The 72,089-nt window shown below is 40.5% G+C and overlaps 3 protein-coding genes across 3 annotated transcripts in view; 2 read left to right on the top strand and 1 right to left on the bottom strand.

The window, feature by feature from the left end:
- LOC131234372 (dihydrolipoyllysine-residue acetyltransferase component 5 of pyruvate dehydrogenase complex, chloroplastic) overlaps window positions 1–9,480 on the top strand; it is a 17,674-nt gene extending 8,194 nt beyond the window's left edge. The window contains exons 4-6 of the mRNA XM_058231199.1: window positions 8,602–8,672; window positions 8,797–8,880; window positions 8,978–9,480. Of these exons, the coding sequence (XP_058087182.1) occupies window positions 8,602–8,672; window positions 8,797–8,880; window positions 8,978–9,082 (260 nt within the window). The 3' untranslated portion in view covers window positions 9,083–9,480. The remainder of the gene's footprint in view (window positions 1–8,601; window positions 8,673–8,796; window positions 8,881–8,977) is intronic.
- Window positions 9,481–15,289: 5,809 nt separating this feature from the next.
- LOC131234918 (LRR receptor-like serine/threonine-protein kinase GSO1) lies at window positions 15,290–19,387 on the bottom strand. The gene is made up of 2 exons (XM_058231921.1): window positions 16,832–19,387; window positions 15,290–15,799 (listed from the first exon to the last, which is right to left on the bottom strand). The coding sequence occupies exons 1-2, from the start codon at window positions 19,320–19,322 to the stop codon at window positions 15,492–15,494; spliced, it is 2,799 nt and encodes a 932-aa protein (XP_058087904.1). The 5' UTR covers window positions 19,323–19,387; the 3' UTR covers window positions 15,290–15,491.
- Window positions 19,388–30,574: 11,187 nt separating this feature from the next.
- Window positions 30,575–54,753, top strand: LOC131234750 (probable magnesium transporter NIPA4). Its single transcript, XM_058231691.1, has 9 exons — window positions 30,575–30,997; window positions 38,197–38,253; window positions 43,923–44,013; window positions 44,088–44,248; window positions 44,418–44,545; window positions 44,630–44,767; window positions 50,275–50,367; window positions 53,636–53,741; window positions 54,217–54,753. The coding sequence occupies exons 1-9, from the start codon at window positions 30,832–30,834 to the stop codon at window positions 54,324–54,326; spliced, it is 1,050 nt and encodes a 349-aa protein (XP_058087674.1). The 5' UTR covers window positions 30,575–30,831; the 3' UTR covers window positions 54,327–54,753.
- The last annotated feature ends 17,336 nt before the right edge of the window (window positions 54,754–72,089 follow it).

Here is a 72,089-nt window from a genome sequence, read left to right as displayed (position 1 = left end):
CAAATGCTCTCACATTTGAAGCCCACTCAAACACTCCCCTTCAAGCCTTCAGGAAGACCAACTTTGGTGACTCTGCTTTGTAACTAAGTGCCCTGTTTTGCTGTTCCTTGAATGTTGTTCACATTCTCATGAACGTCCACATGGATATTCTTCTAACATTGTAGTGGAGCCTGGACCAAGCTTCGATTAAAGCCACTATCCACTCAAGGCTGGTCCAAAGAGTTCCAAGAATCACGGTAAGTTTCCCATGAAAACAGGTGGTGGAAGAATAAGTGTTCTATCAATTCCCTGTTCATATTCATCTGTTTGCTTGTTCAGTGATTGACCTGTAAGGTCTTATCCTTGCCAACAAGCCACCAGAATACTATCTCTCTAGTCTCTAGGAGATGCCTAAGTGAAATGTAAAATGACTTGACCAAGAAGCACCCAACTTCACCAGTTCCATGTATCACTTTCACCTTTGGTGAAAAACTACTAAGATGCTCATAAAACTTTGAGATTCTTCAGTCTCCTGTTATGACTGTTGAAACGACGGTGTCAGAATCACCCGACTTCCCATGACAGGTAGTGGAGCCTTCCAATACAGCAGAGAATAAACAAAGTACAAAATCTGGTTACACACTGTAAGTTCTCCCAAAACTGAGTTCTCAGTGCATCCCTGGTACGAACAGGGTTAGCCCTGAAGAAGTTACTTTTCCTCTCTAATTTCCAAAAGCCTGATTGATGCGGACACAAGCGCATTCAAGGTGTACCAACGAAGAAAGCGCCAACCACAAGTGCCGTCCTTGTGGATAAGCGACTATTGAGGAGCTGAAGACCTTTCACATGTGATTGGACATATAGAAGACCCCACTCAGGGAAGACACATGTAAAGGAAGATTGGAGAAGGAAGACCGAGCGCTTAAACTTTCCCGTACTTATGTTATTTGCGCGTTTTTGACTTAGTTAGGGGTCTTTTAGTAATTTTATGTCTTTATTTGCTTATTCTAGGGGTATTTTAGTAATTTTATGTCTTTATTTGTTTATTTAAGTGGGCTAAAGCCCTAAACTCGAATTTTAACTATTGATTAATGAAAAGCAAACCCTTTGGTTGCCTCCTTCCTCTCTTTCCTCTAATGGTGCTTGTTCTCTTCCCTTGATCTTCTTCTTCTAATTTCTTCTTGTGCCCCTCCAACTTCTTCAAGGTAATAATTTTCTTCCTTCTATTTTTCAATTTTGGCTAATCCTTCTTCGATCAAAATCTTGAGAACTGATCTAAACCCTAAACCCCCAAATTCTCAAATCCCTAATCCGAGAAACTTCTTGGTTCTTCGGACTAGTGATCTTCATTGATCGATTGGGTGTGACCATGCAAGATCGGGAGGTCTCATCCCTCGCCGGATCCAACCTAAGTAGTAATTGAATTCTATAATCCATGGTTGTAGTGATGGCCACTCCATTGCATGTTTCCTTTATGATTTTCTCAGTTATGATGATTACTGTTAGAATTTTAGATCATTTATTCCTTTTATTTTCGCTGTTTAATTATGTCGATGAGCATGCATCATAATTAGGGCTGTCCTGCGTCAAATTTGGTATCAAAGCCTAGGCTTGCATGGTTTTTGTCTAGATCGAGTTATCAAATTAGGGTTTTGATTTTTAGGTTTAACTTAGGAAAGTTCCAGGTTTAGAAAGTTTTCAATTTTAGAAAGTTCCTAATCTGGAAAATTTTCATATTTGAGTTGTTTCCTGTTTCAACTTAATTGTGTCAGTTCATAGTAGTTTTGCATTCATCGCATTCATCTTGAAAGTCATAACACCTAGTAGTCTAGTTAGGTAGAGTTTGGTTCAAGTCTTCATTGTATGCCCACGAGAAGAGGTAGAGGTTTCGGACTTCAACCTACCATGAATAACGAGCAGTTATCTGAGCAACTTGCTCAATTGATACAAAAGATAACCGCCCTAGAAGCGGGTCAAAGGCGTGAGTTTGCCCGCCTTGAGAACCAAATTACCACTACCATGACTAAGGTGGAGCAACTAGAGACGTCCCAAAAGGAAAACCCCGCTGTAGGGGAAGATGCGCACTCCTAAGTGGAAGGAATCATTGAAGAACGTGCTGCCACACGTGGTGGTAATGAGGATAGAGATCGTGGTAACGGTCGTGGTGTGGTGTGAGAGGCACGAGCCACATGTGGTCATCAAGACCGCTATGATTCAGATGAGCGTGCGATGAAGAGTGTGAGAGTTAAGGCCCCGAGTTTTGATGGGCGCTTGGATCCCAAGGCGTTCCTTGACTGGGTTGCTGACATGGACCACTACTTTGAGTGGTATGGCATGTCGAAAAACCTTCAAATGCGGTTTGCTAAGATGAAGCTTGTGGGTCAAGCCAAGCTCTTCTAGACCAACACCGAGCGTAGGATAGAGAGAGTTGGTAGAGCCCCTATCACACATTGGTATGAGATGAAAGAGAAGTTGAAGGAGAAGTACCTTCCTCTCTCATACCGTCAGAAGCTCCTTGACCAATGGCAATCCTTACGCCAAGGGTCAATGCCTACTGCTGACTACATCGCTAAATTTGAAGAGTATGTGATGCGATGTGATATCCGAGAAGACCCTCTAGTAACGCTCTCGCGTTTCAAGACGGGCCTTTGTGCGGATCTTCAGCGTGAGCTTATTACTCGGCCCTTAACGGACTTAGATGAAGCATATCAAGTCGTGCAGGAGTTAGAGCAATATCTGAAGGCTCCTGTCGTTCGTCGTTTTGAGTCTCGAGACTCCAGTGCTAGATCTAGTTCCCAAGGAACTAGACCTAATATTTGTAGTCAACTTAGGGCACAGGCGACCATTCCGCCTAGGCCTAGGGAGGACAAGGGCAAAGGGGTTCTTGGTGCCGGTCCTAGTAACATGAGCCAAGTGAGGTGCTATGAGTGTGGCAACCTTGGCCACATGTCTAACCAGTGTCCTACGAAGAGCCGTGGGAGAGCCTTAGTTATAGGCGAGTCCCACGAGGGTGGAGATGACCAGGGTGATTATGAAGTTGAAGAGTATCACCCTGAAGGAGGACTTACTGATGAAGAAGAAGTAGATGGAGAAGCAACGCTTGCAGTAGTCAGGCGTGTGTTAGCTCAGTCTAGAAGTAGTGTTGACTGGCGTCGAAGCACTATCTTCTACACTATTGCCAAGTGTGGTGAAAAGAATTGTAAGGTGATAGTGGACAGTGGAAGTTGTCAGAATGTGATTTCCACTAGCATCTTAGATCGCTTAAAACTGAAATCCACACCTCATCCAGACCCGTATAAAGTTTCTTGGGTTGACAAGACATCCCTACCTGTCACCCAGCAATGTCTAGTCCCCATCGAGTTTGGGTTATACAAAGAGTCCCTGTGGTGTGATGTTTTACCTATGGATGTGGGACATGTTATCCTAGGTAGACCGTGGCTATTCGATAATGATGTCACGATCTTTGGCCGTTCGAATGCGTGTACTTTTATGTATAATGGTAAAAAGATCAAACTTAATCCCATGCCACCTGAGAACACACTAGGGAAGAAGAAGGATGAGAACGCAAGTGAGCCTAGAGAAATGGGGAAATCCAAACCTAAGTCTTTACATATAATCAGCGCAAGAGAGTTTGAAAAAGAGGCTAAGGAGGATTCTATGGTGTATGCCCTTGTGGCTAGAGAAATTACACCTGAGGTTCCATCAGAGTTGCCCTGTGAGGTGACCTCGGTCCTGAAGGAATACAGTGATGTATTTCCTGAAGACTTACCGAATTAGTTGCCACCTATGAGGGACATACAACATGCCATTGATTTTGTCCCAGGGTCTACTCTACCGAACCTTCCTCACTATAGGATGAACCCTGCAACGCATGCAGAGTTGAAGAAGCAAGTTGATGAGCTTCTGCAAAAGGGTTTCATCCAAGAGAGTATGAACCCATGTGCCGTGCCTGCATTGTTGACGCCAAAGAAAGACGGCACGTGGCGCATGTGTGTGGACAGCCGTGCCATAAACAAAATTACTGTCAAGTATAGGTTCCCTATACCTAGACTTGATGATATGCTTGACATGTTGGCCAGGTCCACTATATTCTCTAAGATAGACCTCAAGAGTGGATATCACCAAATCCGTATACGCCGAGGAGATGAGTGGAAGACGGCGTTTAAGACGAAAGATGGGCTGTATGAGTGGTTGGTCATGCCCTTCGGCTTGACTAACGCACCCAGTACTTTCATGCGGGTGATGACACAAGCTTTGAGGCCGTTCATGGAAAAATTCCTAGTGGTGTACTTTGACGATATTCTTATTTATAGTACCACTAAGGAATTACACCTTGAACATTTAAAGAAGGTCTGTAGTGTCCTTAGGAAGAAAAAGTTGTACGCTAATCTTAAGAAATGTGCATTCATGTTTACCCAAGTTGTGTTCTTAGGATTTATAGTGTCATCTGAAGGGATGCGCGAAGACCCTGAAAAAGTCAGGGCCATAGTTGAGTGGCCAGAACCAAGGAACATTCATGAGGTGCGAAGTTTTCACGGCCTAGCAACTTTTTATCGTCGGTTCATTAGGGGTTTTAGCACGATCATGACTCTCATTACCGAGTGCATGAAAAAGGGAGAGTTCGTGTGGTCTAAAGCCGCCGTCAAGGCTTTTAAAGAAATTAAGGGCAAGATGGTGGAAGCTCCTGTCGTGCGTCTACCTGACTTTTCTAAAGTCTTTGTAGTAGCGTGCGATGCGTCTGGTGTCGGTATAGGTGGTATGTTGAGTCAAGAAGGACACCCAGTGGCCTATTTCAGTGAGAAACTGAATGAGGCAAAACAAAAATACCCCACTTACGACAAAGAATTTTATGCGGTAGTGCAATCCTTGAGACATTGGCGACGCTACCTCCTACCGCAAGAATTCGTTTTGTTTTCTGACTATGAGGCTTTGAGATATTTGCATTCTCAGAAGAAACTTAACCCAAGGCATGCTAAGTGAGTAGCGTTTCTTCAGGAATATTCGTTTGTTTTGAAACACAAGGCCGGGGTTGAAAACAAACCAGCGGATGCCCTTAGTAGGAGAGTGGCGTTGCTCAACTCCTTGAGTGTTGAGGTAGTCGGATTTGAGTAATTGAAAGATGAATACCCCATATGTCCTGATTTTGGGGGTACTTACGCGTCGCTCTCTAGTGACCAACATATTATGGGTGAATATGTTCTTAAAGATGACTTTCTTTTCAAGGGAGACAGACTTTGTATTCCCCGTATGTCCCTTCGTGAATTCCTCATCTGGGAGCTTCATTCAGGAGGGATAGCTGGCCATTTTGGTCGTGATAAGACTATTGCCCTCGTGGAAGATCGTTTCTATTGGCCAAGCCTCAAGCGAGACGTAGCCAAAGTTTTAGGGCAGTGTCGAACATATCAGCTGGCAAAGCAAAGAAAGCAAAATACTGGGCTGTACACGCCATTGCCAGTGCCACATGCTCCGTGGTAGGACATTAGTATGGACTTCGTGCTCGGGCTTCCCAATACTATAAAAAAGCACGATTCCGTTTTTGTCGTTGTGGACCGTTTTTCTAAAATGGCGCATTTCCTCCCATGTTTGAAGACGTCAGATGCGTCTCATGTTGCTCGTCTCTTTTTTGATGGTGTGGTGCGTCTCCATGGGTTACCTAAAACCATAGTGTCTGATCGTGATGTTTGATTTACTAGCTATTTTTGGAAGACACTGTGGCACATTATGGGAACTCGTTTGCAATTTTCTACTGCTTACCACCCACAAACAGATGGTCAAACTGAAGTGGTAAACCGTAGCCTTGGAAATCTTCTACGTTGTCTAGTGGGTGAACATGTTAAGACTTGGGACCTAATTTTACCAACTGCTGAACTTGCTTATAATGGGTCAGTTAATAGATCTACAGGGTTGAGTCTTTTTGAAATTGTAAGTTGTTATAAACCTAGAATGCCCATAGATCTCTTACCTATGTCTGTTACCCAAAGGTCTTCTGAGTCAGCCGATGCATTCGCACGCCATATTCATGATTTGCATACACATATTAGACAGCGGTTAAATAAGAGCAATGATGATTATAAAGTTTCAGCTGATTCTCATCGTAGAGTGCAAGAATTTCAAGAAGGAGACTATGTAATGGTGCGAATAAGGCCAGAGCGATTCTCTCAAGGATCTGCAAAGAAATTACAAGCGCGTAATGCTGGACCATTCAAGATATTACAAAAGGTTGGGTCCAACGCGTATCGGGTTGACCTTCCACCTGAAATGAGCATTAATCCAACTTTTAATGTGGAAGATCTAGTCCGTGCCCATACTCCCATTGTTGATACATCGTCCCTTTCATGGCCTTTTTCTGAGTTTGCTACCCAACCCCTTCCACCTCCTCCTCCACCCATTACCTATAAAGAAGCAATTGAGGAAATCTTGGATGACGAGATAGTATCCACGAGAGATGGGGGTTTCCAAAGGTATCTTGTCAAGTGGAAGAACAAACCATCGTCTGAATCTACGTGGCTGTCGGGCGACGCATTGTTGGGTATTGATCCAGATCTACTCGAGCGCTACAAAAGTTTCAACTCGTCGGAGTCGAGTTTTTCTCACCCGAGGGGAATTGATGCGGACACAAGCGCATTCAAGGTGTACCAACGAAGAAAGCGCCAACCACAAGTGCCGTCCTTGTGGATAGGCGACTATTGAGGAGCTGAAGACCTTTCACATGTGATTGGATATATAGAAGACCCCACTCAGGGAAGACACATCTGAAGGAAGATTGGAGAAAGAAGACCGAGCGCCTAAACTTTCTAGTACTTATGTTATTTGCGTGTTTTTGACTTAGTTAGGGGTCTTTTAGTAATTTTATGTCTTTATTTGCTTATTCTAGGGGTATTTTAGTAATTTTATGTCTTTATTTGCTTATTTAAGTGGGCTAAAGCCCTAAACTCGAATTTTAACTATTGATTGATGAAAAGCAAACCCTTTGGTTGCCTCCTTCCTCTCTTCCCTCTAATGGTGCTTCTTCTCTTCCCTTGATCTTCTTCTTCTAATTTCTTCTTGTGCCCCTCCAACTTCTTCAAGGTAGTAATTTTCTTCATTCTATTTTTCAGTTTTGGCTAATCCTTCTTCGATCAAAATCTTGAGAACCGATCTAAATCCTAAACCCCCAAATTCTCAAATCCCTAATCCGAGAAACTTCTTGGTTCTTCGAACTAGTGATCTTCATTGATCGATTAGGTGTGACCATGCAAGATCGGGAGGTCTCATCCCTTGCCGGATCCAATCTAAGTAGTAATTGAATTCCATAATCCATGGTTGTAGTGATGGTCCACTCCATTGCATGTTTCCTTTATGATTTTCTCAGTTATGATGATTACTGTTAGAATTTTAGATCATTTATTCTTTTTATTTCCGCTGTTTAATTATGTCCATGAGCATGCATCATAATTAGGGCTGTCCTGCGTCACTGATGCTCCATAAATAATCTTGCATAGGATTAGGCTCCTATGATGTAAAAGCAAGCAGTAATAGTTGGGTGCTTTGTAACTTGGATGCAGTGTTAAACATGGATATTGGGTTTCAGATATGGCGACTTTTATAGTCAAGAGTCAGTGAAACATTCAATGTAAATATTCAAATGTGAAATATTGCATTTAATATTAGTTTTTAATTATTTATATGTGATATATCTAGAAATAACTGTAATACAAAACTAAGAAGAAAATCAATCATTTATACATAAAACATGCTATCCCAAAAGTAAAAGGCAGGTTGTATTTAAACACAAGGAATCAAGCTTTTAAATGAGCCATGTCTAGATGTGTTGGACACATGGGCAGACATCTTCCAACACAGCATGAGTTTGATTAAGTACCATGGACGGTTACGTTGGTTTGGTTTGCGTTACATGTAGGCAGGCATGAAAAACTAGGAAGCTACACCCCAAAATCCCAGCATTAACCATGTTTTCTTTTACTATTGTCATTTCCTGATTTCGTTGTGGTAGGTCACCTTCTGATCTGGTCTAGGTACTTCTCTAGTTTCAATTGATATCAATCAGGGGAAAAGTCCCATACTGTCAAGTGTGCATAACACTCAAGTTGCTGTGGGTCCCTCAATGATATGTTTGTGTGGGATCCGAACCTTTCATTGAATGCACAGCATCATGATACGCGCTAAAAATCAGCTGGATTCAAAAGTCAGGTGGGCCATACTACATGGAATAGTGCAAAATCTGCCTAAAACATCTAAAATCATGTTGTGGGGGCCACCTACGTTGGAATGACCTAATTTCTGGTATGCCCCTCCATCCAAGTGCTTGCACACAATGAACAGGTTGGATGTCATTTAAACATCATGGTGGGCCCCACAGTGACACCTACAGTGGGCGTCCCCTCTCCACTTTCTCTGGTGCGGATTGGGCTGATTTTAGGTCTCTGGGCCTAACAACATGCGGTGAACATGATGGACAGGTTGGATGTCTGGAACACATGGTGGTAGGCCCTCTCTGCTTTACAATATGGGAAGCTCACAGTGTCGATTGAATGTGATCGATTCTAAAAAATCACAAACATAATTGATATTTGATAAATCCCATTGGGTGTTTCTCATAATGCCATCTTGTGGATTTTGTAGGTACATTCACTCTTTCAAACCTTGGTATGTTTGGTGTTGATCGCTTTGATGCAATTCTGCCTCCAGGAACTGTAAGTAGTCCATACTGAACTGCTTCCATTTGCAAGGTCCATTGAACTAAGCAAGTTTAGAAGTTGGTATCCCCTCTTCAATTGAGAGTTTTGACTGCCAAATTTGCAATGGACTGTTCTGCAGGGAGCAATCATGGCCGTTGGAGCATCCCAACCAACTGTAGTTGCTACCAAGGATGGCCGGATTGGTGTGAAAAGTCAGATGCAGGTGAGAAACATTCTACCTGATTAGTTATTTGGAGGCCTGGAACCTCCAGCCTTGAGCCTTCCACAAACTCACTTGGGGAAACTGTGAATGCTTGCAGGTGAATGTTACTGCAGATCATCGTGTTATATATGGTGCTGATCTGGCTTCATTCTTGCAAACTCTAGCGAAGATCATTGAGGATCCAAAAGATCTCACTTTCTAGTCTCTGCTTCAAGGCCATTGAAGTCTTCTTGAATCATTTGTTGAGATTATATCTCGCAGGTATTCATCCATAGTCAGTGAATCTCGTCAACGTTGATGCACCACAACCTCAAATACAAGTAGACCAGCCCATATTAGTTGTCTTATGAATTGAAATTCAGGCCTCGACTTGTTGGATTAGGAGTTTCACCATATCCACTTTGTAGGATTTAGGAGTGGAGCGGTGAAGAGATGGCACTTCAGTTTTGGTTTTTGCAATTTGTTTGTCTGATGCTCCAGACATCTGTAATTTTATTTTTGTTTTTGCAGTTTGGTTGTCTGATGATCCAGACATCTGCGTTGCTTTATAGTATGTATGAGTACATCATGTGGTGAATAATTTTGCGAATCTTATTTTAATTCTCTTTGGCAATTTTGTCTGTTCGTGGATGGTTTTGCTTCTTCAGTTTCAAATACAGAGGTTATTGTTGCAAAGAAGATAAAAATGAAGACAAACCTTTACAGGAATGAAGGGGTATTGACAAACCACTGAGGTTGTCATGGCTTAGAATTTCAGGGACCACAATAATTTATGTTGTTATAGAAGAGTTTATTTTACTATTAGACCGACTAGATGTTTCTTTCTATTATCTGTCTGTAGGAGTTGTGTATTGCAGCTAAAATTGATAATATTCCCACCTCATTTTACAAAAGTCGATCAATGAATCTTGAGTCCAGATTCACAATCATTTGGTAGGTCGACTGATTAAGCATATTGGTGCATTAGAAGAATGCCAGGTATTCAGGAAGCATTGCTTCTTTTTTTTTTTTCTTTTTTCTTTCTTTTTCTATTTCCTACCATTGACGATAGGTGGTTCTCATAGATAAGGTTCCATGGAGGATAACAGATATAAAAGAGTTTTTGGTTGAAAGTGGACAACTATGTTCAAATTCAGATTGGGAGGATGTTTGTGTTGTAATACTGAGAAGGCAATCACCAAAGTTCCTCTCTTGTCAGGATTTATTTGGAAACTTCGGCTTAGAACCCATTTATCATTTGTTGGCAGCTGGTGGCTGACTGGATCAATGAAATGGTTAATGGCAGGTTCTGAGTGAAAATTTGGTTTTGCAGGATAAAAATACTTTGGAATATATCTTTTTATTAAAACCATTTGAGAGTGGTCCCAAGCATGTAAACAGACCCCTACACGCTCATTGGGACAGCAGTTGCAGTGCTTCCATGAAGAATCATTGCATATATTAATTTGAGTTAGAGAAACTATGAGGCGATTAAGGTGAGGGGAGGTCGAAGAGACGATTTGTGGCACTTGTGTAAATGTTGAACAATTGTATGTGATCCAGGCGATTCATTAGGTTGAGGACTGTGAACATGCATTGTGCCAAAGGATGGTCTACTTCTCAGGCAGCTGACATGTCATCTTCATCATCATCATCTAAGCCTCATCCTAATTAGTTGGAGTTGACTACATGAATCTTGTTCCACCATTGCACTTAATCAAGGGCCATAACTTCAGTTAGATCATAGATCATCAAGTCTTTTCTTACCACCTCCATCTATGTCCCTTTGGGCATTACCCTTGCCCTTTTAGAGCCTCCAACTTGCACCAACTCACTTCTTCTAACTAGCGTGGTTTTTGGTCTTCGTTGCGCATGACCAAACCATCCAAGTCTACTTTCTCTCATCTTGTTATCTATTGGTGCTACTCGAATGCATTCATTTTTAATTTTATCATTCCTTATTTTGCTACTCGTACATCTCAACATCATTATTTCAGCTACACTCTTCTTATGAATATGTCATTCCTTAACTGCCCAACATTTTGTCCCATGAAGCAAAAGCTCGAATTGATAGAGTGTGACAAATTAATCCCCTTATTTCATAGCCCAAGCCCTACATCCCATGGGTTAGGACCTCGCTCAGTGTGAAAATGTCCATGCATTAATCACCCCCGATGAAGAGTCTCGAACACAAGACCTCCCGCTTTGATACCAATTTGATGCACGACAATTAACCACTTGTTCTAAAAGCTCGAACTGATAGAGAGCAACGAATCAATCCCTTTATCTCATAGCCCTGGCCCCACATCCCATGGGTTAGGACTTCGTTCGAACCTTCCTCGTGGGCCCCACTTCACAATGGGTTCCGCTTCACAGGAGTCACCCACTTCAAGTGTGTCCCTGCATCCCACAGGCTACTCCACTCAAGCCCGGTGTGAAAATGCTCCTGCATTAATTTCCCTTTTGGTTTGACTAGCACACATCAATCACATAAAACTACAGAGGCACATCTCCATTTGTTCCACCCACCTTGACTTCTCCAGAGGCACATCTCCATTTCTTTCACCCGCCTTGAATTCTATGGACAATATCCTTCTCAATCTCTCCACTCTCATGACTTATTGACCCAAGGTATTAAAAGTGGTCATTTTGGAAAACTTCTTAGTCAACAATCTTAATCAGTTCCTTGTTTTGACTCCTATTGTTACTAAAATTGCACTCAGTATACTACCTAGTGGATTAGTGCCACTGCCACAAGTAGTGAGAAGGGTGAAGCGAGATGTAGTGGATCAGGCTTCTAGCTCATAGTCCATTGATATTTGTAATGTCATTTCTCTTTTGAGTTGTAGCTTACTTTTCCAGTCTGAGTTGTTCCTGGGCGGTGCTTTTTAATAAAGTTGCCTTTAAAAAAATCATTTAGATTCTAAATCACCCATCTATAAATCTAGCTTTCTATTTACGCCCTCACTCGTCTGGCCAATCAAAAGTATATCATCTACAAACAACATATACCATGGGATCTCTTCCTACAAATGCCTTGTTAACTTGTCAATAACCAATGCAAAAAGGTATAAGCTCAATGCTGACCCCTGGTGCAAGCCCACAATTGGGAACTAACTTGTCTCTCTCTCACTTGTTACGACTCCCTGACACACATCCTTAATCATGTCAATATCTCCTCTTGAAACTCCTTTCTTTCCCAAGATCCGCCGTATTAACTCTCTAAGGAGTCAAGACTAGGTGGACCGTAAAACTGTATGTTTCACATCCACAGTCATCCATCTTTTCTTATACAAATTGGCAGTCAGATTTCTGGGCCACACATATCTGTAGTGGAACTTGTGGTGGGTCTGGCAGCATGTTCAGAAACAATCTCTGAAGTTGTGGACTGCCCATCATTGGTGGAAGGAATTTCAGTGCTTGATGAATGATCTAATGAAATTTTGTCCGTGAAAGAAAAGGTTGTGGATTCTCTGGCCAAAAGGGGTTGCTCCTGTATGGTTGATTCCTTTTTGGCTGCAGTTTATTTTTGGACTCCTCTTGCCTTTATGATATTAGATTTTAAGTTGTTGTCCATCTGAGTTGATGTTGTTTTTGCTCTTTTAGTGGGGTAAGGTTCATGCCCTCTTTGCTTGTATTACCTTTTATTTGATCTAATAAATTTAGGCGTCGGCGCTCTCACTTTTTGCACAAAAAAGGGAACATATCCTTATTTAAATTGTAGGTGATTAATGCAAAAAGGGAACATATCCTTAGTTAAATCGTAGGTGATTAAGTCCTTTTTGCCTACCCCTTGCAAGTCCTTTTGGGTCTTTCCCCTTGTTCTTTTAGAGTCTTCAACTTAAACCAACTCACTCTTAACTAGTGCAGTTCTTGGTGTCCGTTGTACATGGCCAAGTATGCATCACTATATGTCACTACTCTTGCAGAGCACTGTATGTTATTAGAGTAGTATGTGTTTTAGTACTTCAATGGTCTTGCGTATGTTCTATATCTTATTTGGTCCCGTTTCATCTCTCATAACTGTCTACACTTTCAACACGAAGTTAGGAGGGTCGATTAATGCTCTCATACCTTTTCTCTAAGACAACTAATTCTTCGTTCTTTTCTCTAATATTACAGATTCAATTATAACCATTTCCACCATACTCATGGTCGTGCAACCAGATTGTACACGCCTCCACACAAAACAATAAAGCTGTCGAACGAAATGGAAGAACATAAGAAAGCAGGAATTACCATCCATTTGGGACCTGTTTGTGATTTCAACCAGATTGTCAAGGTTTGTAGTAGCAAAATCTGATTCAAAACTCCTCAGTGAGGGGTACTGCTGAGACCAATCATCCTACCGATTGTTCGACTTATGGTTGTATAAGAAAATCTGTGATCATTTTGAAGGACATGAAGGAAGAAGAATCTGCCTTGTTTCTGGAACTAGCTTAAGGATCTGTCTTACAGGGCATGCGGGTGGAGGGAGGGGGGTAAAGGCGACTGGCAATCTTGGAAAAGGTACAAGAGGCCACCCAGAAAGGCTGTTTGAGGTGGTGTTTCTAGTAAGGAATATGGTCATTTCTTGTCCTCATTATACACCTAGATGTCAATATAACAAAGTTGTTTTCCTTTTTTTGCTAAGGAGTGTGGCTGGCTATCTCAGCGGACCCTCTCTCTTGTTTTTTAGCTTTCTGTTTCTGCTCGTTTGAGCCTAATGAAATTTGCAGTTATCTCTCAAAAAAAAAAGAGTTGTTTAGACTTGTGTAGTGAGAGCACAGTACATCTCACTATTTGTCAACACTACAGATGCAACCAAATGTTACATGTGGATAATAAGAAAATAAGAAGACATCACCCAAGACAGAGACTGTTCCATTGTTTAGTTTACCGATCAGTAGGTTGGACTCTGTTGAACATCAAATTCTTATACGAAGGAATGTAGAAACATCTGTCAACAGTGGGATAACTGGAAGATCACATGAATTTACTTTGAGCTGAACCATGTAGAGCTTATGCATTTTGCTGTTTGGTCTTTTGAAGCAAAGAATTCATAGAATAGTTTGCTAGGGTTCGATGAATTAGGTGGGATACAAGCAAAGATGGAAATGTGACACTTCTTTCTAGATTTGGATTTGTGTAGGAACAGTGCTTGTAGTATCGATATCGTCACATGTACACTTGGTTGGGGCTACAGAAACATGCATCTATACACCGATATTATCACCAATGCCCGAAAATGTATCACTGACTGAGGGAAACATTGGGGAAACATGGGGAAAATGGTCGAATTTCTCATTGAAACTTTAAGAGACGCTAAAGTACACATCTCTACATATTTAGCAATCAATTAGTTGAAAAACTAACGCATGCATAATAAGTTTCCCTTTAATGGGGACTTAAAAGCACGTAATGCTAATTCACTGAAACATTGGGGAAACATGGGAAAAATTGTGGAATTTTTCAATGATACTTTAGGAGATGTTAAAAATACATATTTGCATATTTAAGAATCAAATAATAGTTAAAAATTCGCATATTTGCATATTTGGGAATTCAATAATAAGTTTTCTATTAACGGGGCCTAAAAGCATATGTTGTTGACTCAGGGAAACATTTGGGGAAACACAGGGAAAATGATAGATCCATCCATCTTTCCATAGATCCATCCATCCATGCATGCATGCACATACATACATACAAACACGCATGCATGATCCATCCATCCAACCATCAATGAATGCATGCATATATACAATGATGCATACCTGTATATACACATGCATGATCCATCCATGCATACATGCGTGCATACACACATATATACATCCATTCATCCATCCAACAATCCAACCATCCATCCATCCATGCACACACATATATCCATGATCCATCCATCCATCGATACATACACACACATACAAACATGCATTCATCATACAACCATGCACCCATTTAAAAATATTGAAATGGATTTTTTTTAAAATTTTTAAAATTTTAAATTTTATTTTTGTTAATAAACAGATGATTGGTGATATTGATACATACACATTGGTGATATTATTGAAATATTGTCGTCACATTGGCAATGTAAGCGACACCTGGAATTCACACAGTTGAAAACATTGGCGATATCGATACAGTGGCAATACTTAAGGATATATCAGCCATATATTGCCAATACTTATCTGATACTACCAGTGTTATTGGTATCACCAAGCTGGCGATACAGATAACTGATACTTGGAACAATGAGTAGGAAAGCATGGTTGCTTTTCTTCTGGGTAAATCATAAAAGAGAAATGAGACAGATACTCAAGATGCATGGTAGACTAACAAAGAGAATCCCAGCCATTGGGACAGGTCATTAGGCAAAACCAGTTCAACAAACTTTAATCTATTGCCTTTGAAAGTCAATAAGAAAAGAAAATAGGTCCATGGGTTCAAATTACAACTCTCAAGATTGATGCCTATATCATGTACTGAAGAGAAAATAACATAGCTGTCTTTAAATGTAAGTTTATAGAACAGTCGTATAAACTCCATTAAAAGCACACATTATACCAACAAATGAATAACCAGAAAGCGAATGGGACATTCAATGTCCCAAACTGACTCCTGTATTCTAAATAACTTCTGACAACTTATCTGGCATTAAGCAACATCCTCACCACATTTTTCATGATGGGCCTTGCGTCTGGTGAGGTGCTAACACAACACAAAGCAACCTTCAATACTGAGAGCATCTGACTGCGAACCACAAGTGATGTCTTGCTGATACTAGAATCAAGAATCTGCTCCCACGCATCATTCTGCACCGAATTACTCAGCACCCATTTGGCTAATTCAGTTTCTCCACTGACTGGTGGTTTTCCAGTCAGTAATTCAAGTAAGATGACCCCAAAACTATAGACATTGCCAGGCATAGTCACCCTCATTGTGTAGGCATACTCTGCAACCAGGAACCAACCACCTCAACATCAATGCATATGCTCAAATTGGAAACTCATGTATGCGAAGGTCAGAGTTGCTTGAGAAACCATTAACAGGAAAAAAAGAAAAGAACAAAGCTAAGAGTTTCTGATAATTTAAAGAAAAAAAAAAAGAGAACTCTTTTTGGTGATTCTTTTAGTGGAAGTGATGTCAATTGCTTACTGCAATTTGCCAATTCTGTGCTTCTGTTCTCTATTGTGATAATACACATCAGTTTCCATTATCTTTGAGCATTAGAAATAGAACTGTACTGTATTGGCTTAGGTTCATCTTACAGTTTGATATTAAGGATGGCCATTTTTTGGATCAGAGTAGTTTCTGCAGTACAGAACAGATGAAACAAGTTGTAACTATAAGAGTTCAGGCTGTGCAGAATAGAAATGAGCAGCATCAACATTAAGGTAGTAATGAGCTTGGTTTGAGCCAGGCCAGGTCTGAACATTGATCAATTTTCAATTTCCCACGATGAATGCCCCCAATCCATCTCTTGATCAGGTGGCCACACGTGCAAATAAACAAACATTTAGAAAAATGAAAACCAACATCTTTATGCAAGATGCATATGTTGCCTAACCGATGATTGGAATGACATATATGCAGAATACAACACATGTACACATGAAGTCAGGCTGGGTCACGCTAAAATGGCCTAAAACCTAAGCACAGCCCGAAGATTGATCGGGCTATAAGCTAATAGGTCTAAGCTCAGTTCACTCGGCAGGTTCACCAGACCAGGTGGGCCACCCAGCCTGTTGCCTACCCCTAACCGGCATATGTTTAACACATTATAAAACTGTTGAACATACGAGAGAGAAGATCGATACAGGTAGGTCCTGTTATTCTGTAGTTATACATTGGTCTGCAGATTGTCTAGTCTTAGGTTAGAATCTATTCATGCTATAGAAATAAAGAAGAAACATATCAGAGCTAAGTAGTCACCTTCCTTTTCCCAACAGCTAGACGAAAAAAGTGGTAAAGTATAGCTTCTCACCTGGAGGAATGTACCCCACAGAACCAGCAATGGTAGAAAGGCTTGCAGTGCTCTTCGAAGGATCAATGACTTTGAAAAGCTCGACATCTGCTATCTGCGGCTCGTTCATTGACTTTAATAGGATGGTCTTTGTTGATAGGTCGAGTAGGAGAACTGGGTCGATGCACCCATGCAGAAAAGCCAGACCCTGGGCCACTCCCAGCGCGATGCTGTGGCGACATGGCCAATCCAGAACATCTCCCAGTTTTTTGTGAAGAAAATCAAAGAGGGTTCCCTTGTGGGCATGTTCGTAGAACAGGTAAGCACTATCAGCTGTCAAAACATATGCCAGAGGGGCCATAACTCTTGAACTACTCAAACCCCCTACGATCCCCAACTCCTGTCTGAACCTTTCATGGCTTCCCAACTGAAATATATTGTCACTCCAGTCGAGCTTCTTGACAGAATAGCTCATTCCGCAGGGCATAATGGCCTTGTAGTAGGTTGAGAACCCACTCTTTAGGAAGATGTTGGCTGGGTTGCTGACAGCTTCCATGGCTCTGGTGAAGTTGATGCTGGAACAATGGTTGCTGTCTCTAGTTATTAGATGTCTGTCGATAACGCGTTGGTGATCTTCTCCTGACTGTATATTTTCATCATCGATACGATTAGACCGTCTCGGAATCAAAACAAAGATCACTGCCACAGCCCCTAAACCAAGAATAGCACCTGCAACTGCCACTGCAATTAGCAAAATGGCTGTGGCTTTTCCCTTAGATGAATCGATGGTAGGATTTCGGATCAGATTGTCATTTCCAGTGGTAACAACATTGACCCACCGGTTGAATTGTGGAAGAGTTCCTGAAAGCTGATTATTGGAAAGCACCAGTATTGTCAGGCACTGCAGCACAGTCAAGAACTGCGGAACCTCGCCGGTAAATTCGTTGTCTGAGAGATCTAAGACCTCTAAATTAGACAGTCCTTTGAGACTTACCGGTATTGGTCCATGGAAGTGATTGCTGCTGAGGTTGAGTGCTATCCGCAAGCTTGACGGCATTCTTGGAATTTCTCCAGAAAGGTTGTTGTTTCCTAGCAGGAGTTCTAACAGCAATTTCGATTTAGAAAAAATATTAGGTATTGAACCGTTAAGTTGGTTACCTTCCAAATTCAAAATCGAAAGATCTGTCAGGTTGGAAAAAGCTGAAGGTATTGCACCGGTAAGGGAATTCCAGCCAAGATTCAGCATCATCAGGCTCTTCAACTGTGAAATTTCATTCGGGATTTCCCCACGTAATTCGTTCCTATCAAGCTTCATAACTTCTAGCTGTTGAAGATTACTCAATTCTTTCGGAATCAAACCTTGCAACTGATTCTGACCGAGATTCAACAGCATCAAGTTCCTGCACTTCCCCAATTCCAATGGGATCGCCCCAGTCAACATATTGCCATCCATCTCGAGAAACATCAGATCTGAGAGGTTCCCAACCGATGGTGGAATTGACCCAATGAGCGAATTCCCGCCCAATCGCAAACGAAGCAAGCTTTTAGACAAGTTCACTGGAATCGGCCCTCCTAACGAATTATAACTTAGATCACCAAACCATAAATTTGGACTTGACAAAAGATCAGAAGGGATCGTTCCGCTCAAACTATTATAACTGAGGTCTAAAACCTCAACATATTCCAAAATCCCCCGAGGAATGGGGCCTGTAAATCTGTTTTGCCTTGCTCGAAATCGTGACAGCTTCTTAATCTGCAACAAGCTTTCTGGTATTCTTCCACTAAAATTATTGGAAGAGAGGAGGAGAATTTCCAACTTGGAAAGCTCTCCTAGCTTATTAGAAACAGAGCCTTCAAGCCTATTGAAGCTAAGACAGAGTAGTCTCAGTTTCCTGTATCTGAAAATCTCTTCAGGAATTGCACCTTCAAAGTAGTTACCGGAGAGCCGCAACTCTTCCAATCCCATGCTTTTCCCCAGTAGGTGTGGAATAGGCCCAATGAAGCTGTTAAAGCTCAAATTCAAGCTTTTGATTCCAACCAAATCATGTAACTGAGAAGTGATATTTCCACCCAAGAAATTGAAAGACAGGTCCAAGGTCTCCAAGCTGACAGAACCCTGCAAAGGTGGTAGGGAGCCATTTAACATATTCATGCTCAAATTGAGGGATTTCAGGTTGCTTCTTTCGCCGCAAGCAGTGAAGAAAGCATGTGGGACTGAAGTCAGAAGGTTTTGGGAAAGATCGAGCGACTGCAACGAATCGAGCTGGCATATTTCTATGAGGAAGGGATTGGTTGAGAGGCCGAGACCAGAGAGATTGAGATGGGTGATGGAGTTTTGGGTGCAATTGACTCGATTCCAATTGCATGGGTTTGAGTCTGTTGTGTTCCAGAGAGAGGAATTGAGGTTGACGGAGAGGGATTTCATGGCCGTTTCCTGGTTTTGGGTAAGTTGGGAGATGGCTAGAGGGATGAAGGAGATGAGGAGGAAGGTGGCGTGCACGTAGGTGCGCATTTTAGCGGGTTGGAGGTTATCCTGCGCCGTTGTCTTCTTTGCTTTTCTTGAGGGGGCGCTATGGATGGTTTTTGTAGAAGCCGAGGGGAAGGGGTTGTTGACTTAGCGGGAGAGTCTTGACTTTCCTCTGTTTACTTTGACTCTTATGCGCTATGAAGTCTTTGTGGGACCCACCTGTGGATGGTATCGTCGGATGAAAGAGTACGCGGATTTGGTGGTGTTGTGATATGTTTGGCCGCTGTGGGGCCCACCTTGATGTCTGTGTTTTAAATCCAAGCCGTCCATCCATTTTTCCAACTCATTTTAGTGTGAATGTAAAACACGTACATCAATGTAAGCTCCACGGCGCCAACACATCACAACACGTGGGAGTGTTGTTGGCAACTCCACCTGATCTGCGTCCGACGTAAGAGTGTCGTCATGGGGAGTGGATTGCCTGTGACCGGGGCTGTGTGGGATCCACAAAGACGTCGGTGACAAATCCACTCCGTCCATCTGTTTTGAAAGGCCACAGTAAGAAAGGATTCTAAAAATCAGGAAGATCCATAACTCAGGTGGTCCACACCAACAAAACAGTGGAAACAGTAACGTGCACCGTTGAAACCCTCCTGGAGCTGACCATGATGTTTAGGTGCCATCCAAACCGTTCACAGAATTATTACTATTCAGATAAACTGTAGGAACAAATGTCATCCTGAAATAATTCTGTCACTGCCAAGCGTTCAATCCCCACTGCTTCGTGTAGTATGGCAAGCAAGAGTTTTGGATCTGCTTAATTTTTAAAATCCCGTCCTATCGTGGCCTTTCAAAACAGATGGACCGAGTAGATTTATCACGGACATCTTTATGGCCCCAGGGTTCACAGGCAATCAGCTCCCGTCGTCATGGGGCGATGGAGAAAATTACCAACACCACCGTCTCCAACACTGACAACTGACGCCCATGGATCAGAAATCAAGAACATTTGTTCTGTTGAAAACCGCTGTTGATTGGACCATTCCAAAGTATTGAAGATTAGGCGATCCAAGAGGCAGCTGTTATGTCCCTTCTCATTGCATTTCTGTAATAGACACCTATCAGAAGGTTCAGATTGTCCCACAAGTAATTTTTTGGGGGATAGGACTACAGACCAATGGTCTGGATTACCAGACCAGGGCCCCACTTGTCAGAACTGTGTACGTGTGTATACCATACAAAGATGTGGCCGACGCGTATCATAAAGAAGGGACATCACATCAGGAGGTCCAGCTTGCATTGGAAATCTGATGTAAAGACGAACAACTGGCCTGAGAAGCTTGGACGGGCTAGACTTTTTTGTCGACAAATGTTTGATTTTCCATGATACCTTGTAGATCACGGTAAATATGTAATTATTATTTTTTCACCAAATACGAGAGCAATTCTTCTTCGAAAATTGAAACAAAAGTGTTAACTTAAATATGTAAACCCCACTACTATAAAGTATAATGATATATCTACAACGTTCGTCTATTTTATTAGAAATTTTGGAAGATGAACCAAAAATGAGACAGATCCAACACTCAAATGGCCCATGCTAAAGGAAACAGTGGCCATTAATTCATCCACCAGGAAAGTTATTTTCTTCACTGGGCCTATCTTGAGGTGTTTTCATCATCTAACCCATTCATAGGGTCACACAGGCGTGGATAAGGGAAAACACATATCCGCTTGATCCAAAACTTTTAAAAGCCCTGTGAAGGTTTTTAATGATAGGCATTCGGTTTCATTGTTTCCTGTAATGTGGTCCAGTTGAACTTTGGATCTGCCTCATTTTATTTTTTATCATGTTTCCTGTATGGATCTGCCTTATTTTATTTTTTTATCATGCCATAAATTCGACTGGCATGACAAATGAGCGGCGTGATAAGCAACATACATCACGATGGTATGTTATAAATCTCTCAATTAAAGTGATAAAAAAGTAAACCGTCAAATCTACATTGAGAAAGACTTCTCAACGTGGTAATTACCTAAGTAATTACCCATTTATACGTTTTTGCATATGCCATCTAATGCACGCCATCCAGGCCTGAGATGGGCCCACCGGGTTTATCATTTTTCATATGCAATTATGGGAGGAGAGTAAACGGAGTAGACTGGTTTGGGATGGATGCCGTTCATGAGTTGGTGTGGGGTCCATCACGATCTGAACCTGGAGCTTAAATGGATCTTCCAGTGGGAAAAGAAAGACCCTGTTAATGGAGTTTGGGACCCAACAGTCCGTGGACCGCATTGACTTTTTTTTTTTCTTTTTTTTCTTCTTTTTTTTTAAAAATTCCTACCTCTCACTAACCTGTCTTTTCTTTCTCAGCGGTCTTTGCACGATTACCCGGTGTAGAATCTCTGACGTGGCCCTTTTTTGGGGGGACGCGGATTCGGTGGATCCATGACTCCACCGTCATGTGTGTGTTTTTAAATCCATGCCGTCTATCCGTTTTTCCAGTTCATTTTAGGGCATGAGCCGAAAAAAGAAGCAGATCCAAATCTCAGGTGGACCACACCAAAGGAAACATTGGTGATTGAACGCCTACCATTAAAAACTTCTTGTGGGACACAAAATTTTGGATCAAGATTATTTATGGTTTTGCTTCATCCAGGTTTGTGTGACCTTATCAACAGGTTGGATGGCAAATAAACATTAGGGTGGGCCCTAGGAACTTTTAATTGTACGCGTTAAATCACTGCTGTTTCATGTAGGGTGGTCCACCAGAGATATGGATATGTTTAATTTTTGGGATAATGTATTAAAATGAGCTAGAAAAATAGATGGACGGCGTGGATATAAAATCCACACATCACAGTGGGCCCCACAGTCACTGATCTATCCGACTCGGTGGTTCTGGATCCACCGAATCAACGTGTGCCGCATGCCGACATGGGACGTGTGTTGGATAGCTGAGTCATGCATAAGGTGGAACTCGCCATGAGGATGATCTGGCCGTACGATCAGGACGGTCCACTCATCAGGAGGGTCCACCACTATGCGAAAACAATTTATAGTTTAAGAACCTACGTTCCCCCGTGGTCAATCTGATAAGTGCACCCAAACGGTATTTACATCGTTTTATCTTCACGGCGAGGCCCACCTTATGCACGGATCGGATGTCACACATCCAGATGGTGCTGACACGTGTGCAGCGTCTAAAGTTGCGTGTGGATCAGAGTGCGAGTGGGATGTTGCCAAAAATCAGAACCATTCATACGCGGGGCTGTACTGTCGGTGTATCTGGACTGTCCAACAGTTGGGCCCTATTGCAAATGGACCGTGCTACAAAAACCACTTTGATTGTATAAAACTAGCTTTCTGACGGCTAGGATGGTGTATCTGTGTGCTGTTCCCACCGTAGATCGTCTCCCATGAGGCGTACAAGATGGACGGCGCAGAATCAACAAATATATAGCCATGTGCACCAAGGAGAGGTGGGCCCCACCCAAATCAGGCTGATCCACGCCCTTAAATCTCAAGCCAGCTAGTCCTGTTCGGAAGAGTGCGGAATCCCCTGCGCTTCTCCACAAGCACGTGCGAACTCTACTTCCCTGAGAGAGAATTAGGTCCATCTGATGAGGTCCCCACGTGTACGTTGAAAATAGACCGTTAGCAAGAAGCCCACCAACAAGAAGAAGAGACCTCTCTTGTGGGGCTGTTAATGGGCCGGGCCTGGGCCAAGTGAGATGAATTTTTTAATAGGCCCATCCAAATAATTCAAAATTCGTGCTGAAGGCAATCCAAGTCCAGCTCGATTGCCGTCCGTTGGATAGTAAAATTATGATTGGCTAGAGTTAGGGTCGTAAATGGGCCTAACAGACTCAAATCATCTCCAACTCCTGACCATGATCTAAGGACCTGAACCTAGGCTCAATCCAGCCATTGGTGTGTGAATGGTCATTTACAATCATCTTCTGTAATTCAGAACCTTCCATAATAGTTCATCATGGAGCTTGGGATGCTTCTTTGTAGTGAAGCAAGAGCTATATATTCACCAATAGATTAATATAGGTGGGCCATTTCTCTAAGTAGCAAATTTAAATTTGAGAAGAAAAAAAAAGATTATATCATGTGTCCTTTTTTCACAAAACAGGCCTTGTATGCTTCAATTGAATTGATTTTGATCGCAGCTAGCTTTGAATAATCCTTGGACATTTAGGTCATGAAGGACTACATGGTCCTAATGTTATATTAGTGAGAGACATACATGTAATATTAGTTAGCGACATGCAGGTGTTGTTAGGTATACTCAATAGGATGGGGTTGACCCTTACATGTAACAATAGACTACTAGTATTTTTGGGAATTAGTTGTATATGGATCTTGTCAATTGGACTATCCATCAAGTATTTTAAAGATGACTAATGCTCTCAAATGTTTTCAAAAGGTTTCTTGAAAATTTTCAATCATTAAATCTTTTGATTTTACTATTGAAGTGTTTTGATCAAACTTAATGGGCATTTAATAGTTGGATCTCTCGGTCATCTATGCTTGCATATGACTTTAAACTAAAAATAAACATCACAGATAATGGAAAGATCTCATGATTATAAACTTTTGATGATAGAGGAGCGCCATATTGGTGTGGTTCATACTGATATATTTCACATAAATATCTCACACTTCATACTAGTGTTTTCGTAATAGCTAAGTCTATAAGGGTGTGGAGGTAATGTTGTTTTCATGTGCAAATCTTAAAATCTTTTGATAAATAGATACTATCTCTAGAGGGGAGAGTCCTAGACATGGGTGGAACCATTGTCCACTGACACGAGTGTGTATGTGTTCCACCAACACAGGTGTATACATGTAAGTTTTTGTGTATGACTAAAGGTTTGTGATGAACCTATTAAAACCATTATAAATGTTAGTGGTAAGCCAATTGAAAATCATCGAGATAGTGAAATTCGGTATGCTCAAGGAGAGTACTGTGTTCGTCGGGAGTGGAATTGGTATTTAATCAAACCACTATATATCATTTTGTTTATAATTGCTTATGTGAATGGATTTCTATTATGCTTTTGGTTGATTTATTTATTATGCATGCATAAATACATTATATGCTAGATACTTAATTTGTAGCACACATACAATTGATATATCATATCTCACCTTATATACTAGTTGGTCAATTAGTTGAATCTTGTTTAGTATATGATTTTGGATCATTTAGCCTTTGAAGTTTAATTGCATTAATTCATAAATAATTTTAAATTGGTCCTATTCACCAATCCTCTATAACTTAGCTATTAATTGATAAATATTTTTAAATTGGTCTTATTTACCCATCCTCTATAATTTGGCCACAATTCTAATTAAGCTATGTAGGCTTTCATGTAGCGTGGCGTCATAATAGACAATTGAAGCAATTTCAATTGGTATCAGAGATGGTTTCTCTTCAAGGACTTAATCGTCTAAAGTAAGATCCGTATGAGCTTTAGAATGATGTCTAATAGAGGGATGTGTTGTGACAAAAGAGGCAAATCTTTTAACTCCGTACACATAGGTGAAATCTGTCAAAAAAATCAAGAGAATCCCAATGTCTTAATTGCAAGGGTTATGGTCACATTGCCTATATATGTCCTAATAAAATTAAATCAAAATGAGCAATGATAACTATATGTGATGATTTTGAGAAATCCCATGGTGATGGAAACCTTGGATTTATGCAAACTTTAATGGCCTCCACCACTTATAATCTTCCTAAAGACTTAGGAGGAGACACCGACGATAACACATCACAAGAAGATGAAGAAGAGTCATCCTCTGAGAGAGAAGAATAAGATGAAGGATATGATTAATTGTAAGATGTCTACAACTAGCTTTTCACAAAAAGTATAAAAATGTTAAAGAAGTTAGGTTTGTTTATCGTAGAAAAGAATAAATTAATTGACGGTTAGAAAAGGTAAAATCTAAAATTTCTTCCCCGATTCATGAAAAGGAAAACACCGAGTCTAATCTTAATGAAACTCTAAATAGATGTTCAGATCTTGAATTAGAACTTGATACAGTAAAAAATGAAAATTAAGACTGAAATTTCAAATTAACCAACTTAAATCCCATCTTCCTGATGTTAAGATTGCCCAAGAGCAAGATCAACTAAAAAATATTTAGGCAAACATTCCGGGGATAAGAGATGTCTTAAAAATAATAAGACTCAAATGTAGACAATCCAAACAGAACTTAACCATTATTTAAGGAGCCACTTGTAAAGTACAAAGGCGAAGAATTAGATGTTTTACACTGGTGGAAGTCGAAAGCTCGTGAATCACAATACCATGTGCTCTCATTGATGGCATGAGATATATTGTCAATTCCAAACTCAACCGGGTCCTTACTCTTACTCCAGTGGTAGACTATCAGGAGTTTCAACACCTGGTCAAGGGTCCGAGTACCCATAGGTGGTGGGTGAGTGTGCATGTGTAGAAAAAAAAAACTTGGCTATCAGAATATGCTTTTACCACGAGGAGTAAGGCTGCAAACAAGTATCGAAGCTCATTTATACTGGAATCAGTTGAAACACTTATTTGTACACATGATTAGCTGCGTCTGATCTGAGGAAAAAGCAAATATGTTGATGAGGAGTTCGAGTAAGATGATAGTGAGAAGAAGGATAAGACAGTAACTGCGACAATTGCATGAAATAAGATGAGACAATACCTTCTATTTCTTTTGCATTTGCTTACGACAATTTGATAGTTATTATTTATAGACTTGAATTGTAACATTTAATGAGTGTATGGATATTTTTCATGCTTGTTAGCTTATGTATTTTAATATATATTTTTTATATTTCTCATATTTTTGTTTATATTTTTAAATGACTTAATATTGCTTAAATCTCATATGCTTGGCTGGTTGTATTTGTTTATCTTCATCCCTTAATTATTTTTGTTGTCTCAACCTAACCAAATATTCTTTATTTTAAAATTCACACTTATAGATATTTCATTGGATGATGATCCATCAGCAAATATTTTGAATTATGGAACCCATGTCTACTCACATGATGAAAATATAAAATTTTAAAGCAAATTATGTGGAAAACAACTTGTAAACAAAACAAATCAATTGAAATTACATTTGAATTGTTGGGGAGAAGACGCTGCCGCATGTAGCAAAGCTTTTCTGAAAATTCAGGATTTATTTTGAGTAATTCTCGACTGAAATACAAAGGCTTTCATCTCTTCCCATATAGCCAATACAGCCAGCCATAGAATATATAGTAGTAGAACTATTGTAAATGAAGAAAGGTCAAGCAGAAGAAAACATACTATTAAGTGAAATAGGGAACAAGAGAATGAGATTATAAAGAAACCATAAAACAAAGCATGGAATTGGCATCTAGGACCAAACAACATCAACCCCTTCTAATACAACAGGATGCTGAAGTAGGCACAAGTACAAGACATGAATCGGACGATAAATCATCGAAGTTTCTTATAAGCAGTTGGAAATACCATACAAATCAAATCAAAAAAAGTGGTTGAAAAAACTCATTAATTTTATGAACGAGGACGATAGAAATGCATCTCTACCACTAATTCAGAAGAGTTAAACAATCATATTTTAGACACCTCCAACTCAGACTTAATCCGAAGTTCTTCTGTGGTTTAAGCCGTAAAAAAAGAATAAAAGAATGATTCTAAACATTAAGATGAAGGAGGGGGTTACTATTATAGACAAGGTTACTTGGGTTACACGCCACAAATGTATTAATCATATAAATGATATAAAATAAATGAATGGTTTGTATGTACAACTCCATCTAAGATTCTAAACATACTTTTAAGTTTTGACAATGTTTATTTATTTTATTCGTTTTTTTCCTATTACAAATTACTTTTGACAATGTTTGTTCTAAACAATCCAACTAAAGTACACTACTAAATCGGGATATAAACAAAAAAAAAAGAAAGTCAACTCGACCCGACTTAGTACTAACTCGACCCAACTCGGTCCCTGTGACAAGGTAGTACTCGATTGGGGTTAGTCTAAGCCAGACCCAGACTAGGATTGGGTCAGGCATGTTGGACTCGGTACCAAGTCGGGTTGACTTCGGGTTAGGTACTTCAAAATCGGGTCAGCCCTAACTCTGTCTAACTCGAGTCGATGCCCAATTCTACTCTTGATACGAAAGCTTATGCATGACCACCATGTTACTCCTAGTTTAACGGCTTTTCTTTAATCTAAATCGTCAAAAGTGTTTACTCTAAAACGTGGTTGGAGCATAATGGGATGGAAAAACCTTTTTTTTTTTTTTTTTTAAATCCTTTGAATTTGAATCACTTACTATTTTACTTTTGATATTCCATTTGGTAGACTTTACTCGAATGGTTGTAAATTTCAAAGATATGATCCATCCATGGTGGGACTAATAGTTTGTACGGTCTAGATGATTGCACTTTAGCACCACATGTGAGAAGATGACTCACCATCGCTTTTCTTAGAGCACAGTAGGTGCGACCATGGTTTCACCCAACATAGTTCGGTGGCCCTAACCATGGAGCTCACCTTGATGCATGTATTGTATATTTATACTATCCATCTCTTTTTTTGGATCATTTTAACGAATGAGCTAAAATAAATCCATAGAACAAGAATCAGGAGATCACCCCTTTATTATGGGGTGACAGAGGGATCATACCATTCGGGCCTTTTTTTCATGCTTTTCCTAAAGGTTTCAAGAAAGCAACAATCAATAGGATTTTTCTAATTCTCCCTTATCAAAAGGAAGAACGTAATTTTTTTTTATTTCCGCAGATTTTGATTCCTTCACTTTGTATCCTCCGAGACAATTGAATTAAGTGGCTAAAATGTCTCAAACTTTCTATTACATATCCATTGCAACTACTATTTGAGTGTTTATGCTTGAGTCATCCGAAATAAAATTCTCATATATGACTATTAGATAGGGAGTCTCTTTGGTTTACCTATCACAATAAAGTATATGATTGGTTTTTCAAGTGGATCAGAATTTCAAGCAGTGATGGACCATTGAAATCCTTTTACAAGCCGTGTAAGTTTTGGACCAAGCTGATGTATATAGAGGAAAGCTCACCAGCAGACATTTTTACATGAGCACCCATGTACACCTTTGCACACATGTTAAGGTCCCATAATCTAAACGGTCCACGTGATGCAACACCCCTTAAAACTTTATGGGCCCAAATTACAGCATGATCCAAAACTCTAATGGGCCATAGCAAAGAGAAATGCAAATCAAAGGAGGAAACTGTTTTCTTTTGCCAAGGCCCACCAAAGTTTTACAACGAGCTGAAAGTTGGGCTTGTAAAGTTTCAATGAGTGTCACATCATGTCCATTGTTCATATTTTGTGCCTAAAACATGTATGCAAAGGTGCGCATGGGTGCTCACCTAAGAAAGTGTGTGTATGTATATATATGTCGTTTGGCCGACTTAGGTGTGACATTACCAATGAGTTGGATGACAAAGAGCTTTAATTTTTTTTTTTTTAACATAATGTGTTCAATCACCACTGTTTTATTTCACAGGGCTCACCTAACATTTGGATCTGATTTTTTTTTTTTTTTTTTGAATCAATGCCCTAAAATGAGCCGAAAAAAACAGGATGTACAGCGTAGATATACAGTACATACATTAAGGTGGGCCCTACGGTCAGGGCCTTACCATGTTGGGTAAACGCCCGTCGCCGCACCTAAGCTGTGCGTCAGTTGCTGTTTATTAAATGGTGGCAACCACGCATTGTATTTGTACATCTGGCATATGCGTATGAGCATCTAGACGAGACCGATGACCAGTTTCTGCGAACAGTCCATTAGCGGGTCTAGAGGGTCGGCGGGATTATCCGACCATCTCCAAGCAACAAATGCAGACGCATCACACGTGCCATTTCCCACACACGTGTGGAGAATCAGAAACCCTGGTTAGATGATTCACCCGGCACGTGTCCTATCCTAAACATCAATTCGGTCATCAGGAGGGTTGCACGTGCCCTTTGAATGTGGCTGTTGCCTATCATTTTCCTAACCGTCCATTTATTCGTAAATCTGTGGCTCACACCGTAAATACATCAATAAAATTTTTTTTTGTAGAAATTATTCACTGAAAGGATCACCTTATGAACGTCTCAGATCTCTCGAACATGTCCCACATCCGCACGTGTGGTGCGTTTGTTTTTGCCACTGAAGAAAGCGTGTACACATATCTACGACAAATCGGTAAACCCCGCCTGTCTGCGTTCTCAATGTCGTCCACGTTCAACACGCACCGTGCGCATTTTAACAGACCCGATCGGATCAATGCAGCTATAACACGCGGGAGGATATACTGAAAAAGTGAATCGCGGTGCACATGCAGAGTTGAAAACCATGTGCGAGATCTCAACTGCCACTGTTTCCTTTGCTGTGCTACACCTGAGATTTGGATCTGGCTCATTTTTCGTCTCGTGTCCTAAAATGATCTGGAAAAATGGATAGATGGAGTGGATAAAACACATCCATCATGGTGGGGCCCACAACATCCACTAATACTGAAATCCCATATCTCGGTACTGGAGGGGTCACAGAGTCCGAGTCCCTGTATTTCACGACACAGACCAGATCCATGGCTATAAATCTTACACATGCTACAAGTCGGCACGCGTGCCGCGATTTACTTCTCCAGTTTATCCACGCGCGAATCGCTTTAGCATTTCTCGTTCGATCACACGATCCAGCCCGGGACCCGGTTACACATTAGCGAGTGTTACCCTTGCCTTGTGGGGACCACATTGATGAATATTATGTATATCCACGCCGTCCATCCATTTTTTCAGCTAATTTTATGACGTCTTCACAAAATTTAGGCAGAATAAAATCTCTAGTGGACCAAACCACTGGAAAAAGTGGTGAATGAGCATTAAAAACTTTTTGTGGGCCAAAAGAGTTTTTAATAAAGATTATATTTTTATTTTATCTTAAATAAGTTTTTTTTGACATTATAAACGGGTTGGATGACAGAAAAAATTACTTATATGGTTTATGTGGGCCATGGGAAGTTTTTAATGGCGGGCGTTCAATTACTACTGTTTCCTATGGTGTATATTTAATTTTTGAGATATAGTACTAAAATATGATGGAAAAACGGATGGACGGAATGGATATATAAAAATTCATCAAGGTGGGCCCCACAGTAAGGGTAACACCCACTAATGTGTTACCGGGTAACACAGGATCCCCTCCCCAGCCACCCTCCTTGCCAGATCCAAAAAACATATTGAAATAATACCCCCTCTTTCTTTCATTTCCACTCCAAGCTCGTCTGAATCTCCAAACCTCACAAAAACCCTTCAATCCCAACCGTCGCTTCCTCTCCAAGATCTGCTTCGGCCTCCCCCACGGCATGATCAAGGAGTTGGAAGCTACAGCGGACAACCTCCACAGCTGGTGAACCGCCGTGGCCATGGATCTATTGAGATGAACGGTCAGGATTCCTTGATTGCATCAACCGCGGGAGGTGGGAGGATCACAGCCATTGAGCAATGGCGGAGGGGGGAAGCAGTAGATGGGTGTCTGCATACAAGGGAATGTCCTCAGACAATATCAAGGGTCTGGTGCTGGCACTTTCGTCGAGCATCTTCATTGGTGCCAGCTTCATTGTTAAAAAGAAGGGTTTGAAGAAGGCAGGGGCTTCCGGTATTAGAGCAGGTACTTTGAATTCTCTCTATCTCGATGGAAAAGAGTTAAAAATGATGGAATTTTGTGTAATTGTTAGGATCTGGTCGATTGGGATCTGAGTTTTGTTCATTTCGATCGGAATGTATACTGATGTTCCTCTGCATGTAGAATGGTAGTTCTAGTCAATCCCATCTCCGAGTTTTTGTGTGTGGATCCAGGACGTTTATTAGATGGTCGTCATGCTGAGTGTTCCATAAAACCCGTTAGTTTATGGCTGGCACTTTTATCAGGTGGGCCACACATGTAAAGAGAAATGGATGATTGGGGAAGTGATGGCCAATGTCTACTCTCAGCGTGCACGTATTTCTTGCCTGATGAGCGGGCCATGCTAATTTTTAGAATAAGAAATGTATTCTGGTGAATGTCCTGGATCTTGCATATGCACCATGTTGTCATGTTTGGTGCACTTGTGTTTGACACTAGAAGATGGAGTGTCTGGAAGTATCATTCTGGCTGCCTTTGTCTAATTGCGATGGCTTTCCTTTCTCACCGATGATTTGAATTGGGATTGTAATTTTTGGTAGTGCTGAATGCTGATACATGAGAAGTGGTAAGGCAATTTGTGGCATAGATTCTGACCATTCTTCAAGTGGGCCCCATTGTGAATGTGTCTTGAATTGAAAATCAGGCCAGTCTGCTTGCTCTTAGCGTATCTGGGTAATGCAAACCCTGGAAGGGGAAGCAAATAGATCAAAGAAAAGAAGAAAGAGATTGTGGGAAAGGGCTCAACAATCCTCTAACCGAATGCTAGAGACCGTGAATGCAAGACTGTGAGCAAGCTCAACAGTCCTCTAGCTTTTAAATAGAGATCCCTTTGCCCCTTCAACGACTACCGTAGAAAAATAAGAGAATTTACCCAAAAGAAATATCATTCAACTTATCTTATTCCATATGCCTGAGCCTTATTTATAATCAGTCCTTAGTCCTTACAATATGCAATAAAAACTATGGAATCTGAAAATAGAATTCCTAGCTGGCAAAGATCTGAAAAATAGAAAACTTCCTAAATAAGAAACCACTTAAACAAGAGAGTACTTAAATAAGAAGAATCTAAGATTACTTCTTGCCTAACATAAAGATATCAAAGGAAACTACCTAATGTAGAGATTTAAAAGAAATGGAAACTAAAGCTATTTTCTATGGTAGAGATTTGCCAAAAAAAAAGGAGGGGTGGCCTAAAAAGGGAAAGTGGGTATTATTCTTGCGCACATGCGCAGAGCGTGCACGCACGAGATGTGGGCCTTTTCTTCACATCTTGATCAAGCAGCTTGTGTGGCCATTTGGTTGCATCATTGGGCCCTAGGGATAGTGTATGTAAGGAAAATGAATGAATCTATATTCAGTCATGTGCGTCAATGCATGTTTGTGGTGAGACCCACCTTATGAAGGAATTTGATCTTGGAGATGTGTGTGATGTAGGCACGCGGGCTGCTGGTTGTCACTTCAATATATATTCATAAGATTTACCTTAGAATTTCTTGCCAATACATATATATGTATACTGTTTGACTCCTTTTACTTTGCTGAACTTTAGATGATTTTGATGCATTGGATGTACGCATGCGGATCTAGTTGATTTGGTAAAGAAATGTCAGTTTTACTTTCTATTTGATGCGATTGAGTGAATGGTAGTTTGAAATTTTATGATGATATTCTACATGCATTGTTGGTAAATCATCATCGTCGTCATCATCACCACACTGATTGGGGCCGGCTACGAATCCTTTTCTGCCATTCCGCTCTATCAAGGCCATAACTTCAATTAGACCATAGGTCACCAAGTCTTTTCTTACTACCACCACCCAAGGTATTCAAAATCGGTTACATTTTGGCCGTAACAGCTGATACGTAACGGTAACGGCTGATACCGTTACGCGTTATGGGGTCGTAACGGCCACCCGCCTCCTTTTGTGCCCGTAACGGCCGTTACATTCCATAATGGCCGTCCCCCTCCTTTTGTGCCCGTAACGGCCGTTACATTCCATAATGGCCATTCTTCTTCTCCTCCTCCTCTTCTTCTTCCTCTCTCTCTCTCTCTCTCTCTCTCTCTCTCTCTCTCTCTCTCTCTCTCTCTCCTTTCCCAACAAATGCATTGAGGTGGGCCCCACTTTTAAAATGAGTTGGCAAAACAGATTGATGGCATTGATATACAAATACATCGAGGTGGCCCGCCTGGTCCACTAGTGGTCCACCTGGATTTACCTTTTTTTTCCAATTGTTTTTTGAAATAAGACCATTTGATATTTTTCATTTTTCACTGTCGAATAAATGTCCACCAATCCATTAGTGGGATAAGTGCCCATCGATTGCATTAATTTGAGGCTAGTCTGGGGCATCAAATGGTCCCCAAACCAGCCCTGAATCGACAACATTATTTACCTCAATTTAATTTTAATTTTTTAAAAAGATTTATGGGGAAAAATGATATCAAATTGTTAGGTATATGAATTACATAATGGGATACAAAAGTCCCTAAACTCTATATATTGAAATAAAATGCACGTGAGTCACGAAGTATGCAATGCACTAGTACTATAAATAAAAGGAAAACTTGAAAATATAAGATGTTTTGGTCTTACATTCATTATAGTAAATTTATATAGATATTATATAGTTAGAAAACTAAATATGAAAGGTTTGCAATTAATTCCAGGTTGTCTGGTTCACAAATTCATTAGACAGTCCGATACAACTTCTCACCAAAGAGTGGACTGTTGCACCACCATAAACATGTTCCAATTTATAAATGAATGCATATTTGGAATGCTTAGAATATTCCGGATTTAATCCCTTTTTTATTTTGGCAAAAAAAAAAAAAAAAAAATGCACCGTTACGGGCCATTACACCCCTGTATCGCCGTTACATCCCCGTATCCGTATCCGTATCGATGGGCACCGTTACACCCACTGATACCGATACGGAATACCTTGCTACCACCTGGCCCTTTTAGAGCCGTCAACTTGTACAAATTCACTCATTCTAAACAGCACAATTCTTGGTCTCTGTGGTACATGACCAAATTATCTAAACCTACCCTTGAATGTATTCATTTATAATTTTATCCTTCCTTGTCTTGCCACTCATCCATCTCAACATCCTCATTTCAGCTACACTCATCTTATGGACGTGTTCCTTAACTGCCAAACATTTTGTCTCATAAAGCATGGCTGGTCTTATAGTCATGCTATAAAAATTCCCTTTCAATTTAAGTGGTACATGGTGATCACATAAAACTCAAAAGCCACATCTCCATTTTTTCCATCATGCTTGAATTCTATGGGCAACATCCTTCTTAATCTCTCCACTCTCATGAATTCGCAAGTGGTCATTTTAGGAAACTTCGTGCTAATCAATTTTACTAATTCCTGGTTCCCACTCCTATTAAAATTGCACTCTATATACTCTGTTTTAGTCTGACCTTTTTGGTTGAGGGGTAACGAAATTTTATTTGGAAGCTCGTAAGAAGCAAGAAATGAATACAACTCCAAAAACACAAAAAAGCAAATCTAAGAGGGAGGGCTGCCTTTGCATAAATCGCCCATTCCGACACGAGGCAAACAATTTTCTGAATAATTTCGTCTGCCTTGACGTTAACATTTCGAAAACACCGACCATTCATAGCTCCTTAGATAGCCCATAGAACAACTATGATTATCGAACACCATATATCTTTCTGAGGATTGCTGCCTCCGCCTCCATGCCCGGCCCAAAGCAACTCTTCTACAATTTTTGGCATAACCCAATCAACTTGAAACTTCAAAAGGAAATAATCCCAAACTCTCGCCAATGAATGAAGAGGTGATCAATAGACTCCTCGTTGTCCATACACAATAAACATATATTAGGAAGAACTAGCACTCTTCTTTGGAGGTTATCAATAGTGAGGATTCTTTTTCGGCATACCGTCCAAACAAAAATTGTGACTCGAGGGGGGGCTTCGTAAAACCAATGGTGGAAAGGATGAGTCAGACCAAAATTGTGAAGCAACATGGAGACAAATTTGAAAAGGATCTAACTCAAAACTTTCCGGATTTATTTCCTGTCCAAATGATTTTGTCTTCTTCAATCACCTCCAGCTTCCCTAACTGAAGAACACCTAGTAGTGCAAGAAACTTATCAAATTCTTTGTCGTTGAGATTTTTGCGGCAAGGAGGAGCCCAGACAACCTTCTCCCCATCCCACGAAAAGCAGTCCACCACATGAACAACTCTATTGGGAGCAAGCCTAGCAACCCTTGGGAACAAGTCTTGAAGCGGCTGAGAACGACACCACACGTCCACCCAAAACCGAACATGAGATCCTCTTCCTACCCTGAAGGATATGCCCCTACTCACAAGATGTTGCATAGCTGCGATCGCTTTACAAGCACCCAAAGGAGGAGGTTTTTGTAAACCAACCACCCTCCTGCAATCCATACTTAGTAGCAATCAAACTTCTCCAGAATTTTTCTAAAGCACCTCTCCATAAATCTAGCTTCTCCAACAATCAAATTAGTCCAATTATTTTTAAATCCTTTATATTCTAATGCTTCACTCCCTCGTCATCTCAATTAAAAGAATGTAATTTCTAGATAGCGTGCACCATGGGATCTCTTGGTGCAAATTCCTTGTTAACTCATTCATAACCTTTGTATTTTTTGTTGCTTTGATGTTCTCAAGCAACCTCTTAATATAGATCTATGATCTATTATCCTTTAAAAAAAATCATTCATAACCAATGCGAAAAGGTATGAGCTCAATTTCAACCCTACAACAATTGGGAGCTCACTTGTCTCTCCACTAGTGGCCCTTACATTTGTTTTTGCTCCCCCATACGTATCCTTCATCATGTCAATATATCCTCTTGAAACTCCTTTCTCTCCCTGTCCCCCAACACCCACCAGATTAACTCTCTAAGGACCCTGTTATAGCTTTCTCTAAGTCAATAAAGACCATGTGGGGATCCTTCCTCTCCCTATATTTCTCCATAAATTGTCTAAGTAGGAAAATAGCTTCAGTGGTAAAACCTCCTTGCCATGAGACCCAACTGATTTTCTTATACACCCGTCTCATGCCTTAGTCTTTCCTTAATCACTCCTTCCCAAAGTTCCATATATGGCTCATAAGTTTAATCAACGATAGTTAGTGCAACTTTGTATGCCTCTTTATTCTTATAAATAGGTATGACAATACTTCTCCTTCATTCATCTTCTTCGATCTTACAATCTCATTGAACAACTTTGTCAACTAAAATAACCCAATATCTCTCATACACTTCTAAACCTCTATTGGAATACCATCTGATACAAGGGTTTTTCCTGTTTTCATTTTTCTCAAAGCTTCTTGCACTTCAGATATCCTAATCCTATGAAAGTATTTACGAACAATGATGTTATTTGAGTTTATGGTTCCTTTTATCTCTATGCTCTCAGAGTGATTGTCATTTAGGGCCCATTTGGATGAAAGTAAATGGAGGTAAATGGTATTTGTATATGACTGGCTTTTTCCTTTAAATACTTCTAAAACATGTTTTGCCACTTTCGTAGTTCACTCAGCTACCTCATTCCACATAAGGTTTACTTCTTCATCAACATTCCACTTTCCTTCTTCCATCAATTTATTTATGAATATTGTTTCTCTCCTTTTCAAAATATAAAACTGTAAAAATATTTTTAATTTGAAAATATATGTTGCTGAGTGCTTATTAATGTGGAAATTTTATATATTCATGAGCATTGGCTAATCTACCGATTGGCTACAAATTTTTCTTTTTTCCTAAAAAGTATTTTTAAATTATTTTAAAATTGAGAAAATGGGAGAAGAGATCTATTTATTTGGAAAAATAAAAATAAAAATCAAGTTGTTTCATGTAATTGTTTCTTATATGTATGTATGTGTGGATGGATGGATGTTTCATGATAGCATGAATGGATGCATAGATGGATGTGTTATGCATGTATATATGTGTTTATTGTATATACTTATGGATGAATGGATAAATGTACATATCATGTCATGTATGGATGGATTTGTCATGCATGTAAGGATGTATGTATAGATGGATTTGTCATGAATGTAAGGATGGAATATCTATGTATGTATTAAGGTATATTTTATATTTTCTTTGGTTTTTTGAATGTATTTTTTGTGTTTTATTACTTGCATTACTTGATATTTGAATGGTACAAGCTCACTTTGGATATAATTACATTGCTTTGGTCTGACAATGCATGGTTAAGGTCTCTATAAAATGGAAATCTATTATGTATAGTTGTTTTTGTAACATCTTCTGAAGTTTCACAAAAAATCCACCTCTTTCCCAATGTTTCCCTCATATGGATATTTTACATGGTATCTGCAATATTATCGACGAGATCGATACATGTTTTCGTATTCCAAGTCATCAATACATGTAACGTTATCGGTATTCTAAACACTACTAATATTGATTATGACTCTGATATTCTATCATTGTAACCTAATCTACTATGCAATATTTTTATCTACTTTCTATCTTCAAAGAAAAAAAGCCGGTCCTATTTACCTATAGGCTGTAGCCATTAAGGATGGGTGAGGTTAAGGGGCGTTCAGATGCAACCAAAGTCGTGTAGCCATGTTTTGGATAGATTGTCTGGGTTATGTTGTCTTGGATAGGCCATCCACTTGGGCTAGCTATTCTGTTCGCTGTTGGTCAAACACCGTAGATCATGGAGTAAAAATGGATTGTCGCCCATGTGGTGATCTTTAGATGGATAGTGGCACATGTCAGTGGATGTCGCACTTATGGTGCACGTGCACATTGAGGAGGACAAAGTAAATAGATTAGAAATGGGATTTGAACTTGGTAAATCCAGTAACTTCTCAAATTCGTGGATTTGTTTTGGAGTTGGGTTTGACAAATCCCAAAGTCCATTGTTTAGTCACCAAGCTAGAAATCTGCAATGTATGGTTTTCCTGTCTGTTGGATTCTGTGTTTTATGCATCCATAATTCCATATGCTTAAATGCTCAAGAGAACATGAACTCAAAAAAAAAAAAAAAAGCTGAAGAGAACTTGAGGATGTGCTCATGATATATGCTTTGTTTGCTGGCAGGGATGTAATGTCTATTCTCATCTGTGATTGCAAAATTTGTATGTCATCTTTGGTTTTGGGACCTCATTTAAAATAAATGTTTCCTTATATTTTGTAGGAGTTGGAGGCTATTCTTACTTATATGAGCCGCTTTGGTGGGCAGGCATGATAACAAGTGAGTTTGCTTAGTTCTTACATCTGACTTTTCAGATACTATATGAAAATTGAGCTGTTTACCCTTGTGGACCTTAATAAAAATGCCAGCATTATAGGCAACTATAATTTCATGCAACCATGAGATATTGTAGCTCATGTTAGAATTTCCATCACCTGTATGCACTCGTTCCATTAGAAACTCTGACTTCAACTGATTCAGATTGGTTCATATAGTTCAATATCTTGTTGATGTGGTGAAAACTCACATTAAAGGAAGTTCCAGAGATGTATGCATCAGAGACAAGAAATTGCATGGTTTGGGAAATTTAATAATTGATGATTTTGTATATCTTAATGTTTATAATTAAACTGATTCGGTGTTGAGGCATGTCACAAATGATTAAACTTGTCAACAAGGTTGTACTCTTGTTTTCTTACGAAAAACAAATTGGTGAACTAATGTTTGTTTGTGGAGGTGAGATCTCATGGCTCTGTCAAACTCGATGAATTGTATTTGTGATTCAGATTTTGCCTGTCATGTGAATGCATGCTGTCCTAATCTGATAAAACAAACATTTCATCCTAGCCAAAATATTTGTTTTTTTTTATCCAAGGGATGCCAGTTGATCTGTCATACTTGAGTTGCACTAGTTATTTACTAACCCTCGGTCAGAAAGATAACATCACCTATGTCGTGGAATATTTTATTTTTATTGCCATAAAATGATCGTTATTTTCACAGATCATTGATTGCTCTTATCTGAAGTTTAAACAGAAGGATCCAAATAATTTTGATGATTAGTGATCACCTTTCAAAAAAGTAAATAGATCATTTTGATGATCAGTGATCACCTTAAAAAAAAGTAAATAAATAATTTTGATGATCTTGGCAAAGGTCCTGGCCCTTTGAACCGAGGAGGTGGAAGGTCACTTTGTTTATGGGAACCTGATTGGTTTTGGTAATCAAAGGCAGATTCAGCAATTCATGCCACAAAAAGAGGGGTTCGAGCTTGTGCCTCAGTGGTCATAGAGTGCATTTCAACATTGAGATATCAGGTTCAAGCCCATACTCGCCTATATATAAAAAAAAAAGATTGGTGTTGGGAAAACCTTACAAGTTACAGCCATTTTGGTAGGCCATCATTCAAGGGCCATGTTTTCCACCTTCAACTGATTAACATAATTCCAATGAAACTATTCTTCGTGAACTTGTCAAGTTGACATTTCAATAAGCACTGTTGTTGGAAAATCACTAACCAAGTAACCACACACTATTCCATGTTTGAGGGAATTGATTGTGTTAGGGTACTCGAGTCTGTGTATGCATGCTGAGCACCATTTGGGTGTGCAGGTGCACACAGTTTGATGTGTATACAAACTACCATATTGGAGGACAAGGTCAGTTTTATCTTAGATTAGCTTGCATTTTAAGCTGTGCTTACCTCTTGCAACCAAGCCATGTTATAAATAAGATTTCTATTGGAGGGATAGAGCAATATACTTCTCCTTTTTTCACATACGTGTTCTCTACTTCTTTTTTCACATACGTATTCTCTACTTCTTCTTTTTATGAGTTTCACAGATTGATTTGTTTCGTCAAATGATTCAATTTGAATCATGAACCATCTTCGAGAATGAAATAAAATTTAACCATAAGATTTGCATTGTAACCAGAGATGTCTCCACTCAGTGGTGGACACTGTGTGTTTCAACTTTGAGGTCAGGTTTTGAGAACCCATATGGTGTGTGTGGGTGTGAGAATGTGTGTATTTGACCATTAAAAAAGTTAAAGATGTCTCTGCATATATTCTTTTCCTAGAATTCTTTGATGCTTGAAGGACCTCTAGTTCTTTATAAGAATCCTTGAAAAAATCAAATTTCACAACATGGAAAAGGCCAAATAGGCATCTAAAGAAGTTTTCAAGGGGCAGATACAGGAACTGACGAAGCAGTAAATATCATCGAAAATGGAGAGAAAAGGTTCATATTTGATTAGAGGGAAAGGAATTATTATTATTATTATTATTATTATTTTATGTAATACGGTGAAGTCTAAAGACCGACAAATTCAGCTCAGCTTTTCTCCACCCACAGGGTGTAGGTGGCTGGTAAGTATGCATGATCCTTAGCCTCAGTTTGTTGGGTCTCATGGATTGTCATTTGTATTATCCTGAAATTATGAGTACAATGGAATTAAACTCAAGGAAAGAGGTATAAATGAGAAAATTTGACAATTTGCAATAGTTGAACACTATCTCTATGATCATCCCAAATATTTGCCTCATGTGCATGTCTACAGCTGAATCGGTTGGTTAATCATCTCCTTATTCACTGTTCTTTCGCCACTTCATTGTGGCTGGCCATCCTCCAAGATTTCAACGTGGCATGGGTCATGCCTCTCAACGTTGGGGACTTTTGATGGGGATATCATGCGCACATGCACGCCCCCCTACGTACATATGCAAGGAGGAGGGCCCCACCATCGATCTGGATCGATGACGACGTCTAGGAAGGGTCTTCTAGTTAGAGGACTGCATTTTAGTTCGTTGGAGTGGATCTGATAGTCATGTGAATCCCACCATGGGTTCTTATGATCGTAGCTCACTATTCTAATTAATCTGGTGCTTTGGGTTTTGCTTATTATTGTTATTAGGAATATCATGGACGGTTTAGATTGCTTTGATTAGTTGTTATTTTTGATTACTTCGTCTCCAAGTAATAGGTTGCACACATGGCGCGAGTTTTGGGGTATAGGGTTCTATTATAAATAGGCACCCCTTGTAGTCTTTTTGCTCATTGAAGATTAATAAAATTTTTGCGTTTGTTTTTCTGCTTCTCTGAATTTCTGAGTTGTGGAAATCCAATTGGGTGTGAAACCCTCCCTTCCCTGAAGGGCTGACTACCGTGTTGCGAAGCCACACTCGTTCCGATTCGCTTCACCCTTCTACCATCCATATTTTCCCTCTCCTACAGCCATCTCCCTTGCAAATCTATCAATATTTTGCAGACTTTTCTTTTCTACAGCAGATTTTTGGAATCTGGCCCTATAGGAGGGCTGAAACTTCGGCGGAGCACCACGCACAGACCGATTGTCGGATCATCGCGAAACTTGGGGGTTTTGTGGTCCACCCCTGGCTGACCAGGGCTAAGCTGGCTGTTTTCTGATTTGTGGGCCCCACACACGTGCGGGACACCACCAACGCACGTGTGTCTGGGCCTTTACTGCCATCCACACATGTGGTGCTTCTTTGGTTCGTCTCTCTCCTCTCTTTCAATCCTCTTTGATGGGGACATTACGCGCACACGCGCACTCACGCCGCCCCCCCTACGCACCTACGTACGTAGAAGGAGGACCCCACCATCGATCTGGCTCGATGATGACGTCCAGGGAGGGCCTCCTAGCTAGAAGTCAAGTTTTTATTTAGAAAAGTGGCCCGATAGTTAAGAAAAGCCCACCATGGGATCTCATGATCGTGGCCCACTCGTCGGATTGGTTTTATATTTTAGGTTTTACTTATTGTTATTATTTAGAACATCGTGAATGCTTTAGATTTCCTTGTTTGGTTTTTATTTTAGTTTACTTCATCGCCAAGTAATAGGTGTCGCACATAGTGCGAGCTTTTGGGTATAGGGTACTCCCTATAAATAGGCACCCCTTGTAGTTGTTTTCATGCATTGAAGTTAATTAAAAAATTCCTGTTTTATTTTTCTGCTCTCTTCGTGAGTTGTGGAAGAATTCAAAAGTGGGTGCGAAGCCCTCCCTTTTCGAAGGGTTAACTACCGTGGTGCGAAGCCACATCGATCCCAATTCACCCCCATCTTCCATTATCTTTTTTTTTTCCATCTTCCCCCACCATCCGTACTTTAAATTTGTCCTTTTGTTGCATCAGATTTCTTCATTACAGCAGGTTTCCAGATTTCGGCCCACAGGCGAGCTGAAACTTCGGCGGAGCACCACGCATAAATCGTACATCGGATCGAGCTGAGATTTGGGGGTTTTGGAGTCCATCCCTGGCCGACCAGGGCCAAGGTGGCATTTTTCTGAATAGTGGGCCCCACACACATGCGGCCGGGATCACACGCACGTCCGTCTGGGCCATTATTGTTGTCCACATGCGGGATCATCTTTTGGCTCAGGTTTTTATCCTCTTTTATCCTCTCATAGCCATTTTTCATGAATCCTAACCCTAGATTACATGATCCCTAATTAATTTGCCCCTTTTTATCACCTTAAGGTTCCTTGAATTGAAATTAGGGAATCCCTTGGATTAGGGACTGATTTTTATGCATGAGTAGTTGATTTTATTTCCCTTTGACATCGTTTGGTTTATAATTTTTATTGGTCCAGTCTTAGCCCGTATCGGCTTGGACCCGCATAGATTCCCCTTTTTAATTGTATGTTTGGATTTTCATGTGGGACATGGAATTTGTGTGATTGTTTCTAAATTGGTAGGATCTAAGCCTGAAATCTTGCATATCATATTTAATTTTCCATGTCCTGCATCACTCTTTCACCCTAATCCCTAATCCTAACCCTAAATTGTTCAAATCCCCAATTTTATGCCCTTTCGTCAACTTCAAGGTTCCCCGAATTGAAATCTGTGAATCCCTTGGATTGGGGAATTATTTCTGTGCATGTGTGGATGAATTTACCCTCATTTGATTATTGTTTGGTCTATAATTTTGATTGATCCGTCCCTAGCGTGTGTAGGCTTGGATCCGCATAAGATTCCCCTTGATTGAGTGCTTGAACTTTCGTGTGGGATGTGGAATTTTGTGTAATTGTTTCTGAATTAGTGTGATCTAAAACCTGAAAATCTTGCAAATCATAATTGAATTTCATGTCCTGCATCAACTTTCTAGAGAAGCTGCAAACCTGTCGGCGTCTATCCCTTTTGGCTGTATTATGGGTTATCTGGGGGGAGAGAGAATAGATGTTTCCGTAACGAGAGCCGTGGTGTGGGTCGGGTTCTTTGTATTGCCTCTTCTCTAGTCAAGGAGTGGGCAGTTAGTTTTTCTTTTTTGTAGTTACCTTGGCACTATCTCAGCACCTTTATCAATGAAAGTCTTTGTGTTGCCTTTCAAAAAAAAATAAAATAAAAATCCTCTATGATTTTTTCCCCCTGGCGCAGAGAATAGTGTGGTGTCTGGTTGCATGACAAATGCAACTGTTTTAATTTTGTGCAAGATCCAACCATTTAACACGTGGATCCCGCTTTTAACATGCACTGCCCCACAAATCAAGCAAGGATGGACATCATGGTTGCATTGATCTCACATGTGTGTCGTGTTGAAGTGTGTATCTACCTTGTTAGAAGACCATTCTTTAACAGTGCATCAAAGTACCATACTCCACGTGGTTACTTCCCACATCCTTGAGGAGTTCTTTGCACATGCTTAAGAGCAAAGGAGAGAGGCAGTTGCTAAAAAGGAAAAAAGAAAAAAATAAGGAAAAAAAGAAGAGAAAAAAAAAAAGAAGAAGAAGAGAAAACCTTAGAAGATTGAGAAAATTGGAAAGAGCTATGTGCAGGGCTACCACGCAGGCAGCCCTCTGTCTTAAAGGCTCCTCACCTTCTTTTATTAGATTTGTCTTATTAGTGAGCTATATGATTTAGAAGTCCTTAATGTTTGATGTTTGACATTATATTGGAAGAGGTGAATACTGATTAGTTAGTGCCAATGCAACAGTGATTGTTGGGGAAGTTGCTAACTTTGCAGCATATGCCTTTGCGCCAGCAATTCTTGTCACTCCTCTTGGTGCTCTCAGCATAATTATCAGGTATGAGGCATTGTCAAGTGTCATATAATATGTTTTCCGATGTCTGCACCTTTAACATTCATATTGTCTTGCAGTGCTGCACTTGCACATGTTATTTTACGGGAGAAGCTGCATGTCTTTGGTATTCTTGGCTGTATTCTTTGTGTTGTTGGATCAACAACAATTGTTTTGCATGCCCCTCAGGAGCGTGAGATTGAGTCTGTGAAGGAAGTATGGGATCTTGCTACAGAGCCAGGTATTTGTTTCATTTTAGGGCATCCTAGCTATAAATGCTTCCATTTACTTAACCACAATGATGTTTTCAACACAACCAACATTTTATTTTATGTTATTTACAATTTTTCATTTGATTGGGTTTTAAACATAATGTGCTTAGTGGTTTCTGCTTCTTTTTTTTTTTGCAGCTTTTCTTTTGTATGCAGCTACAGTTATAGCTGCAGTTTTTATACTCATATTTCATTTTATCCCTCAGTATGGGCAGACGCATACAATGGTGTACATTGGGGTTTGTTCGCTTGTAGGTTCTTTATCGGTATGTATTTGATTATCAACTGTCAATGACTACCTCATTTTTATACTTTTCTTCCTTTCTGACCGTAATATAGGATATTGACAGGTCATGAGTGTCAAAGCACTTGGAATTGCTTTGAAGTTGACATTTTCGGGAATGAATCAATTAATTTATCCACAAACTTGGGCTTTCACTATAGTTGTGGTTCTTTGCGTGGTTACCCAAATGAACTATTTAAACAAGGTAATGAGATTTCTTGCCTCTTGGAGCTATTGCTTTGCTTTCTTGAACAGACAACTTCATGCTGTCTAACAATTTATTTCACCGTTTTTTCAATGGACTATTTCCTGGAAGTAGAAGATAGGTCCAAGTGTAAATTCCTTTAAATAGCTGCTGATACTTGGAATGTTCTGTAACCTTTTCGCCATTGGTAACAAGTTCATATGTCCTGGGTAAAAGACGGAGGGTTGTTGTCTTATAGGCAGCCAGTTGTCAACCTTTTGCCAAGCTTAGGGCTGTTGATGGGCTGGGATGGCCTCTTGGGCCTGGATCGCATTGGTGTGGGATTGAGTTGATGCATCAGGCTCATGCCTAAAGTTCGAGCCTGTTTATTAAGTGGGCTGGGCTCGGGCTATATCTATGAGCTCGTCAGCCACCCCAGTTTAGGATTTTGAAGGGAACTTCCAGAATTTATCACATATTTAAAATATTTTGTTCCTTTGTAAATATGTAACTCAACTGATGATCTTACTGGCTTGGGTTTGGGCCGCTGCTATGTTCTGTGTAACCATTGAACAGTCCTGATCTTGTACAAAAGTCGGTAAATGGGCTGGGTTTGTCCTTAGTTTGTCTTTGCGGGGTGGACCTGGACATCCCGTCCTAGGCTGGATCTGCTGACATCCCCACCCAAGCTACCATGAGAATGTTAGCTGATTCAAATAGCTGGGACCTTAGTTGCATGAACATTCTAACAAGGTGCCACTTCTGCTTCGACTTCTGCTTCGAATCACGCTTTGGACAGGCACTTCTGTTCATTCTTCTTAGTTTATATGCTTAACTTTCTGAAACAGATGCTTCGCCACTGCTTCTTTTCTTTGCGCTTTGTGAAACTGTTGTTTGGACAGGGATATGGTGAGTGAGGTCGATTATGATGATGAGTTCAGAATTAAGCATATAGAAATGTCATGTTTGTGAAGCAAAATTAGTTTGCTGGTATATCTATGATAACCTGGAATAACTTGGACACAGACGTGTATTGTTTTTGGAAGGTATACAGGCTGTTGGACCTGGTGGCTTTTAAAGGGAAGATAAACTGGCATGTCTGTACGAGTAATAATATGTTTTAATAATTTTATGTATCTAGAAAAAAACTTCCAATAAATAAATAAAGATAAGAATAAATGTAAAAATGAATTATTCATATGACAAAGAGTACCCTAGAGATAAAATATAATATTAATTGTACTTAAGAACAATGTTTCATATGCAATTGCATAAGCACTTACACGATCGCATATGCCATTTTGGGAGCATACATCGCATATGCGGTTTTATAACCATAATGTCATATGCAATAATGTATGTGATTATGCCATGGCATATGCTATAATGTATGTGATTATGCCATGGCATATGGGATAATGTATGCAATTATGCGATTATGCCATCGCTTATGTGATGAAAGAATGTAAATTTTTTGGGGGTAGTGCAATGGTATATGTGATTATGCGATCGCATATGCGCACAAGCTCCTTTGGTCGCATACAATCGCTTATGTTATGTGACAACAAGAAATTACTTTTTTGAGCTGTGTCCACAAGTGTCATACCCACGGACATGGACACATGTCAACAGAACCCAATTTCAGAGAAGTCCCCTGTCCCTGTTAGACAGCAGTGCTTGGAAAGCTTATCTGGTGTCGCATGCTAGTGAGTATACCTTAACTTGCAAATTTGACCTTCTAGGATAATGTGCATTAGTTAGTTTGAAGGCAATTGTTGGACCTGATTGCATTTGCATGCAAGTGGTTTTTGGTAAATTTGTATGGTGTGCTCCTTGTTATTTCCTGCTGCCAACCACTTGAGCATGTCCTTGCTACTTTCTGATCAGATGGTGGTATGTTTTGTGGTTAGTGGGCTTGTTTGAAACTACATGCTCTCAAATGAATTGTCCACAATTCCTGTTTGTGGGTTTTGTGGTATGTTAATGTAAACTGTTACTATAGCACACTTCTTTTGTGAAAATATGTAATAGAACCCCCACGACCTGCATGATTTGGTGAACCACAAACATTTTCACATGGCCAATCCCTCACCTCTCTGTCCGGCAATGTGCTTAGCAAACTTAGACACTCAAAACTTATCAGGCTCACTATCTAAGGGTTCTCATTATCAATTGTCATCATGTATTTTGGCAAATCTTTTCCCTTAAATAGAAGGGTTTTCTTGTATTCTTCTTTTCTTATATTATTTAAGCTCAATTCTTATTATCTCTCCCCCTCCTCCTCCCAAAAAAAAGCAAAAAAACAAAAAAGCAAAAAAAAAGAAAAAAAGAGGCTCAATTCCTTACATAAAAAAAGAAAAAACACTTTGGAGCACTCTCCTAGACAAGGTCTCTCTCACTCTAAAGCTGTCTCCTCATTTCACTGCTCCTTCTCCCAGCACCAGCTACTTCTATCATGCTTCCAATCTTGTTGTAATGTTTGTCATTTTTCTAAGAGGTCTCAGACACAACTAGTTGGACAATAAAGTTATCATCCAACGAGTGTGTCCTTGGCAACATGCCACATGAGAATAAAATCCAGACTATCCAAGATGTTGGTCCCAATGACTTAACTATTGGCATCGATGCATGTATCACACCATTGGGATGCGGAATTATATTGATATCGCATGGGAAATTTCTCATGTATCGCGCAATGTATTATTGTTTTTGGGAAACATTGGGAAATTGATCGATTTTTTCTATGAAACTTTAAGGGATATTCAAATGGACATTATTACATGCTTAGAGCTCAAAAGATCTTTTAAAAAAAGAGTACACATAAATGCATAGTAAGTTTCCTTTGTGTAGGGCCCTATACTATGCGTTGTTTGACATAAGTGATGTAATTATATTCAAAACGAATTCATATCATTTATAAATCATGCAAGACAAGTATGAAAACACGACCAATTCATTCAAAAGCTAAAAAAGAAATAAAGATACATTTGTATTAATACAGCGCATGTATTAAAACATATATATCCAAATGATTTTTCGTTATTTCTATAAAAATTAACTTATTTTTTAGTGATTTTTTGTTATTTCTATAAAAATTAACGTATTTTTTAAAGTAAATAAAAGAGTGGCTGATGTTAAGATCAGCATGCACTCATCTAGAGCTGGACAGAATCCAACCCAATCCGACGGATCCGATCCAAACCGAAGTCCAGGATCGGGTTGGCTCGAGTAGGCCCACTCATTTCTGAACGTACATTGAGTCGAGTTCGGATCAGCGGCCAATCCGGACCAATCCGATCCGATTTAGTCGGGTACTATATAATTAATATTTACTTTTTTATTTTCACTTTTTTACTACCCGCCTCACCCGAATGAAGCCATAATCCCTCCCTTCTCTTTCTCTACCTGAACGAGCGGCGCCGCACCCACCCATCTCTCCTCCTTTCTCTCCCTCTCTCTCCCGATTTCCCTCCTCTCCTTCTTTCTCTCCTCCTTTCTCTCATTCTCTCTCCTGATTTCCCACATCTCCTTCTTTCCTGATCTTGATTCAGCCGAGTTCGAATGGACTGGACAAACTCAACTCGATCCGACTTGATTCGGTTTCCCAGACCGAGTCGGACTCGCTTCGGGTCAGGTTAGCAAGGATTCGGATCGGATCAAGTCAGCCCTGCTGGACTCGGTCCCGGATCGAATTGAGTTCGGGTCGGGTTCTTGAAAAATTGGATCGAGTCGAGTTGAACCCAATCCGGTCCGACTTGACTCAATGGCCACCTCTACACTCATCAATACATAAATATATTAGAATCAATTTTGTAAAATTTTGAAAAGTATTATTATTTTTAATTAAAAAACAATTATTTTTTCCAAAAATTTCGAACACTTCCGTCAATCTGTAGATCAGCGTACAACACTCTTACATGATTTTTATCCACTCTAATTGCAACTGGGTGAAATCGGGAGAATTCGGATTTCCTCAAATTCTTGCGTTTTCCCAAAATAAAAAATTGGCAGTAAAAATCCATCATTAAGTATGCAAAACATGCAAAGTCATAAATTAGTAACTTGATTCCACTGATTCTAAACCATTTGTCAATTTTTAAAAAAAAATACCTATTGGGTTCCAGCTTGTCTCCACTCTTTGATCTCGATTTTCCCACCTAAATCCTCTTTTCCTTCCAAACAACGCATAAGGACTGATCGAAATCCTTTTAGGCAGGAGAGTTGCACGAGTAAAAAAGGTGTTGCTAGGCTACTACTCTACCGCACATGTGGCACGCTGATGATACCTCGAAACAATCCAATTATCGGTTGCATCACTAAAATCACACCAATATAATGATCCGAACTGTCAAATGTTGGCCATCTAAATGGACAGTTAAAAAACATTGCAAGTTGCTCGTTTGTGATTCTTACGTTTATTGCCAACCCTAGTCTTAGAATTTCCTCGTTTTTGGCCAAGGTATATATGTCAATGGGCTTATTAAAATTATTATGTCAAATATCACATATGTACACTAATTGAGATATTAAAGTTGATTTAGTTAATCAAATTCAGCTTCTTGTTAGTATACTAAAGAATTCCAATGTGAATTACAGGTAGGCATCCAAACAAATTTTTGGATTCGAGTACATTCCAATTACAAGCTACGAAACACAACTGACTACTGAGGATTCCAATTCATTCCAAATACAAGGCTACCAAATGAGCCCTAAAGGATCCCTGAAAAAAAAAGAAAAAGAAAAAAAGGTTCTTCCCTGTTTCAATACAAGATGTTTAGCTTTGAGGAAGACCGCCTTGGTGTGTTCTTAGGAATTACAAAAAAATCAATTGTTGCGCTCTTTCACACCAACCATAACATAGTGAGCATAAATATCTGCCACAGAATCTCGCTACTCTCACATCCCATACCCACTCCATGCCAGGCTTAGAAGAAGCCCCAATAGATTGGGGCATCACACAATCAACATGGAAGAGGCAAAAGACCTTCCACCAGACTAATTGTGCATACAGACCACGCAGAAAGAGATGACTCGCTGATTCCACCTCCTGAAGGCAAAGAGGACAAATGTTGATAATAACGAGGCCTCTTGTCCTGAGATTATCTATCGTAGCTTTATTGTCCAACTAGTTGTGTGAAAAGTCTTTTTCTAATCACAATATACAAGTTTGTATGAGCACTCACTGAAAAAAAATTCAACTGTTTTTTCAAACAAATATATGTTTTGGAGTTCATATAATTTTGTTCAGTTTCTTCCTTGGCACAATGCACTCCTGATGGATAATTTTTTTGAGAACTACTGGCTCTAGCTCATGCTTCATGCTACTAGTGGTCCATATGTTAAATTTTCTTTCTGCTGACATTTCTTATGCATGTGTAAGTCCAAAAGCTTGTGGTTACATGCAGGGATACTGTTGATTCATATCCGTAGTGACTAAAACAAAATCATGCTTTCAGTCATTTGATTTCTTTCACTTTTGTGTGTTGGCCAGAAAGAAATATGATAATTTTTTTGCAACTTAATTGCAGGCTCTTGATACATTCAACACAGCAGTTGTATCTCCCATATACTATGTGATGTTTACATCCTTCACCATTTTGGCAAGCGTGATCATGTTTAAGGTAATCCTCTCTTCTGGTTAATTCTGGGAATACTTAATAGTTGCTTGATTGGGTGAGATTGTATAAGCTTGTTCGATATAGAACGACCATTTGTAGTCCACGGATGGTGTGTATACACCATTGCATTTACAACAACAACAACAACAACAACAAAAAATCATCACTGTACCACCAAAAAATCGTCACTGTATAACAACAACAACAACAAAAAATCATCACTGTACCACCAATGAAACCCAAACAAATTTCAATAGAACCAATAACATGGCATTGTCTAACAGGAGTTAACCTCATTCTTTGAGTATTTCTTTCAAAGGGTTTGTACTCTAAGCTCACATAATTCCAAAATTATCCTAACTTCTCTATCAAATATAGAACTCACTTCATATAACTTTAATAGTACTTGAGTCTAGCTATAGCTTTCTAGCATGACCAGATACATTTTTAATACCTAAAATACCTTCTCTTGCATACCCCAATACACTATCTCACACACCGTGACATCGTGCTTGTAGCAAACGGGCGTTTGGGAGGAACATAAGATGGTAAGGAGGGTCGTGTAGATAGGGCTGTTGGCAGTTGGGCTTTAGCTCGGGTCCTAGTACGCCCATGCATGAACCTGACTAAAGTGATTGGGTTTGGATCTAGGTATCATGTCCTAGGTATCGGATTTGATCCCAATTGGGTTCAGGCATCGTCAGGAACCTGTTGGGGGCTAGTATCTTAGCACTATGTTAGATTTCGGTCCAGTTAATAATTGAAGCTGTACATCTGAGAAGAAGGTTTACTGTCACCAATGTTGAAATTATCACTATCGTTACATGTATTGATGACCAGGGATACGCAATGGAAAGAATGCCTTCTCAATGGTTGGGATTGTTGTATAGAGGAAATATTTGTTCTATCTCCCATCCACAATGTTGTCATGCTTCGCAATTCGGCACCTGGGTTGGCCAGGCCCTGATCCCGCATCCCAGGACATGACTCATATACGATATAAATATAAACATTCCATAAAACATACACTTTTCTAATATAATATTAAAACATCCAATCACCAGTTCACCACTGTCTAAAATCTTACTCACTCTTTCACTATCATTCTTCTTACAAGGAATTCAAACTTGAAAAGGAAACTAAATCTAGATTATCTTAAGCTAAATACCTAGAACTCCTCTCCACTCGCTCATTTTCAAGATCCTGATCCTGAAATTGAATGCTCAAACATTAGGTGAGCTTATGCAAACCCAATGAGATCATTTCCTTCACAAGTTTGAAAACATGCTCGATATAAATATATGAAAACATGTAACACGATCTCAAATAAAACAAGTGAACCATGATTTCTAATGCGATGGAATAAACGATATTATGATCTACTTAAAGCATAATTTCAGAGTAAAACATATATTCCAAGATTAAGACAAACCGTGATTTCAATGCAAGGCAAGAGTAATGCCGCAATGCACGAATCATCCAAGACATATAGTCAAGGTAACCCCCGCTTGACAATCCCACTAATAAATGCATGATCATCCTTGGCATATAGTCAAGGGAACCCTCGCTTGATAATCTCACCAATAATATAATGATTATCCTTGACAAGATTTTGATGATACTAGTCAGCGCAACCCTAGTGAGGCTGGTCCTTGGGACTACAATTTTTTCCTTTGCCAAGCCTGCTGGTGGCATCTGTGAATCTACAATGGTGGCTAAGTTCCTCATTCTTCATGATAGAGTGAAATCACTCAAGGGGGTTCCTGTCTATTTCTATCCAGATCCGTAGAAAGTCTGATATTGTAGTGAAAAAGCTCTTAGAGATTGAGTTGTGGGACCATTCTTGTGGTGTGGGTTAATTGATCTAGCTCCTCAGCTTGTCTTAGATGTAGCTCGGGCTATTTAGTTCAGAATCAGGATTATAGTACTGGCTTTAGCTTTTGTACTCGGAAACAAGCAATCAGAACCTTTCTTGGACTTGTAGCCTTGAAGCTATTGAACGGCAACTTTTTTAATTGAAGATGTTCGCCGATTGGATATTTTATTCTTTCAAATGAAAGAATGAAATATTCTTTATCTTCTACCAACCTAACAAGGAATTTTCATTTTTTTTAAAAAAATGGTTTATAAAGAATTTTCATCTGTGAACCCAACCCAACATAAGACTCATATTTATTGAAAATGAATTAAATGAAATAATGTCCAAAACATATAATTTTCTTATTCAGCTTTACCATCTTTCTTATTCGTCTTGACCATCGTTTTTTCTGGTTTACACATCTAATTCACCAGGAAAGTTTGGATTACATTTGCATCCTTGCATTTTGATAATCTTCAATTTTCCAAGATTACCAGAATAATGGAAGTTCCACTATTTGTAGAGAAGTGAACCGTGTTGCTGATTGTCCTGTGAAGGGTTGCCTTGACTCTATTCCATCAAGAATCTTTCCTACTTTTACCTAGTCATCGTAAATATTGTTAATGATGTGAGGTTAGAGATTAGATATCTAATTCTTTTCAATCTAATGCAGGTTGGGATATTCCTAACCAATTACCTAGAAAATAGTTCTACCATATTTATAGCGTCTGGCCATGCTCTGACAGTCACAGTTATTGAGAAGTATTTCAAATTGTCACATCATAACACCTCTGCATGGCTTCCATACTTGGACAAAAATCTATGTTCAAGTTGTGGTAAAATCAGGTAACATTGATTAAGGCTTACTCAAATGATATTGTTTGAAGGACAATCTAGCAAACCTTCCTGTTTATTACTTGCCATTTCTGAAACTCCCAAGGAGAGTTGTAATGAGGCTTGAAAATGTCAAATCTAGAAGGATTTCCTGAGGCAAGGAAAGAGGAAAACATGTGTTCATCGCTGCCACCACCACCACCACCATTGCCTAGTCCCAGCTATTGTTTGCAAACCAGGACTCAGCTTCGCACTTAGACACTGACTCGGGTTGATCCGTAACTCAGTGGGTTGACTAGGCAGGTTAAGAACACATTTTATTATTCTGTGAAATATAAAGAAAATTCTATGTCAATGTATTCTTCTTTTCCTTCCTGCTCATTCAGTCTCCTCCATTCTCCTCCTACTCAGTAAAAACTGTTTCATCCATTAAAAAATATCATATGGTAATGCTTCCAGAACTTCTTATGAACTGTAGGAAAAAAGTTTAGAATCTTCAGTGCAATGCTCCAATTGTTCCTACCTGTGGACCGTGCTCTTTCAGCGGGTCACTAACTCCAATTATACCTTCTTGATCAGGACTGGGACCGGCAAAATCCATCTCAAATTGTAACGGAGATGTGCGGATTTGTGACAATCCTTTCTGGTACATTCCTTCTCCACAAAACGAAGGACATGAGTGATGGTATGTTTACTGCACTGCCTTTGGGTTTCACTTTTAACTAGAGGAATTATAGAGTCCTGATCCTGTTGCATCAGACCTCTGTGGTTATTGATTTGTCCAATTAAGTACAAGTGAGGATCAGGTGATCTCGATATTTGAGCTGATGGATGGGGGATGCCCCAAACATCTTCCAGGTTGGAAAATCCTAGCTGTTCTATGGCTTTTTCTCAAGGCCACCAGTGTCTTTTTTAACCTTCTAGTTGCTGCGCGATAATCAAAAGGGTTAGGAGATCTTCCAATCTATTAGATTCCTGGGGCATCCCCTTCACAGTTGGGACCCATGAGATGAATCTTCTGGATTACCGAACTGTGCAGCCAACTTGTACTGCTGAGCGCATCAGGAGACCACATCCTGATGCAAGAGGACCCTATAGTTCCTTTCGAACCATACTGGTCTCAATTGGTGGATCAAGGGTGGTGGTGTCCTACTATACAGGTTTGACTACTTTATCCATTCGTCTTGCTAAGCATGCCGACGATGAGGACGGCTTTGCTCCTGAAGGCATTCCTCTGAGGTGTCAGGATTCCTTGCGGCCAACACCATAATGTATTCATATCATCTCTACACTGGTATTTCATCCACATTTACATGCTTTGGGGTCATCTCTCAAACATCATCCCCACCCTATATAATTTCATATTCTGTTTTTAGATGGAAGGGAAAAGAGCAAAAGAGAGTTTTTTTTTTTTCTTTTCTTTTCTTTTCTTTTCTTTTTTGTATGCGCGGATGAAGCGGCGGCTTCTCTCCCTTGTATGATGGATGTGACAGGGGGGGAAAATGTAAGAGTTGTGCACATTGGTTTATATAAACTGTAATATTCAGCTTCAAGTTAGGGTGGTGTTTCACACCATACGGACTTTGGACATTTGAGGTTAGGGTTGTTTTGAAGATTGTTTTGTGAAAATTCATTTGTAAAAATGCAAGACTGTTTGTTCATTCAGTAAATGAAATGGAAGCACAAGATGTTCATAATATTGTCGATGATGATGGTATGTGTTTAGAATCCGTCAGTTGTCAGGAAAGGGGAGCCCAAACATCACATCACCTGTCTGATCATAGGATTGGAAGCCAATAACATTGGTCCATGGCTAAATTTTGTGTGTTCCTTGATCATCTTCCCAAGGCTTTGCAGTGTATGCTCTGGTCTTTTAGTTCTGACAAGTGAAGCCCATGGTTTGGTGGTCCAGATGGTTGGTCTGTTGCTCCCATTGTGGATGGACCATGGGCCAAATATCGCTGAGATTGGAAGATTCTAATCACTTTTTTTAAAGGCTACTGGAACCCATGACCTTAGTATTGAAACTCTGTGAGTCTACTATCATTTGCAGACACCAAATCAAAAGTTGGGATTATGTTATGAAGGAGATTTATGGGAACATGGTCCACCCATGTTGGGACCGAAAAGGCCTATGATTGGATTAACTGAACCATGGGCCCCTGCTTGGTAGATTTCAGAACTGGAAAACCATATTCTGCAGAGCCTCACCCACATCTCTATGTTGATGGATGGGTTATTGTTAAATTGGTCAGCTGGGCTGTAGCACATATATTATATAGCATTGTAACTTTTAGGGGTTTGGTAACACACATGGAGAGAGAGAACGGAGAGACCTAGGGAAAGGATGGGGCTTCACACAAACATATGGTTGGCATCCTATTCCCACTTCTTCAGGTGGTGTGGCCCATCTGAGTTAGCTAGGAAGAGGAGCGAGAGCTATACTACATCCCTCGCAGGTTGTTTGAAGCAATGTCTCCTGCCAAGGCAGGCCCAATTGAGAGGGAAATGATAAATCCAGGCAAAACAAAAATGAAAAATGGGCATTTTTCAGAAAATGAGAGGAAAATTTAACTAACAAAAACATTATTTTCTTGAAAAATTACAGAGAGAAATATGGACTGGATTCCTCTACAATACCTGTTTCATGTAGCACCCAAAACACCAAGGCTCCGTTGGGCCCAACAGTTGCATATGTAAAGTCTTCTCCGTCCATCAGCTTCTATCCTTGAGCCTAGGCCCAGGGTTAAAAATTCAGTCAAATCCAAAAGTCAGGTGGACCACGTCACGGGAAAGAATGAGGATGGGATGCAAACCCTAGATTATGATTCTCACTTAATGATGGATGGATGAGTGGATTTACTTATAAAACATGGTGCCCCCACAGAGCGTGAAACTGGTGTTGGAGACTGATTACGGTCAAAGAAACACGGCACTATCTGGTGGCATTGATCGGATCCGTATGCGGGACCCAGTCGTTGGTGTCCACGGTTCTGTTTTATTCCATCGTGGATCACCAACCCCAGTGGTGTGTTGATGTCACCAAGTTTTAAATAGGCTGAACACCTACCATTTAGAACTTCTTTGGGATGGAAGTTTTGGATCAAGCTGATATTTGTGTTTTTCCTTTCACCCAGGACTACCTGAACTTAGAAACAAGTTGGATGGCAAATAAACATCATGGTAGGGACTAGGAATGTCTTAACGGCAGGTCCACTTGAAGTTTGGATCTGCCTCATTTTTTGCTCATGTTGCAAAATGTATGGCGTGGATTGGGTACTTCCCCTAGGGCTCTGAGAACCACTGTGATGTATGGATTTTATTCACACTGTCATGCATTTCAATGCTCAAGTTATTTTAGAAAGGGGCACAAAAATGAGGCAGATTCAATGCTCAAGTGGACCAAGAAATGGGAATTAAACGCTTATGGTTGAAAACTTCTTGAACACCGCGGAAGTTTTAGATCAAGTTGATATTTGTGTTTTACCTTCATCCATGTCTCTATAACCCTACCAACAAGTTGAATGAAAAGTAAATATCATGGTGGCCTTGGGAAGGTTTCAATTGTAAGTGTCATTAACACCACTGCTTTCTACGGTGTGGCCCACTTGAAATTTGAATCTGCCTCATTTTTGTAGCCCAGCCTAAAATAACATGTAAAAATGCATAGACGTGTGGATAAAATACATACATCACAGTAGCTGTCAGAGCCCTAGACCTATCTCGGGACGGGCGGAATAAAGTACTAAATCCGTGGCCCAAAAGAGCAAAATGCAGGGTCGGCGAGGATATAATACATACATCATAGTAGCCCCCAACAGAAGTTTTAAGTGACGTCAATACAACACGCAATCCGCTTTCCAAAAGCAGCATTTGGCAGGTAATAGCCTTGTGGAAGAGACCAGCCACCGCACCAAACGTAGAAAGTACGTTCGGTCACTTCTCAAGTGGGGTCCATCTTAATCATAGTTGCCCATGAGTCACGTTTACAATTTGGCCGTCATTTCCAAGTCCCCAACGAGACAAAATCCGGAGTGGATTAGCTTATTGGGTGTTAACCTTACCATCTGGGGTCCACCTTGATGATTTTTCTTGGAATATCCACGCCGTCCATGCATTTTTTCAGCTCATTTTAAATATGTTATCCCAAAACTTAAGTAGATCCAAATCACCAGTGGACCATATCCCTGGAAAAATGGCTAATGACCATTATGGTTCTACTTAAAGTGGGCCCCAGGAAGTTTTTAACGGTGGGCGTTCAATTCCCACCTTTTCCTGTGGTGTGGTCCACCTGACATTTGGATCTGCTTAATGTCTGGCAGTATTTTCTAAAATAGGCTAGAAAAACGGATGGACGGCATGGATATAGAAAAAATCATCAAGGTGGCCCCAACGGTAAGGGTTACAGTAACTCATCCTCTTACACGTGGCACACATCTGGGGCAATCCAACCATTCAAATGGTGTCCATTCAATGGACGAATATAAAATAAATAGTGGACCCTCTAAATCATGGGTCCCATTCTAGATGAAACGTGATTTGAATCTTGCAACTGATCGAATGATCTGAACCATTTAACTTTGATCAAAGTATCTGGACCACTGATTAATTTTGTTTTTGGACCCTCTATCCACCATTTGGATGGTTGGAAATTTGGATTATTCAACCGCTTTGATTTTGGGCCTATGATTCATAGAGTTAGGCTAACGACTCAACCAAAGAGGAAGAGCCAACTCACACCTACCCTCAACCGTTCCATATCCATTTGGCAGTGTCCTCCGTCCAATTTTAAAATCGAAGGATCGGATCATGGCCGTTAGTTCAACAAAACTCAATACGGAGCACTTACATGTGATGCTTTGTGGGGAATCAAGAAGCCACGTGGAGACGTTTGCTGGGTTTAGTAGTGTTGATCGGACGGTTATGGGAGGTGGGCCCAATTTGATCCAATAAGCAAGTGGGCCATTCCCATAAGCATGGTAATGATCATAATACTATAGTGATTTGTGAGGACCGTATTAAACGCAGTCATTGACTCATGACCGTTTATTAGGTTGGTGGACCCGCCGTGCCATTGGCACAAAACTCAGGGATACCAAACATTCTTTAAACAAAGAGATAATGAATATCCCTTGTTCCATTCCTACTCGCAAGCTTCAGTAAATGTTTTTATTTTGAAAATTCTCTCTTCTTTTTCTTTTCTCTTGAATTTAATAGCCTTTCGGCCTAAGTAGAAAGTGCTTGCTTGGAGAATGTACAAAGAAAATCTTCCTTTCTTTTCCTTAACACTTTTCCTAAACTCTTAAAACCCCTCCCCACTCTTCCAAAACCCTTCCCCACTCTCCCAAAGTGAGAAAATGATTGGGATTTTATAGACTGGATAGACAGGAATCCAATTGTCACAGGTGTCTCCTTGACCTGATTTCACATTTTTAAAGACTTTTTAGGTGATAAGAGTTATGAGTGCTGATAAGTGGACTTTTTGGTATCGATGGTAATTAGATTTCCATAAGTAGAACTGGGCATCGGAATGAGTCGGATCGGATTCGGTCCAACTCGATTCGGTCCAAAATATACCTGAGCTGACCCGAACTCTATCCAATCCAAGACCGAGTCCAGGACATCTGACTCGAACTGAGTCCAACTCAGTCAGGAGAACCGAGTCGGATCGGGTTGGGTACGATTCGGATTGGGTTGGATCTGTGGGTCAAACTATGAGGTATGTGTTACATCCAAACTATCCATCCATTTGTAGAGTTCGTCTTAAGGCTTCAGCGGAAAGTTAAGACAGATCTAAAGATCAATTGGCCCACACTGTAAAAAATAGTAGAGGATTGAACGTTTACCATTGAAATCCTTTTGGAGATCATGGAAGTTTCGGATTAATATGAAATTTGTTTTTCCTCTTCATCCATGTATTTTTAAATTAATAACATATTAGATGGAAAATAAACATTACGGTGGGCCCTATGAATATTTTAACGGTGAAAATCATATGCTCGTTGCTCTTTGTGGTGTGGTTCAATTGATCTTTGGATATGATTTTTTTTTTTTTATAATGCTCCGAAATGATCTCGAAATATGGATGATCATTGTGGATATAATAAATACATAACGGTGGGGCCCATGTAACTTTGATCTCATTTGAGTCGTTCGTACAACTCAGAGCTCAAGGCCTGTCCCTGCTCATCTTTACACGACATGTAACCATCGTCACGTGCTGGGCACGAATTTCTTACAGGCTACAGCCTAGCATAGGGACACGGAAATGATTAAAGCTACGCGGATTACTAACAAGTTGAGTTGGAGTAACCAAGTTCTGTGGGCCTTACTATGATGTATGTGTTATATCCACACCGTTCATCCATTTTTAGATATCATTTTAGGGAATTAACCAAAGAATAAGGTAAATAAAAATCTTTAGTGGACCACTCTAAAGAAAACAGTGGGGAGAGTGATTTCCACTGTTGAAACTATCCTAAGGTCCATCATAATGTTTATTTGAAATTCAACCTATTAAAAAGTTAAAAAAGACATAAAATAAGGGAAAACATAAATATCAACTTGATCTGAAACTAATATCAGCTTGATCTAAAACTTTCGTGGCCTTTAGAAATTTTCAATGGTGGGTGTCACTGTCCCACCGTTTTCTATGCTTGGGTCCACTCTGATTTAACTTGTTCTTTGGATATTGCCCTAAAATGATCTCTCCAAATGGATGGCGAGGCCCACGGAACTTGTTGGTGTCACTTTCAGTAGCTAGTCCGGTGGTTGACTTGTTGTCCACGCAAGTGGTTGACGTGTCGTGCATGCCTCTTATCTTAGTAAACTCTAGTGGGGCCACCTGAATGCATGTGGTTTATCCACGTTGTCCATTCATTTTTCCATATTATTTTAGTGGTTGAACCCAAAATCGATGCATATCCAGAGCTCAAGGGGACCATACCATAGGAAAAAGTAAAATTATTGATTTCCACTGTTGATTTACTCCGGATCCGATTGGATCGGTCCGGATCGGATCCATTCGGTTCAAATCGGTCTGAATTAACCATGATCCGAACTCGACCCAATGAACGGTCGGATCTGATTGATCCAACTCGAACCGCACCGATCCGGGCCTTCGGTTCGGGTCGGATCGGTTCTAATCGGGTCGGATCCACCGGATCAAATAAAAAATGCCCAACTCTATCCATAAGTCTTTTGTGCACATTTTTCGAGCTGTTTTCGTCACATCATCAATTTAGGTGCCACTGACAAAACTAGGTGGGCCAGGGTGACTAGTGGTAATCTGATTATTGTTGGTGCCCTTTGGCTGATCCGAGTCATTGGTGGTTCCAGGAGGTCCTAAGATTCCCTACGTCTAACCCATTCAAGTTTGTGATGGCTCTTTCGGTTGATCGAAGGCCGATTTTGAAGTTCAATTGAATTCCTTTAAAATTGTCTCTCTCATCCTGGGTGGAGTGTTTATGCATTATCATTTATGTCCTACTTAGGAAGACATTATGCATAGGGTGTAGCGCATAGCATGTAACATGTGGAGCGTAGTGCATACTGCCTTGGAAGTGCATATGTGACCTCTAGAGAAATCTGATGAACGATCCAAATAATTAGCACGAAACCTCTGCATTTCGCCATTGGATGGTCGATGCAGAGCCAATTTCAAGGGTCCTGATAACCAACACTGAGCTACAATCCAAATAATTAGCGCGAAACCTCTGCATTTCACCATTGGATGGTCGGTGTAGAGCTAATTTCAAGGGTCCTGATAATCAACACTGAGCTATAGCTTAGTGCACATAAACAACTAGTGAGGAAGATGCTACTGGAACTCAAACAGTTTGCGTGGAGCATTGCTTAGACAATAACAATGGGGCCACTGTTGGAGGCTATGGCATGTGCAAAGCTATGATGAGTGAGAGAGACAAGTCCTTAGAATCTCAGTCTCCTCACCTTGTCAGTGCCTTGGTGCAACGTGAAGGAGAGAATGTTGAGAAGGTCTCGTAGAGATCTTTGGAAGATTCGAGAGAGAGAGGAGTATGAATTATTATAAATGTTCAAATGAAATGCCGGAAGGGCTATTTATATGGGAGGGAGGTGGTTATTTTCTACTTTTGAGCTACAGTGACAACTAGTTGTCGAGGTAGTTACGCCATTATGAACACGTGTCACAACGTCATTAGAGGCCTACAAAGTTCTGTTGGTGCACAAGTGACCACCTTATATGAATCTACGTTGCCTCTAGTGTGGGCATTGGATGAGTGATTCGCATTAGGCTGCCCCTTGTACAGTTGGAGTGTCGTGGACTTAGTCTTTAAGGAAGATGTCCAAATTGGATCCATATTGTCCTTAGGCAATAAGCATGGAGCATGGAAGGAGGTCCCTCATTGGTCTTAATTGTTTAATGTAAAAGAATGAAGAGAATTGGCATTGCCTTTTAACAATGTGGACGATTGGTCTCGTGCTATCCCTTGCGTTGGCGTGGACTATTTCGCACTACCTAATGGACGTGAGCACGGATGGAACTTATTGATGCAGAAATCCTAGTTAGCCTTCCTTAGACCTTCGTGTACCTACACAAAGAACGGATAAAGGAGACCCTGGCTAGCACATGGGTCCCTCCGATGCCTAAGTCAAGTAAGGAGTCTGGGTCTAGTCGAATAAGGGGTTTTAGGCTAAAGATTGTGGATAGCTTTTACCATTGGATGGACTCCTATTTATAAGTGAGGAGGGGCAATAGCATAGAGGAGATCTCCTTGTTTAGTAGGGTGTGTTATAGTAGGAATCAGATCCTATACATATTGTGAGGATCTTCTGAAATTCTTAGCTAGGATTTTGAGTAGACCCGTATTGCGGTCAATTCCCAAGATCCTCGGTTGGGATCCAGGATAGACACCGCTGGGATCAGGTCGGAACTAACAGAAGAAAGGTTGTGCCGACCTGAAGTTATGCCGACCTGAGTACTTTAACGAACAACAGTCGAGTTCCTTTTGGCATGAGGCCGACCAAGGGGTCCTCCGACCTACTGACAAGTTGATCAGGCTCGATCTCATCTCCAACTCTATCTAAGGTTAGAGGTTGAACCTTTTAGTCATATCCATCGTTGTCCGACCTGATAAAGTGTACAAAGTCCCGACTTGATCTTATATTCTTGGTCGGCCCATTCTTCCCATAACAAAACTTAGTAAAATTTTCATCATTTGCGATTTATCCAACTATGCGTAAAGCATTTGAGGCACTCTTAATTATGCTATTAAAGGTCTTGAAATCCTTTATTTTTTTCACGTGTGTCCCAAAAAGTTTAGATTATCGCGTCACAGGCATGGAAAATGAATAAGGACTAATTCTTGTGGAAAAAAGCGGTAATGAACTATGCATTAATTTTTTATATGCTCAATAACAATCTCACTTGTACTCATGGCTATATGTACGGGGCCCCTCACACTTGCCTGACTTTGAAGCAACATGTAAAAGTGAATCTTCCTATGACAATATGATTGCTGTCAATCATAGCTCAAAACCAATCACCATTTGTGACAACACCATCGATTCTAGCATGTACCTAGTCTGCTCGCTCCCTCCTCCGAGCGCTATTTATGCCATCTCATTTGCCTCCACCTCTATCAGCCCTTCACCATTAAACTCAAACTTTACCAAAATCTATCTCTACTAAATGTGATCTATTATGCATAAATCTGGTTGAACTTCTACTACAAGTTTCCATTGTTGTCACATGGTGCTTGCTGTCAACATAGATTTACATGTCTTCCGTACTTGTAGTTGCAGTCAATCACTAGAACCATCCCTGATCATGACCCAATTTGACAAGTTCTATTGCTAGAAACATCACTTTTACCATCCCCGCTATCTACCATTATAAGTCACCCTTATTTGGAACTAGTCTCTGTTGACAGATGCCTTAAACCTGTCTGTTTTTGGGCCGCTCGACCGGTCGAGGGTCTGGCTCAATCGGTCGAGTTGGTCGCTCGACTAGTCGAGGCCTACTCGACTCAAAGTCCAGCGACCTATGTTTTTTGGGTGTCCGGGCCGCTCGACCAGTCGAGAGGATGGCTCAACCGGTCAAGGGGGTCCTTCGACCAGTCGAGGCCTCGACTTGACTAGTCGAGGGTTACACAACTGGTGCGCAGACTGCGTAAATTTAGGCAGTTTTCAGACTTTTTCAAATGAGGTATGTAAATGGAGTTTCTTAAACTATAAATAGAGGTCCCTAGGGCTATTTTAAAGTATTCTAAGGCTTTCTAAAAGTTTTTCAAGGGTTCCTAAAAGGGTTTTAGGATTATCAAAGGGTGTAGCAAGGGTGAGATTCGAGGTTGTTCGAATCGGGTAAGTCCTCTCTCTTGTAATTTCTATTTCATAGTGGATTTCTGTCGCTTTGTGCTGTAGTTTTTAATTTCCCGTAAGGGTTTTCCATGTTAAATCTTTGTATTCTCTTGTGATTGCTTGTTGCTCTTGGATTGTTATCCTAGATCTAGATTTGTGTGATTCCACAGCACAAATCCTCAATAAGTGGTATCAGAACAATCGTTGGGGCAAAGATCTGAATCTGCGGGATTAGTAATAATGGGAAGCACTAGGTATGAGATTGAGAAATACTAAGGGAAAAATAATTTTGAGTTATGAAAGATCAAGATGATGAGTTCCTTAATCAAGCAAGGCAAAGATGGTGCTCTTGAGGAGCGGAAGTCTACTATGGCTGATGATGAATGGAATACTCTTGATAAGAAGGCATTATCATCGATCTGTTTATGTCTCACGGATGAGGTTTTTACAATGTCATGAGGGAGAAAACTGCGGTTAAGTTATGGGCGAAGTTAGAGGATGTCTATGAGAAAAAATTCTCTGAAAATCATCTACACTTGAAGCGGCAGTAGTATAACTTCAAGATGACAGAGGGTGGAGATCTGGAGGCTCACTTCAGCAACTTTAATAAATTGATTTACAAATTACTGGATATAGAAGAAGTGATGAAAGATAAAGAACAAGCATGTATCTGCTGAATTCTCTTCCAGCATCTTATGAGTTATTCAAGGACACAACATACTCCACGAATAAAACCCTGAGTGTCGACACTGTTATCTCAGCCCTTCAAGGGAAGGCTATGAGAAAGCTTAATGTCGACATGGGGATATCTTCTGATGCACTGGTTACAAGGTGTAGGAATTCTAAACAAGGTATAGGTTCTTCAGGTTCTAGGTTCAAATCCAATGGTAAAGGCAAAGGAAAGGTAAAGTGCTGGAACTGTGGCAAGGAAGGACATGTGAAGAAGGATTGTAAAAATCCTAAATTGAATAGAGAAAATTCTGAGGCTTCTTACAGGGAGGCCAATGCTGTCACATCAGATGGATCGAGTAGATGTGATGGTAATATTTTGTTTGTGTCTTCGCTCAGACGGCCATACGATGATTGTAAGGACGAGTGGATGCTAGACACAGGGGTATCTTTTCACATGACTCCTTATAAAAGTTGGTTCACTAGCTATAAGAAGTGCGATGGTAGACAGGTATTTATAGGCAATGACATTGCCTGTAATGTTGTGGTTGTTGGTTCGGTGCGCATCAAGATGGTTGATGGGGCAAAGCGTACCTTGACTGATGTCAGGCACGTTCCTGACTTGAAGAAGAATCTGATTTCTCTTGGTGTACTTGAGGCAATGGGCTGGAAGTTCACAGGTATTGATGGTGCTCTTAAGGTATTTAATGAGGCATGGGTAATCATGAAAGCGCAACGATTCGGTAACTAGGGTTGTACACGAGTCAAGCTAGCTTGAAAAGCTCGCTCGACTCGGCTCAACTCAGCTTGGATTGACTCGACTTGAAAGGCCGACTCAAGGTGAGTCAAGCTTGTTTACTAAAGCTCGAGTTAAGTTCAAGCCAAGTTCGACCATGGTGTATTTCAACTCGACTCAACTCGAAGCTCGAGCTCGACTCGGCTCGAGTAATATATTTTAATAATATATATTATATTAATATTAAATATATATAATATATATATTTAAGTTTAAAAAAAGAAGTTAAAAATTAAAAGTTTTTACTAAAAAACCCTACCCGTCCCCATTCCCTCGTGTTCTTTCCCTTACCCTACCGAGGAAAACTCGACTCGACTCGAACCACTAGCTCGACTCGAACGCTTTGGCAAACAAGCCAAGCTTCAATGTTGAGCTCGAGGGCGAGCTCGAGCTCAAGCTTGAACTCGAGTATAGCATGGAAGAGTCAAGCCAAGCTTGGCCGACTCGACTCGACTCGATGCACAGCCCTATCAGTAACATGTGCAGGTTGATCGGGAGCACTTCAAAAGGTGGAGCTGCAGTGGCTGTAATGGATTCCACTCCTACACGTGTGTGACATGTTGGACATGGCCACATGAGTGGGCATGGCAGGAAGGCTGAGATGCGCGGACAAAGATACAGAGCAGGTGGAGCAGCCACTTGTGAGAAGAATAACAAGGCATAATCGTAGGATATCGGCGAGGTACATGAACGACTCTAATATCGAAGGGGATTCATATTCTGTTCAGATGACTCTAGATGAGCTTGGTGTTGACAAGTGGAAGGTAACTATGGGTAATGTGATGGACTCGTTACACCAGACTGACATATGGGAGCTGGTGGAGCTTTTAGTGGGCCAGAAAGTGGTTGGATGTACGTGTGTCACGCCCCAAACTCGAAAACCAAGCTCATAAAATTTCCGATCGCAGAATCCGGTGCCGACAGCCTCCATAAAACCTCATTCTCGGCTCCCAGCGCCCATTTGCCAGGTTCCGATCCTGGGATGCTACGAGGAGGATTTTCAACATCAGTTTGATTCATAATAAGCATAACCAAATGCATAACCCACAAACAACAACCAAAAACTCCATTACATTTCCACTATGATAAAAAAAACTTTACAAGTATAATGAGCATAAAGGGAAATACAATGATGATAGACCAAAAGCTACAAAATGATCTGCTACGTGCTCAAGCCTCAGCGCTGCTGCGATCCAACGTCACCTGCACGCAACGGTCGTGCATAAGTTTATAGAAAGCTTAGAGGGTGGTGAAAGTGTGTGCTAAGGAGGTAATGCAGTTATGCAGTATCAGAGTAATGCAGAACATGCTGATGAAAGCCAAGAATACTATAGCCGTACCAAGACCATGCGGTGCAAAGCATGAATGATGTCGGCCATACTAAGGTCATGCAATGCGAAATGCAACTCAAGCATACAAACCCTCATCTAAGTCCACATGTTAATACGGCTCAAATCTGAAATATCACCGGGGTCTACTACACTCCAAGTCAGATTGCCGCCCCATCGCGCGCAATAAGGTGAGTGAAAAAGACCTCACTATCCGCCCGCCAATATCGGGTTCAGCTCGTCAATAACGGACCCATTCCTCGAGCTGGTCAGACTCAGCCTAGCTTTGCCCCCTCCTCTCGGGCGGGTAAGGCCGTACCCCCTTCCAACCGACCACGACATAGTGAAAAGCGCAACCGTCTGGTAATCGGCACTCGGCACTCATGCACCCACTCGGTCTAGACGTTGGAGCAACCTCTTGGTACCATAAGGGTTTAGGGACTTTCACATAGGGATATCTATAGCACCCCATGTAGAACAATATTTTCGGTATCTAATCCTACCAACCACGATACGTCTGTGGAGGCTACGGCCCTGATGTCGCTGGGGCGTATAGTAACCATATCACACAATGCAAATGCATGAATCACACTATTCAGTCATACAGTAATCCTGCGCGTATCGTGCGCTCATGTAAGGCAACACTCCCTGTACGAGAGCCCCTAAACAATCAGCTCAAAGGCATATGCTATGATCAGTCATTTCTCATATCAAGCATACGTATGATGCATATGATCATGAATTATGGAACTAAACATGTTATATGGGATGGATAATGTTCATAACGAAGATGGGCCTAGACAGCCTACACATTACACGTACGAGCCTAACAATGGGCCCTAGGAGAAGTCATAATGCAGACATTTAACCAACACTATACTTGCAATGGGGACGTCAAACCGCCATTACTCCCAAGGCATAGCTCGTCATAAACATCATTACATAAATCATGTTGGGATTGCACATTGCAATGGACCTTAGGTATATCCCATTGGGCCTTCAATACATCAAATGGGCCGTATCATATGGGCCTCATATTCATCAAGTGGGCCACATCAATGGGCCGCACCAATGGGCCTTATGTGCATTGCAATGGGCCATAACCCATGGGCCTTAGAATGCATCAAATGGGCCTAATCTCATGGGTCTTATGTGTATCAAATGGGCCACACCAATTGGGCCTTATATGTACATCAAATGGGCCTCAACCCATAGGCCCCAATACATCTTAATGGGCCTTAACCCATGGGCCATAAATACATCTAATGGGCCTTACAACATGCCAAGGTAGGGTCCACTTGGACTATAGATCTGGCCCATTCTCTAAGCCCATGCCATAAAATAACCTTTTTAAAATGGATGGACAGATTGGATGCAGCACCTGCCTCATGGTGGGGGGTCCACATGAAGGCCAACCATCACATGTTTTATATAATATAATATATATTTTATATATAGTATATACAATATTATATATATAATATAATATTATACACACACACACACACACACACACCCACACACACACGCACACAAACACACCCACCGTCCCTGGACGGTGGGGATAGAACACAAACATCACAGCGGGCTCCATCGTCCGCCTGGACGGTGGTAATAAAACACATATATCACTGTGGGCTCCATGTGGGGCCCACCATAATGTTGATACGCCATCCAACCCGTTGATAAGGTCACGTAGACCTAAATGAAGAGTAGAAACAAATTTCATCCTGATCCAAAACTTCTGTGGACCCCAAAAAGGATTTCAAAGGTTACCGTTCAATCCCACTGTTTCTTACGGTGTGGTCCACCTGAGCTCTGGACGTGGATGAAATTTGGAGGGGCCCACTTAAGGAAGTGGCCCACCTCGTGAACGGGTTAGATGACAAATAAACATCAAGGTGGGGCCCACGGCTAGAGCCGTGAGTGGCTATCCTTCCACCCGTCCGCTCGGGCGCTAATGCGCAAGCAGCGCCTGCTGCCATTCTGACAGCAGCAGCAGCAACGCTACTGCTGCCTTTATTTTTTTTTTTGAGTTTTCCTATGATTTTCAAAGGTGGGGTCCACATCTTGCGAATCCACTCCGTCCAATGGCCCTCCATGGCTCAAGACAAGCAAAACAAGCCCAATATTGGGCATATTTCGGCGTATAAAAATATCAGGGAAGGTTTCAATGGTGAAAACCACCATTTGATATGGTATGACCCGCTAGAACCTCGGATTGACTCTGTCTTTCGGTTCAACGCCTGAAATGAGGATGAGAGGGGAATGGACGGCGTGGATTGAATATAGGCATCAAGGTGGGGCCTACATGAGTGGGCCACCCCAAAGCTTGGGAACAAGCTGATATTTGCATTTTTCCTTTTTGTCCAGCATCCAGAGACGCTAGACGGTTTGGTCTGGCACAAACATTGAGGTGGGCCCTGCTTAGGTGGGCTACCAAATGGAGTATGGTATGGGTACAATACACGCAAAGTGGGCCTCACTTGTAGATGGTTTGGATAAAATACATACCTCATGGTGGGGTCCATTCAAGTGGGCCACACAACCTCATTATCATCACAAAAAAACATAAAAGGGAGAGAGAGATAGAGAGTGGGACACGCGTGATGGAGGGACCCCGGCACTATGGGCCCTCCCTTCAATGATGTAAACATAAATCAAGTGAGCCATTACATGTGAGCCCATTAAATCGAAATCCAACGGTGGAGATCCCTTCTCCACTAAAATAGACGGTCTAGATGACCCTAGGTATGCAAGGAAAATAAACATCATGATGAGATCCGTGGAGAATGGCCCCATCATGGAATGATCATGATGATCTAAGTGGGCCATCGGCTACATCTTAGGGTCCAAAGTGAGATCCAAACCATTGATCTGTTGGCCTCACTTGGCCCATCTAAAAAAAGATTAAAACTACCCTATCAAAGTACCCCACCGCTTGATCTTCTTGCTCCCTTGGCTTCCTTAACTCCTTGTGCTTCTCTTTGATGGAGGAAGATGAGAAATGGATGGCTAGGATGGGAGATCTAGGGATGGAAAGGTGGGCCTCACACATGCATTTTTCTCTCCATGGGAGGGCTTGGACGTGAGGAGCTCTTGGGTTGCTTGTATTGGATTTGAAAATGAAGGAGAGAGAGAGTTGTAAAGAGAGAGGGATGGGTGATAGATGTGTTGATGTAGTGAGTGATGGGTGTAAGAGCCCTTTTTGACTTTTGTGGTAAAAGTTGTAAGAAAAGTAAGGCTTGTGTAAGAATTTTTTGACTTTGGGGCTTGCTTGGGAAAAGGTGAAAGGTGATGTGTACTTGGCATGATGGCATGGATTGATTGATTGATTGAGGTGACATCTCGTAGAGATTCTCTCAGGTTTTGTAACGTGCGGTGTTTTTCTCGCACCGAACGCTGGCCCACATCTCCCGACCAGGGTATCGCCTCGGCGCGCGAGTCGCGGCATCGGAACCGCGGCGACGGCGCGGTCGCTATAGTAAAGGTCTTGGGTTGAGTCGACTCGGGTTGACGGCATGAAAATCAAGGTCGTGCGCAATTACCGGTTAATGATCGAAGGTTGTCGAAATTCGACCGGAAAGACTGTGGAAGTCTAAGGAACGGTACGGTCTAGGATACGGGGCTTACAAGGTGGATCTTCAAGAGGATACAGCATAGATACAGAGTGAGATTGGTAACGAAGGGTTATGCTCAGAGAAAAGGGATCGGCTTCACATAGATATTCGCGCCTACAGTATAAAAGATGTTTATTAGATCCATGATTGGTGCTGGTTGGCCAATGTGATCTTAAGCTGGAAGGATGGTTATGGAGTCTACACTTCTGCAAGAAAAATTGGAAGAGCAGATGTACATGAAGTAACCAGAATGGTTCAAAGTTTAAAGGGGCTGAGAAAAAAGTTTACACGAGTGTGCACAAGAAGTTATGATGTGATGCAGAGATAAGAGAAGAGGTCAAGAAGCTACACGATTGAAGATTGAAGGCATGGTGGAGATTGTTGACAAATGCCTTAAATCTGTCTGTTTTTTGGGGCCGCTCGACCGGTCAAGTGAGTCACTCGACTAGTCGAGGCCTGCTCGACTCAAACTCCAGCGACTTATGTTTTTTGGGTGTCCAGGTTGCTCGACTAGTCGAGTGGATGACTCGACCGGTCGAGGGGGTCCTTCGACCAATTGAGGCCTCGACTCGACTAGTCGAGGGTTACGCAGCCGATGCGTGGATTGCATAAATTTGAGGTAGTTTTCAGACTTTTTCAAAGGAGGTGCGTAAGTGATGTTTCCTAAACTATAAATAGAGGTCCCTAAGGCTATTCTAAAGTATTCTAAGGCTTTCTAAAAGTTTTTCAAGGGTTCTTAAAAGGGTTTTAGGGTTATCAGAGGGTGTAGCAAGGATGAGATTCGAGGTTGTTCAAATCGGGTAAGTCCTCTCTCTTGTAATTTCTATTTCATAGTGGGTTTCTATCACTTTGTGTCGTAGTTTTTTCCCTATGTTCTCTTGTGATTGCTTGTTGCCCTTAGACTGCTATACTAGATCTAGATTTGTGTGATTTCATAGCACAAATCCCTAACAGTCTCGTAGGCCTTTTGTAGTCCCCATCTCTTGCCACCACCATTTCGGATATTGTCGCCCATTTCAATACCCAAACCTTTTGCTTGGTCATTTTTGTTAAATTCGTACTATCTATTCCTCTCTGTATTCTCAACCACATCTTCGACACCAATATGTGATCGCCCATAAAATCCTGAGACTCGTTGCAATGACCACCGCTTTCATTTCAACATTATGCCCCATCACGACCTCTGGAATTAGAGAAAATTTAGAGGCTTGCAATTATTAACTTTCTTTTTTTCAATTATTAACTCTCTTTTTTTCTTTTCTTTTACATTTGTTGCTCCAAACGTATACAAAAATAAGTATGCATCTGCATTGGATGGCCTATCTATGTCATTTTTTGACCGATTTGTTGTGCAATGTGAGTGAATGCTTGTTGCCTTTGTCATAACTATTTGTTGTGATGGGCCTTTTGCTTGGATAAGTTGTTCGTTATATCTGACTTCTTTGTCAAATCTACTTTTTTATGTCAACCCTTTTGACCGGATTATCATTGTGCCTGGGCTTTTGGACTAGATCCCATTATCATGTCGACTTTATGGCTTTTTTTTTTCTAAACATCTAGAGAAATAAAAAAGAGCAATGATTGAATCCTAAGTGTTTTACTATAAAAGCAATAGTTAAAATTCTAGCCACCTGATGTACCACTAGATTATTCGCCAATCATTAGTGGTGTCAATGATTCACACCCTAAAAGTCATCGAGTGTGCAGTATATGGTAAAGTTACACATGTATTTACATGCCATTGTTGATGTAGTTTACTCATTGTGCAATCTTGAATGTATGTTTTTTAATAGATTTTGCACGTGAATTGTTGTTTTGTGGCTTAATGGTTGTCGAGTTTAAATGACATATTGTTGAAGAGAAGATTTAATAGATGACAAAAACTCACTATACTGATAAGCATCACTTGAAAATTTTCTATTTAAAACTCTTATGTGTGAAGAGGAGTAATGGCATGTGTTGATCATCATCATCATCATCTTTGTTTATACTCTTATTATTCTCAATGAAATAAAAAAGTTACAATATAATCTTAAATAACCTCTCAAGATGTTGTTATTATGCACAAGAGACTACATTATGGAAATTGTAACATGTTTATTTTATTGACAATAATAGGAATACATAAAAGATGTGATAGATCTATGAGAGATTTGTAGAAGTCTTAATACATTTGTATGTATCTAAATGGATATATGTAGTATATACAACTATACATGTATACATAAGAATCATATTCTAATACAGCGGATACTTAAGTGTTTTTTGGAACATCCAACCAA

The sequence above is a fragment of the Magnolia sinica genome, chromosome 19 (assembly GCF_029962835.1).
Source record: "Magnolia sinica isolate HGM2019 chromosome 19, MsV1, whole genome shotgun sequence".
NCBI lineage: Eukaryota > Viridiplantae > Streptophyta > Magnoliopsida > Magnoliales > Magnoliaceae > Magnolia > Magnolia sinica.
Note: the sequence above shows the minus strand (reverse complement) of the source record. Positions and strands in the feature narration are given on the sequence as shown.

Bases quoted from the DNA above. Each gene is read 5' to 3' on its own strand.
- LOC131234918 (XM_058231921.1), bottom strand. From the start codon at position 19,322: ATGCGCACCTACGTGCACGCCACCTTCCTCCTCATCTCCTTCATCCCT. The intron at 15,800-16,831 runs GTGAGAAGCTAT...TCCTGGTTGCAG, and splicing joins TGTGGGGTACATTCCTCCAG to AGTATGCCTACACAATGAGG.
- LOC131234750 (XM_058231691.1), top strand. From the start codon at position 30,832: ATGGCGGAGGGGGGAAGCAGTAGATGGGTGTCTGCATACAAGGGAATG. The intron at 44,546-44,629 runs GTATGTATTTGA...GGATATTGACAG, and splicing joins CGCTTGTAGGTTCTTTATCG to GTCATGAGTGTCAAAGCACT. The intron at 53,742-54,216 runs GTATGTTTACTG...CCTACTATACAG, and splicing joins AACGAAGGACATGAGTGATG to GTTTGACTACTTTATCCATT.